Genomic DNA, 72,089 nt, shown 5'->3' on the forward strand with positions numbered 1-72,089 from the left:
CTGATGAAGGCTTATTATTTTCTTCCTATTTTTCATCCAACAATTTCTTTTCTTCTAGTGTGCAGCTAGATTTACAACCTTAATCCAACCGTTATAGACATTTAGAGTTGACAGTCATTCCCATTTGGTATTTTAGATATTTGGTAGATATTAGTTTTCTTGATTCAGGACTTTTAACATCATACATATTGGCGCTGATTCCACAGGCCACCTTGCTGCATGCTGCGTGGTATTGGAATATCTGTAAACAATTTCTTTATAATTTATGCTGGATTCCCATTTAAAGTGTAAGAATAACATTGATTTGACTTCAGCTTCAAGCTTTGACTTTGATCTTTAAGGGCCATGATTTTTCTCCGTCTTATCTCTCTTCACTCAAGAGGTGATTACCTCCATCATTTTCATTTTTCTAGTGAGGGAACTTTTCCTCTGCACCTCTTACCAAGAGGTTTCTTAACCTTTAAATGACCACAGGACAGGCAAATCAAATCCATTTGCCATTAATGGAGCAGTAAAATGAAACATGGTTGAGAAAAACGATGACTACAGTGCTCTGTTTTGGCGGTTCAACATTTTCTTTCTTCATTCCAAAGCTGCAATAGACATATAAAGATGAGTACTTAATCTTTATAAATCAATACACCAAAAGGGCATGCTTTCAACACAAAATTGCAGTGGAAATAATTTTTTTATGTGTAATTTAGTGACATTGTTATTAGTATTATTACTGACTATGTATTGATTTCCTCCAGATATTCCCACTAGCTATTCTACCCTTGCAATAGGCACTCACCGTCTCACTATTGTATGTGTGGATGGAAAAAAGCACAATAAAGGAGCATTGATTTTATTTTTTTTTTACCTCTCTGATTTTAAAGGACAAAGGAAGGGGAGTCTATTGCCTCGAAGAATCTCCTTTAATGGAAGCGCAGAGAGATGCATTGTCTGCTGGCAGGTGTCACTCACAGGGATCCATTGTGTTTGTATTTCCAGGCACACGCTGCTGTTTTATGGAAAAGTCAAACTTTGTTATAATTAGTTTGTGATAGGAGGGTGGGCTAACAAGCTTAAGGACACATTTGCGTATGCACTCCTCTGGCTAATTTCTCTGCTGGAGTGTTGTTCACTTAGTGCGTACAATTGTAGAACACATTAGTGTGCCCATTGACCAATGTCATTTGGGACACATTTACTCCCCATGAAGTCAAAATTGATGTTTAATTGTTTTAATAACATATGTCTAATGCAATATGTTGCCTTCACTCCAGAATCTGGCCCAATGATGATAAAAAGGCAATTTTTGAGGTATTTTCTGATATTCTTCATAATATTTCAGAGTTTGTCATTTTCTGGTAAAAGCTAAAAAAAAATGTTGATGACTCATCCTGCACTCAGGGTATACTAATACTAGTATGTCATACTAATTTCCGATGACTGCTTTCTCACTTTTGATGCCGCCAGAGCAGAGTGATTCCTGTTTCATACATTCTGAATAATTCTGAGGGCTGCTACATGCATCTCTGGCCAGTCATCACTGATTACTGTACAAAAGTACCACTTTATAACTTTATTCACTGATTTTGGTGAAACTGGATCATATTTCATACCAAATGCATTTGCTGGTTTTCCCTCTGATGTCCTTTGGCTGCCCAGCTTAAACTCTTGATTTTTCTGTTTTTTGATAGACTGAACTGTTGCTAGCTGAATCTGCCATTAACAGGCAACAGAACTGGGCTCAGCAGCTGTACTGAACTGGGTTTGAGCAAAGACTCTGAGGACAACAGGGAAGGGAGGTTGTGTTCGATCCCGGGTCCATCCGTGTTCATTGTAAGGTAAAGTTGACACTAGCTGCAGTGCACAGCGGTGCAGGTGAAATGCACCTTCGATGTTGGCTGCTGTAAATGCCAATCAATATTTCAGATGGCCCTGTATCTGACTGCTACAGGAAAACACAGGAAACACATGGTTATGCAGAAGTAAATAGCACACTGCTGTCCATTTTATGGGGACTAAGGTTTAAGACCTGCCCATTATATAATACTGAAGTACATATAAAATAGGTTATTTTGCATTCCTTGGTTTTGTCTTGCTCATTTCTTTAAATTCTTGCATATTAAAATCTACAGTTAAAAAACAACAACAACAAAAACATTTGGCAGGTAAAGCAAACTCTCATGTCACAAGACTGAAGTGAGGTGAACAATGAATCACAGCAGTTAATTGCTGCTCTCTATTACCCAGTGTGTCAAACCAAAAAATGGATCCCGCAGGTGTAGTTATTGTAATTAGTCTGCTCAAAGCAACTGGAGGAATCAGCCAGTGCTTTTGCCAGTGGGGGGTAAGAGTGAGTGAGTGGAAAAGAGACAGGAGTTGGCTTCGACGTGTGGAAAAGGGGATAAGCTCAGACAAAGAAAGAGTGCCACCATTTAAAGTCCTCCCTCAACAACAATCCAAGGACATCCACGTCAGTTAAATTGACCCAGAGGTGTTATGGTTCATTGAATATATTCCCATCCCTCTGTCAACACAGTACTACCAATACCTGAAGGATGATGCTGTGGCTGCAGTGTAGGAGTATGTTGCAAGGGGGGGGAGGAGCACCCTGTGACCTTTGAAGTACAAGAAGGTGGTCTCAATTAGCGGCATATCAGAGGAAGCAGGCTTGTCTTACAGTCCCAGTGGATGAGCACTTTAATTACATCCAAGGAAGGTAAATATATGCCTTTATGACTGTGTTAGGAGCTTGGCTGGGGAACGTTGGCTGCACTTTAATAACAGAGCACTTTTAATCCCCATATTCACTTATAAAGATTTAGACAGAGTGAATGGCTTTTGGTAAATATAAGTTTGATGAAAGCTTGTTTTTGTTTTTTGCACATCTTTGCAAAGAGGGATGTATGTTTTTTTCTTTGACTTTTCTCAAAATTGTTGTTGTAAAATACAGATTTTACCTCAGATGCCTAAATATCTTTCAAAATAAACTATCTTACTTGGTTATGATCTGACATTTCATGTCCACAATAATTTAATTATAATGGTTTACTGTAAATCCAATATATAACATAGAATATACTGCAGCTTCACACAGCCATTTTTTTAATTTAACAACTCAGTTTAGAAGTACAACAACAGAGTAAAATGTGTCACACTGCAACAGCAGTTTGGGCCTTGAAGCAGTGAAACATCATCAGTTAAACAGAAGGTTTCATCCAGAGCTCGGTGTGCATGCCTTCATGCCAGGATGAAACCACATTTAGTGGGCATGCTGTTTCCTCTGGAGCCCATTGAATTTCGCAGCCGTGCACACACTTACTAGCAGCTGATAGATTTAAGAGGGTCACCTTGGCTTGGATTCTGTCACCTCTCTGCCGTCCTGCCTGCCTGTCTCACTTTCTACTGAAGCAGCAGAATTAGAACATGACTGATTATGTGAGAGTATGTGGATGTAGCATTTTCACACATACTCATACAACCTCTTCAAAAGCCTTAGGATGAGCTACCACTTCAAACTGCTACATCTCCATCGATAGACAATTACCTCAGTCCAGTGGAGAATTTATCTCTGGGTTTGCCTTCACAAGAGAATCATTTGCAAATTCAATTGAGTGAAACAAAAGGTTAATAGGTGTGCGGGAGGCAGAGAACATAAATAGTTTGCAAAGGAACTTGGCGGAAATGAATTCTCATGCGAGAGAGGGGTTAACTAAATTTTCTCTCACAACTTAATATGTGTCTCTCCAGCACTAATCTGTATCAATACATCAGGTAGCCAGATGGCAGGGAGTCACTGTGGGAATAGAATAACTGACAGGCAGAAGAGCTTTTTTAGAGAGATAGTAAGAGACACGAGCAGAGACAAAAACAACAAAACATCAAGATACAGTGTGTAGTAAAATTTACAATTTCGTCATTGCACATAGGGTTGGGTGTATTATATATAGTTTAGGAATGGCCTTAAGCATGCAACAAAACACACAAACACTGAATGTTCATGGAGAAAGTAGAAAGAATTATATAGTTTATGTTTATTATATTAGAAAAACAACTGTCTGTCTTTCACGGGTCTTGTTGATGCTGTCACTAACCAGACTGTGATACTCACAGCAACGGGCAGTCCTGTAACCTCAGCAGTTTGTTTGTGTCGAATCACTACGTGGAATAACTAACATGCAGAATCCAGGCAGTCATACAATAACATACGGAGAGCTCAAATCACAGATGGGACTGACAGCAATGGCTATGTCGCCCACCAGCTACATAGCTGCTTGTTTGGCAGCTAGAAGTGTGGTGATAGTAAGAACTGCCTTATAGTCTGCCTACACGGAAATTAGACACTATTGTAGGGGGGAATCGTGACTGAACAATGAATAAAACAAAAAAATATGTAATTTGATCATTTGTCCAAATAAAAAGACAAAGCCAAAACTATTTATCCTATATTAATTAAAATTTCAGCTCATCTTTAATGCATGTTGGTGGTTTGATTTTTTTCAACTTTATCATGAAATTCAGTAATGTTATGCTCTAGGATATAGTATATATCCTGAAATGAATGAAATAACAAGAGGTTAGGTTATAGTTGACCACTCCAGGACATATTCATATGAAGCTGTGTTATGTTGTATACAATATGCAAGAAAATTATCCTATTTACTTGGGATGGTAAAATTCTATTCATACAATATATACGATACTGAAGAGAAGATAAAGCCATGCCATATGCCAGCAGGGGCCTGGTGAGATGAAGCATCATCTGCTGCCAGAACGGAAGACTTCCAGTGTGTTGATGCATGTTCTCTGCTGTCCACTCATTCAGCATTTCATCACAGTCTTGTCTAAAAATACTTGACATTTTCAGGGAAGTAAAGCAAATTCACAAACAAAAACAGAGCCTGCATCTTTCCACTGGGATGGGGTAATCCCTGGACATCTGTTTGTGAGGCGTCCTGAGATACGAGCCTGTGGAGAAGAAAGTGTGGCCATTTATTTTGGTCAGTGCCTTGCTTGAGATAATGATGAGCAATGTGCAGGACGGTAAGAGCTGGTTGTGCCAATGGCATTGAAAGCAATTACATGGAACAAAGAAACCCTGTAGGCAACTCCCATGTTACTGTCTCATAAAGTTTAAGTTGTAGATATATGAATGCAGGAATGTTTCGAATACATATGAGGGTGACTAAGTCTCTGGTCTTTATCGTGCACGCCTACAAGCATGCAAAGAAAAATACAGACACAGAGGAAGAGGCTGAGAAAAGACAGAGAAGTGAAAGTCCCGTGCTTGTATATGCCACAGTGTTCTTTTTACAGACCGGAGGGCAGGAAATCTCACGTTTACACTTCATTCATGGTTCTGCTTAGTGTACACTCTCATGTTTAGTCTTGATTATACGTTACATTGCATGACAAGAACAATTCAGTCGGCGTGAGCCTGCTAAGTTTCAATACTTCAATTGCTGGAAAGAGATAAACAAGACAAAGCATTGCTTGATGAGGTTTGAAGGTAATGGGATGAAATGAAATTAGAAGACATGGTAATAGTGATATACTGCAGTTATTATAATAATGAGGTGACAGATGCTTTTAAATCGGTGATTACTTGGTGGAATATGTTTGTAGGGAAAACTCATTTGGAGTATGAGACTGTATGAATTAATATTTTTACATTTTAGATGAGAAATAATAACATTCTGTCAGCTGAAGATTGCAAGTAACAAAAGAGTTAACACCATTATCGAGTCAATTTGACCTTTGCAGTGGATGACATTAGCAATTACGTGTCTCATCAGATAATCAGTAAACTGTAGGAAATCACATTTTTTTTTATTAATCTTTGCAACCTCAACATTAACCCTGACATCCCCCAACAGTCTATTAATAGGGATTTACCATTCTCTGTTACCTCCAGTCATTTTGTTGTTTACTTGATGTCGGCAGCCAAGTTACACATTTACCATGGAGCCTTGCCAACTGTTTGAGGCAATGTTGTTGTATACACAACACTCATCTCACGTTAATGAAGGAGATGTAAGAAAAACTTGAATAAATTAAGATGAAAGGTAAGATGTTATTTATTTGCCATCTTGTTTTTTTTAATATTAAAAAAAAACTTATTTTTTTCAATCTCAATGAAGACCAACTTGTGTTCTGTCACTGATGTATTGTGAAATTATTACTGACAATCTGAGCAGCATGACATACCACAAGTAGTGGTCGAAAGATTGCAAAAATATCCAAATAAACACACATGAACATGTATATGTTACACCTTCTGACATAAATGTGTAGTACTACTATGAATATTCAGTCTCATGTCTCTGTTTTTGTACTAGACAGTATTGTGTTGGCTACTTTTCTTGCTCTGATTGTTTGTGAAACGTTGCCTGGAGCAGAATGAAAATGAAAAAAATGCATCATCTGTCAAACCACTCCAGGTATAATCTCACCTCTACATATTATTTGAAAATGCTTTTTGTTGTTGCATGTTGTATTTCATTGAAGATCCTATAGTTGGTACAAAAGTTAAATGGACAAAAAATATATGTATAAGTTTAGGTAACCTGTCACCCCTGGAACCATAGGGTGAGTTGGGATGTACATGTATTATGCCATTCCCATTATATTCAGTTACACTGCATGGGAATAACATCTACAAGTACTGTAGTGTAGAAGATGACGACATATAAAATGTCCCTTACTATGTATTCCCAGTCATCTCAGTTCAAAGCAGGTGTGACTGCTGCATTGATTCTATTGGGAAATTTCAGCCAAATTCTTCAACAGATGTGTTGTTCAGTCACTGTTGGTGTTGGATCAGTAAAACTTTGAGTCACAACATACATGCGCACACACTTTATACTATCCTGTTAGAACATAATCGTTTAAATCTACCTTTTATGTGTGTGTGTGTGTGGTGGGGTGATCATGCATAATTCAACTCATGTCTAAGAAAGGGGGTGTAAGGTGAAAATGGAAGTCTGCACCAAGTCGTGAGGCAGCAGATGAGATTGCTGATGCTGGCAAGATATCACGGGGCCTGTTGGGTGAGCGAGCTCCAGCATAAATAAATGCAAATCTTGGCTAAGTGCCCACAGAAGGAGCTAGGATCACACAGCTGGGCCAGCTTTGACAACCTGCCCAGGTACAGAGTATTCTTTCCTTTTCTAAAACATACGCCAGGAAACCATCAATGTGAGTCATGCTGACTCATGAATGTGGAAAGGGTACATTTGCTTCGTACTGACACAAAAACCACCACAGTATTTTTTTGCCTTTCAACGCATCTTTGTACTTTTCCATCTTTGGGGCAAGTGTGTTTTACATCCAGACATTTCTTTTTCAAAGATGGGCTGTAATTGAGTGTGTCAACTTATGGTGTCGAACACGCAAAACCCCAAGTAGGGCAGGACACTCAAGATTAAAGCGATGAAATCATTATTCGAGTCGAAACTCACATTGGGCTGGTGGCCACATAGATCGCACAGTGTTATGCTACATGACTCTCTCTGATAGGATTCCTGTCCCTTTGGATTTAGTGAGAGGCATCAGCGGGAATAAATTGAAGATCAGTGGTTTTCCCTACAGATGTTGTCTCCATTTAGCTCAGCCAAAAGCAAATCACAGTCCCACTACTGTGCTACCCATTTGCACTCTCATTTAGAGCAAATGGGGACTCCCACCTTTTAGCACCCATACAAGTGAGAAAATGACAGCATTACTCACAGGTTAAATGTACTTGTGAACTACCACCATTATAGATCATCATTTATTAAATGGCACTTTATAGGCCTTGTCACCTGGTATCAAATGGTAAGGGTAATCAACAAGAGCTGTTTTGGTGTTCAAGAGAACAGAGCAGAAAAGCAGTTTTCACATGACTGGCCCTCTGCTTAATACCTGACAGAGGCCAAATATAACTACCTAAATTCCAAAAAGACAATCTGATGTGCCCCAATAAAAAGTGACAGCGGAGGAGGGGACTTTCCTTATCTCGGTATTGTGACCTTCCAGATATTTTCCAACTGATTACTTCTCACAAAGCTCCCTGTTATTCACTTTCTGACAGTCTCATGTGCATCAAAGTGCAAGGACAAGGAGCTGCTAAGAGCCTTTTGCAGGCACAGTCTTTCCTTCATTGGATCCCTGCCTCTCTTCATCCATCCTACAGCCAGCCTCTGAGGGATGACTGAAGGGGTGTTGGAGACAACGTGTCCAGGATTTTCAGAATCTTGGGGGATTGGGGCAAGTAGAGTCTACACTTGTCAACAGCGGTGCAAGCCATCATCAGCTTTCAGGAAATACAATATGATAGGCGCATGGCCTAATATTGTGTGGTTTTCCCATAGTGGGTGCTGTTTGGGGAAAATGTCCAGACGGTTACTAATGACCCTTGTCTGCCACCAGCCCTACCTAAGGGAACTGAAGAATTGTTTGGTCATATGGTCCATCAGAAAAAAAAAAAACAGAGGAAGTTGTGGAAAGAATAGAAGTGAAAAGAAGTTGCCCTCCCCTGCAGCAATGAGTATCCTGCATTTTCACACTATGAAGAAAAAAAAAATCTGGTAACTGACAACGTGTCTTTCTCTGATTGTCTGACCATGAATTATTAATGGGCACACTTGTTCCCTTGAGCCTTGGCACAGGCATATTCTGCTATTTTGAAGGTCCATCTTTTTCTTCTTACCTAGTCAAGCTGTGGTGGTGACAGAAATCTGTAGAATTTCACAACATGAGAGCTATTTTTAGCAAGAATGGACAATATCCTTGGACTTGATCCCCTCTGACTTACTGTGTGATGTGGATGTGTGTGTTTGTGTGTATTTGTGTGTCCGGCCCATTAGATGGGCACTTACAGGACCAGTGGTTTCCATTAGGCCCGCGGATCAGCTCTCTGTTTTCACTGTTGATTTGGTGAGACTGACTAGCATGCAGTTGTCACTCATTACACCGAAGTCCATCCACTAGAGCGTGTCGGGCTGGCTCCAGAACATCGGCTTGTCATTTCTCTCCAACTAGAGAATGAGAATGAAAAGACATGGAAAGAAGAGCGGGGTTGAGCGGCAGAGAAGCAGAATGCATGGCATTGTGAAGTCAACTGTAGATGTGACCAAATCCCAACAAACACAATGACAATGTGCCTAATGTTTAGCTGAAGTGGTAAAGACAAAACCAGGATCTACATGAGAGAGCCGGGGCTCTGGAGTGAATTAAATGGCAACGATGAGCGGATGTGACAGAGCTATCTTGAGAAAGAAAGAACAACGGAGCATCAGGCATATATCTGATTTAATCAGAAGTGATATGGGAGTAATCCCTACGTTAGGTCTAAGAAAAAGAAACACAGATGGCAAGAGCAGCACAATCAAGTCATCAGTCATGGTCATCATTCATAGACCCTGCCCTGAGGAGTAGGCTTAGGCAGTAACAGTGTAGAGTAATGCTCTGACTCAGCATCCTGGACTAATGCAAAGGGCAAATGCCATATTATAAAATTAAATTACCCCTTACTCAGTTGATCGGGCTACGAATTAATGATTTTACAAGGGGATTATTGAGAGGCATTTTTATGGCGGATTATTTCTTATAGTGCAGTGCTATCCTGAGGCATTATTGCATCATAGTGAAGGCTGAAGGGGTGAAGCCTGTCTTGAAATAACCCTGTATAACAGCTTTTATTATTATCTGGAAAATAATGATAATAATATAAAGGCTGTCTGCATGATTTGTAAGTATGTACACCTGTGTAGATAAAGTAGGTCACTCTGTCAGACCAGCAAGCATATTTGGCATTCTCTCAAACCTCTTCTTGAACTACACACAACTGCCTAACCTGCAGCACCTATTTTCTTCTATAATAGTTAATGTTATAAGGAAAAAACAGTTTATGAACATAATTCAGTCTTAAATCCCACTGAAAATTAAACAACTGGTAAGCTAACTACACAAATTTTAACCACCTGCCCAGGGACTACAAATTAGCTAGTTGCTGAATCTGTTGTAAAGTGTGTTTTCTCTTTTTTGAGATTAATGTATGGTGTACATGTTCCCTAATATAAATAAATGTAATAAACTAAACTAAGTTAATCTTACAGGTGGTGTGGCTGTAGCTAATGGGAACACTACTTTCAGTTACTTAGCTCATGTTTCTAAGCTAAAAGTAGGAATGAGTGCACAGTTATTTAGGTTGTAAATCATCTGTATCTTTCTTTATAAAAGGAAGTATGTTTTTTAAAGCTAAACTAAAAGTAACCTTAATTGTATGACATTTTCATTTAAAAAAAAAAGAGACTAAAACTAAATAAACTGGAACTAGCACTGCTCCCAGTCAAAGGTAATTTATAGCATCTATGGCTTCTTCAAATCACAGACTCCCATAAGTGAGTACAATATCTAACATCCAACACATTATTATAAAATAACTAAATAAATTTGTGTTTTTGTAGTTATATATTCCCATTGTAGATTTTGATCTACAGTTAGCTGCTGTGTTTTCTTGATAAAGTCTTATGTAATGATCAAAGTGATCAACATGCAAATGGATTGATTTATCTGTGTAGCTGCACTGTCTTCTCTCTGCAGCATCACCATTTTCCCCACTTGCATCAATCATGCTTATGTCCCATAATGTAATCAAAAGCTTAATGGCAAACACGGCCCAGCGGCACAATGCTGATGCAGGACATTTTTCTTGCTGGCATAAGTGGACACGTAAATAAGTGAGTTATGGTAATCAGGGAGTAGAGATAGTTGTGGCTTAGGGAATGTGTGTGTTCGTGCTTGTGTATGTATCTGTCTTCAACGTCAGCCTGATATCGATCACATTCACAGTAGAGACCATGTTGGGCAACCTGCCTGCTAGTTTGACAGGTGTCCTTGTCGGCCTAATTCTTCTTGCACCACTTTGTTTCTCCTTCTTCTCTTTTCCTCACCAGGGCGCAGTACCCTAGAGGCCTGTCCATGTGACAGGTGTCCCAGTCGGTGCGAAGAGCAGAGACAAAGGTGAAATAGAAAGACACCTGCTTCTGTGGCTCCCTCTTTAATATGTCGCCAGTGACCTGTTCATAAAGTCACGTCTATGCTTAACAAATGCTTTAGCACATAAACAAACATAGGCAAAGGCAAGCAAACACCACACTGTCCTCATATGACTGGATTGAGGTCAGGTGTGAGGCGCCACTGTGTGTGAAGAATCCTTGAAGTAACTAGATGAGCAGCTGTGTGGCACACTGAAGAGGGAGGTAATCACTATTCAGAACGCAAAGGCTCTTTATTATAGGGATACACTGCAATGATGCAAGGCAGTCTTGCGTGAAATTGAAGAACTGACATACTGTGTTTTCATCTCCTTTTTTATTTGTCAGCTTTGCACAGTTCAATAATAAGCTCAGTTAGTCACTCACTCAAGTCGAGTGATGCTGTGTTATTGTTTTCCTTTTGCTCCCATGCTTAACTTTTTTCTTATCATCACACTGAATGGAGCAGCTGATTAAAGCAACATACTTTCGTGACACCTGAAAACTTGTGTGTCTGCATCTGGAAGGTTGAATCCCCGTGATTGAGCGAGAGAGACCTGCCTTTGACATGCTCCAAAAATATGTCCAGGAGAATGGGTGATAAAGGGGCTTTGGGAAGGGGCTGTCAGCAAAAATGAATATCAGCAAGAGAGGACACAACACATGCAATGCTTCAGTGGTTCACCACGTCCTGGCAGTTATTCACAACGACAACTTTTCAAACACTGCTTTGCGTGACTTTATCTCTGAAATAATGTGTTTGCACGAATGAACAGGATCTACCTGAGTTATGAAAAGTGTCTTCCTGGCTTGTGTCAAAAATGTTATCCTGCTGTCATGCCATTCTTCATGTTACGTGTGTCAGTTCCTACAATTTGAATTAGTGGCAACACAGATAAAGAATATTTTGTGCCTTGCCTCTAATCTTTGAAAAAGACAGTGTCTTAAATACCCCTCTTTCCCCATATTCTCTCCAAATGTAAAACAAGACAGTCACAGTATGTAGCAACTATTAACATATTGATTTCCACCCTGAACCATTTAAAGACCTGGCTGCAACAATGCAGGGCTCTAAAGACTTCAGTTTTAGTCAGTGGTCAGCTGCTTTTACAGTCTAACGGTCTCTTGCATTTCCAGTTCATTCTGCCTGTTACAGCAAAATGTTTTTTCCATTAAATATTACAGAGTACATGTTTTGTCTTACTAATAAAATAGTCTTTCAAGTTCAGAAACTTGATGCTTCAGGTTCAAATGTTTTTTTTTCACATAACTTGTTGAAAAGTTGTCTGTAACTGGCCTTTCAAGCAGTAGTTTCGGCAGAGATGCACATGGAGATGTTATCGATTTGACTCCAGCCTAAAGCATGTGTTTGAAGTCTCGCCATCCTACTGAGCTGCAGTGTTCTCACTGGTACTATAATGCAGGATTCACTGACAAAATAAAATCTTAATTTAGGAGTAAAGGACCACCTCTGTTTTCAGTAATAACTTTCAGTACATAATTGGCTTAAATCGGACACCTGGTGATGTAGACTGTCTTTACAATTGAGCTAGAGAGTTAAATAGTCTGATTAAATGTATTGCCAAAACCCTTAGGTAAGACCGAAGTTGCCTTTTGTCCTGGTCAGCAGTACACGAAACAGACATTTTCTTATTTTGTTTCACCTTCCTTTCTTTGTTTTCTGTCAAACTCTCACTATCTCGCTGCCTCCACTTTGGCATATCCCACTAGGCCTCCTGTCTCTACACTGCACTGTCTACAATGCATTTGTCCAGCTCTCACAGAACATTTTCTTCCCTTCAGCTAAGCCCATTCTTCTGTATCCTGCCCTAAATTCTACCTTCCATTAGAGCACAGATCCCTGAGGTTTATGATTAGATGTTTTTGATGTTTTGTCACAATGTGTATATATATATATATATATATATATCCCATTTTTTAACTAACTAGTACAAAATGGGACATTGATGACACAGGGTACAAGGCAGTATTGGCAGTTTGCAGATAAAAATAGAAGTTGGATGAGAATTTTAGTAACATTTTCTATGAAGACCAAATCGATGCGTGTGTTATGGAGGCATTCACACTGAATTGTAATGGGTTCATAATGCTTCATGACTGCAGTCATATAAACACATCATGTTTTCTGACTTTTCAACTTTATGTGTCTTATGGATGCTTTCGACAAGTTATAAGCTAGAGGTTGACTGATACATACATTATAACTACCTATACACACCTTCAGTGATAAAACAATGTGAATGCATTATTGCCCATATCGATGTTGTCTTCATAAAAACTATTTCCAGATTTTCTAATCAGGCATCAACACGATATAATTTGGTCACCAGTGTTAGTAAATTAAAAATAGCATTGGATAAAATTCACATACCAGCTAGTCATGTAGCAGGTATTGCTTAGAATTCACATACTAGTGGACAGACACTACAAGTCGATATCAAATATAAACCATGTGTTATAATGATGAGGACAGTGTGGGGCCCAACATTTGTCAGCAGGGTGGTGATGAGACCCTGTCTGTGTTCTGACAATCTACTGGAACTAATTTAGCGACAATTCATCACATATGTAAGTAGGCCCTTGTTTTAAGCTGTCTTTATTCCATGATGGCAGCCGGGTGGCAGCTATTATTTTTGGCTACCATGTTTTGTTTTGGTCCAAGGAAGTAGGTGCGGTATGTGGGTTAAATCTAAATGCTGTTGTCTGTGGTTAACAATTTCTTTGTTTGTTTGTCTGTGAACAGGATACATTTAAGAACTCGCCTTGTATCTGAGAATAAATTTATTTCTGTTATCTGAATATAATCGTCAGTGCAAAATCTCTATAAATAATGAATTCACAAGAAGCACAAACTGGGTTAAGAATTACACTGTACTGTGTCAAACAGCTTAGTGCACAGAAGCATTGTAGCAATGGTGAGCATTGTACCTTTCTACTTATCAGTACTCGCACCACTAAATTAATTAAATGTGATTAATTTGTTTCTTTAATCCATTTAAAGGGAGGAAGTATGCACTTATAACACTTTCTACTTAGAACACATAATGATAGCACTTTCACTTTCACTATGTGAAACTGAAACTGTTTCATTACAACTTGTGTGTCTGTGTGTGTTACTATATTAAGCATGCAAGATCTCTCTCTGGTTTCATTTCTTGTAAATATTATTAGGAAGCAACACTGAAAGCATTAAACCAGCTTATAAAAGCAGCTTTTCGTATTCTAAAGTACAGTTTCCTTCTTAAGATCCCTCTGAAAAAAACCCCAACAACATCCAAACAGTCTAGATAAGAGAGAAATAGAGGAACCAAAACAGAAAGCAACAGTAAGAGTTAAGAGTTTAAGTCTTGCCACCAAAGACCTGGGTGGCGGAATAGGCAGAGATTGGGGTAATAGTAGAGAGTGACTGTGGGTAACACTGCATGTCAGTATAGTTGGAGGTGGAAACTGGGTGTATGGAATATGAAAAGCCCTAACACTGTTATCGTTGACTGTCTGTGTGTGCAAGATGCGATGTGACAGCTGAGCAGGGCTGTGAGGGCAGAGATGAATTCACAAATGGTAGCCCCGGGGACCAGTGGGTTGGGAGGGAAGGAGGTGGGAAGGGGTGGGTGGGTGACGGTGCATGCTGTAGAGGGGGGGCGGGCGGGAGAGAGGGTCTGGGGGTTGGGGGTGTAGTGGGGTTATCAAGGGCTGGCGAGGTTAAACTATCTGCAGTGCAGCCAGCATTATCTCTCAACCTCTCTGCCCTTCGTTTTGATGTCCAAATAAAATAAAAAACTGTCTGATGGAACATTCGCCATACATAAGTAAATTTTATATGATGAGACACAGGAAAACACTCTGTAGATATGTTGATAGTTGTGTGGAGTTTTGGCAGCAGAAGGTAACAGGTCAACAATAAAGTCAATATCTGTGGTTCTCTTCAGGCTATTCAAGCTTAAAGCAGTAGTGCTATATTTTGGGAAATATGCTCATTCAGCATGACATTACAAGATTTATACCACTGTTATGTCTGTATGGTAAATATGAAGCTACAGCCAGCAGCTGTTTACTTGAGCTTAACATTAAGACTATAAACAGGATGAAACAGCTAGCCTGTCTATGTACAAAGGTAACAAAATCCACCTACCAGCACCTCTAAAGCTCTCTAATTAACATGTTAACATGTATTATTAAAATCTGCAGTGATTTCCTGGAGTCTCAGCTGATTGCCTGGCAACCCCGCTGTGACAACAACATTCCAGGAAGTCACTACTCCTAGCCAAGAGACAAACCTGCACATGTGCCTACAGTCTGTCTAAAAACAGCACCACATACTGATTCCAACTGTACTTTACTGCAACATAACCAAAATTAATTTGCGACCCTGTAAAACAGACATTTAGAAATGTGTGACGTCCTGATGCATTAACGGAGAATCATTATGTCTCAAGACCTGATGTGTCATTTTGATGATTCAGACATGCTGCAGTTTCTCCAGAGGGATCCCTCCAAACACGTGTGTCAAATAGCTCTGTCCATGTGATAGGACATTGTGCATTATACTGATTCAGACCTTTCAATATTTCAGAATTCCTAGACTTTCATAGCTGTGAACCGAAAATGTTTCTCATTTGTCACATTCAACCTTTTTGTCACCTATCCATCTACCCCATCTACCACTGGCCTACTTAAGGGTATGTCCTTTCCTTCTTGCAGGACAAATTCACCAGATCCCAGGTGAGTGCAGATAATACCTGTTGTACTTTGGCTCCCAATCCATCCCTGAATGATGCAACTCTGTCTCCAGACCTGTTAAAACCACTGGGCTGATACTAGATTGCAGATGACATTAACCATCAGTCTATCAACCCGTCAGTGCTTCCATACACACTTGCACACATGCTTCATAACCTACCAGAACAACTAAGCCCTCTTCTCAGCACAGGCAAAATTAATCACAGATGCCACCAAGAGTGAGTCTGACAGGACTGAGAGTGAGGTACTGTGTGTCGCTGCAGTGCTGGTGAGAGGGTAGGTCTGTTGAGTGAGAAAGAGAAAATCCAAAAAACCATTTAGCATTTTAAATAGCTGCACCATCTCCAGCTCAGCCGAGCCCCATTAATTAAAAGGACATGCGCCGTTGAAGCCAAAATGAAATCTCACTCTTATTCACTGTAGAAGACGTCTGTAAGAGTGATCTTCTTCCTGCCCCACGGTAAAACCACGTAATCTAGGCTACAGACTTTATCATAATTGGATGAGGATGATTTATGCCAGGTAGAGAGAAATGATGAGGAGGAAACCGACTCCACTCCTTCACCCCAGCCCTCCTCCTCCTCTTCCTAACTGCTTTCCCCCACAGCTTAAGAGGATGTCATACACTACTGTACACACTTACAGCTGCCAACATACTCAAGGAGTTCTCAATTTTTTTGATTGACATATTCATCTCACTGGGGGATTTGTCGTCACTGTTTTGGCATGTTTGTGGAATTTCAGAGGGTTTCATTTACACTTGATTTGTCGAGTTTGCACTGAACTTGGAAGCCAGTTTTGAAGTGTAAATGTGACGACGGCACATCCAAAGAACAGTTGCTATACTTTGTGGTAGAAAACATTTTTTTTTCTTAATTACTTATGCACTGTATGTCTACTCTCCACATGGTGTGAGGGAATTTTCTGTTCTAGCATGCCACATTTGGGTTTACACAGGGTCAAGCATATGTCTTGAGGTCACTGTAGATAGTGTTAATTTCTAGATTGTTATGAGGACACTGACTCTGTCTCCTTGAGACATAGAGCAGTGGTATGCTTGTGTTTAGGAAAACAGGCACCATTCTGAACATTACTATGGTAACTAAGGTCAGACGATGGGGCTGTTTCACTCTCAGATAGTTACTTAACATAGAAGACTACAGAGTCAGATAACAACCTTGGACCACGGGTAAACATATTTCCTTGTTTGTAGACTAATGACCATTTAGTAGCAGTATTCTGAGGACATATAGATGAGCCAGAGAGGACAGCTTCTTCAGAATTGAGGCGACATCAGGTCATGACAAGTCTATTGATAAATCCTTCTTGGCTAATCGTCAGTAAACCTTACAGCATAAGGCACTGTGCACTTTCTTTCCATTGACTGAACTGACAACTGGTTAAAAAACATTTCTCCACAGCTCATGGGTATTCTTTATTATTATCATTACATCCACTCAGGAAAAAAACAACAACAACATTTAATATTATTTCAGAATTAATGTATTTTGACCTTTTGGGCCCTAGTAATCTATGGCTGAATCTTATGTCTTATCAGAAATCGTCACTGAATATGGATCAAGTCTGACATCACTGAAACATACATTTCAAGAAAAGTATGAAGTCTCTTTCTATTCAAATTGATTACAAGTTTGAAAATACCTATACCAGTGCAGAGGAACCTCTGAATTTGGGCAGAACCTGAAAATGTGTGTGTGTCAGTGGTTGTGTTTGTGTGTGGGTAAGCATGTGCGTATGCATGCGTATTTGCATTTGTGTTTTTATTCATGCATTTGCGATATTTTCCTCTCCTGTTGCTTGCTGTGGGATTTTGCTTGTGGCTATCCAACCTACTCAGATTTTTAGGTAGCTACACTCCTTACCCCAGAGGAAGGTTCTTGGGGAGGTTGTGTTGCTTAAACAAAACTTTCCACCATGTCTTACTGTAAAAAGTAAAGCATGCTGTTTTCACACATTGGTGTAAACCACACATAAGGGGGAGAGAGAGACACACACACACACACACACAGAGAGAGAGAGAGAGAGAGAGGGAGAGAGAGAGAGAGAGTTTTAATATAATATATCTGAAAAGTCTTTTAACCTATCCACTGCTGGAGGAATACAACCGGGAGGCTTTTTCTTACAAACATTAATGGGCATGAGTGATGTTGCTTTCTAGAAAGCATCACTAATTTATGCCATTTTATGAGGTACATTGTAACCACACATACTGTACAACTTACAGGATGTGGGGCACAGATACATACTGTATGATTTATAATCTCAGTTCAATGTACATGAGACTTGCGCATATTTAAACACAAGAAGTTCTTTCTTAAACCTCTGATAATTAGACCATATCCTTGATCCACGGCTTGTTACGTCTTATCAGAGTTGCTATAATAAAAGAATTGAAAGAAAAAACGGGGGGGGGGGGGGGGGGGGAGGGGGGTGGGGGGGTGGGGGGGGGGGGGGGGGGGGGGGGGGGGGTGGTGGATAGGAGAAGGCTTCCCCTCTCTATGTATCCAGAGCAGATGCGTATCTAATGAAACAGACGACACAGAGGACATGTTGCTGATACAGTGGTAATTACCAACTGCTGCTACTGCAGTACCTACACTGCCTGAGTCACATGCTCATAGTCCTGGGCATGACTTAAACAATGCTCAGAGCAACTCTTCTCTCACTACTCCTCTCTCTTCCTGTCACTGTTCCTGTTGATCTCTGCCTCTCTCTACCTTTACTTTAGTTCTCTGTTGTTTATCTTTCTTTGCACAGGCTTCCATTGTATGACCATTCACTGTGAAACTGTGCAAGGTAACAGGGCATTTTATAGCATATGATTACATGCTGTATAAAAGGTTATTTTATGGCCTATGGCTCATTATTTCCTCTATGACCTACTGTAAAAAATACTGTAAAAACTACTAAAAAGGGTAAGGTTGGTGTTATTTTATCTATATATTATTATAAAACTCATTAGATGACCCAAACTAGCAATAGAATTTTACCTACTAACACATTTTTTGTGTAGCCAAGGCCTGTGCCATTGTTTGAATATTACAAAAAATTAAAACCCAAAAATGGAAATACAGAAATCTCTAATATTAAAGTAATAAAAGATCAAACAGAAGACAGGAAGAGATTCAATTTAGTCATTGTTTTTTCACGCTATGGCACACTCTGAGTCTTTACTTTAAGTACACTAATTGTGACCCAAGTCAACAAAATTCATAAAGCATTCATAAATCCAATGATGCAATGCATGAATAAAAACTTGCTGAGGCACATGTTTACTTTAGTGCCAATGTTCATGAGTCTTTTGACTAATTTATTGCTGCCCCTAAAGCAAGAATTCTCATTACAATGAAACATGTAGTCCATTTGGAGCTCCTGTTATCATAAAACTGCCAAATCTTCCAACCCAAGACCCAGTAAATTTGTAATTCTAATACACAGTGACCAATCAATTTCAGAAATCAATATGTGTAGGTATAAAAATAGAAATGACAATCTTATATATATTTGCACGCTACAACAGGATCTTCAGTGGGAGTTTGAAATGAATAATTCTGTGTGGTGTTTTTTTTCTGCTTATGTATGTGGGCTTTAAGGCACAGTGCCATTATAACATGAACTGGATGTTCAACAACTGCAGACTCAACTGCTCTTACTATTCTAAACATGTCTATTTTATTAGATGTGTGACGCACACATCTCACTCGTCTTAGTACGGTTAGCATTTGCAAATACTTTGGAGTAATTACAGTGTGACGAGACAGAAGGGTTTTGAAATTGCAAACCATTGATTATGTTAAGCAGAAAAGATCTAATGGAGGGAAATGGATGCATGTAGGCAGCAGAGTGCAGTTGTAAAACCACAGATGCTTTAGAGATCCTGAACTGCAACGATTATATAGGCGAATGAAAATTATCATGTGCTTGGACAACATCAGTGATAGCATTTGTGTGATAGTCAGTAGGTCAATCACGCTTACTGTTCCAAACTCAACAGACGGCTCATTATGCAAAGAAACATGGTTTAACAACTAACAATTATGCACAGAACCTAGCACTGCGAGTGGAATTGCAACACCTGCAGAGACCCTTAAAGCTAATTTGGGAGAAATCCTTTGAGTGAGACATTAACTCAGCACAAATGATATGGAAAACTCAATTAACATTTAACCAAGTGATGAAATACAACAATACAAACAAGTGTGCCTCTGGGCACAGTGAAAATAAACCCTCATTAGCCAGATGGAAATTATTAAAATAAGATAATAAGAAGACCTCCCCCAGTGTAAGTCAGTGTGAGGTGCAAAAGTTAAAGATGTTGCCTTTATTTACCAAAGATAAATATTAAACAAAGAATATTCATGAGGACAAACATTTAAGAAGGTACATAGGGTTTCTCTATTTCAGTGCTGTTTTTGTTGGTCTTTTTAATTTGAAAACAAGACTTCTTCCACGCTGCCAAACAATGCTTATGTCCTCCTATTGTCAATTCAGTCACTGTGCTGCTGTGTAGTAGATAGCAATATTGATTTCAGTGTTGGTGGTCTTTGACCTACCGAACAGCTTATCTCGTTCCTGCATCATAATGTAATTAAAACATTGTGAGCAGAGGTTGTGATCACAGAGGGAAGTGTTGCTACCAGAGTGGTGATGGTTCCAACCTTTTCCCCCGTCACGTGTCACCCATTAATAAAGTCATATATCAATGTAAGGACTGCTTACTCTGCTGTTGTCATTCTTGAACTGTGCCTGACACTTTCCTGACCTCACTGATGAATAAAGAATTGGTTTGGGATTGGCCTTTTATCATTGGAATCTCTTCCTTCCACTCACTATATCTCTGAATCTGCTGAATTTGAATTTCAATCTGTTCCAGTCACTGATATTTTTCTTCTCCACAGTCTGACAGGCTGTTGATATACGTTTATGCTGCAGTTTATGACTTTGTCCGGACTCTTTGTAAAACACGATAAAGAAAACAATAAATCTACTGTTTACATATTCTCCTACACTGTGTGATGTGCTTGCAATATCCTGGTTGAAAAAACTGGAATGGCTGTCATAAAGTGAAGGCATGTGTTGCTATTAGAGCCACATGCAAGGCTGTTCAATACACAAATATGATTTATGGAACACTGCCATCACCCTTCCGATTCCCATCTATATCCGCTGCTATAATTACACTCAACAGCATTTTTCTTGTACTTGCTGCATGGATTGATGTGCATAATTTATTTACTTTTTGACAGATTTTAAATAAGAAGCATCAAACCACGGAGTAACCTTGGCGCCTCATCCAAGTGCAGTTGCATTGCTGTCACTTTGACGAAAACAAAGCGTGAAAATGCAAATTTATTTGCTTTTTACGCACCCTTACAAGGGCCATAGTTAGAAGACAATGACTCCCTCTATTGCCTTCATTAATACAAATATGAAATTGGAGCAAATGCCGATCGGATTTCTTGACACTACTCGGATTACAATGAAATAGGCGGCCTCAAAAGCACATTCATAGCATCACTTCCATGCAGAGAGAAGGATAGCCGAGAAGTTCAGGCTTTCTACAATTTAGTGGAAAAAACAGCATGAGTGATGTAGTAGGGTTTCAGTGTCTTACACAACAACCTTTCAACAGTATGAATGTTTTGTTAGGGGGACTGATTGCGTAATTTTATAATGCGGTCTCTCTAGTAATCAGGTCACCCTGTAGTTCCAATGTGACTTTCTTGCAATTGTCCTCACTCTGCATATATGGGCCATTGCCATCAATACATTTCCTACTGTTCAGTATTCCATCAACATGATCTTCTAGTTAATGTATGAACCTCTGCTTTTTGTTGCCAGAGGGACAGGACTTGCACCAGACCACCAGACAGAATATAAAATTAATATTTCATAGTGCCCCAACGCCTGTCAGACAAATTTATGTGGACATCCCGTCAATAAATGGTTGAAAGATTGATGGAATATGATGTCCCTGGGTGGAGCATGAAGCAGCTGGTGGGATTGTTGACACAAGTGCTATTTTTGGAAGATCCCCGGTTCTTTCCTATAATCTAGGGGGGCAGCCAACTGATGCATTGTTGTATGCATTAGTGTGGTCTGGGAAAATGGAAAGCAGGTGGACATGTCACAGGAATGTCCTGTCTCTTCTGTGTGTAGAAATCACTGTATCACAAAGAAACGTGTGACTGACCATGTAAACAATGTAGGTTCTGTAATATTTATGTCAATATATGATGCATAAATATATAATAATGACAATGTTACAATGAATATTGCACTAAAGTCAAATGTTACAATAAAGTTACAATATTATTATTTAATCTTATGTTACATTAAGTAACAATGTTAAAAATCACGTGGTCAAACGAGAATGTGATAAAATATTCTGTAGTGAGTGTAAGTGTAAAAGTGCAAGATTTAATTGTACTTTTAAATACATTAGGACAATAGTTCTAAATAACTGGGTTGAGATATATAAGAAAGATAAATATAAGTCAGTTTACAACAAATTATCCCACAACCTCTCTTGTGACTTACTTTTCAACTTTTCCAGGACTATTTCAAAGAATAATGATTGATTATTGCAAAAGATTTCTAATGACACATGACACATTTTCATGTCTCGGGCAACTTGCTCACATGATCTGTTTAGATTGAAATGTAATATGTCAACGACACTTGAACAGGTTGCTAATAATGATTTGGGAGATTTTCATTTCATAAAAATAACAAAATATACCTCATATTAGGAAATGTAACGCTATTACATCATACTATATGACTAAATCGCTTTGTTAAAGGAATTACAGAGTACTTTTTAACATCCAGACTTATGGACTGACGAATCTCTGATGCACCACAATGCTGGAATATAGAAATCTTAAGTTTATGTTTTAAAAGATTAATAGGCAGAAATGTTCATGTGCTCTGTCTGCATTGTGTGACATTTGTCTTCCACCTGCAAGTCTCAGGGCGTGTGCCCAGAGGGTTGCCTGGAGGGCCACAGTCATCAGTGAAATATGAATAGATACTTTAAATGGCCATTATAGAAAAAGAGAAAATCTAAAAGCCTTTTTGTCTATCATTGTTGGATCAACACAGTGACTCAAGGCATATTCTGTAATAAACTGCAATTTACATTAATGATGAATGAAGGAAATATCTTTGCCATAGAGAGTAATTGCCTCATTTGGTGTCAGAGAAACAAAGACAATCTGTGTTCAATTATAACTTCATACCATCTAAGGTATAAGTGCATCTGGTTTGGAATACATATGCATAATGTTCTTAGCACAGAGTTCTGGGTGGTACCAGTTTACCTTTGACAACAGAATAGTGATTCATATACACTCTACAAAACATCTGTCTCCGAACACGCTTTGTGGTTGTTTCAGAGTTCTTCTACAACTCTCTGACATCATAAATAAATTAGCTGAATGTTTGTCGAATGTTTGTACAGAGAAACCCACAAGCCAAGGATAGAGGGACCACACAATATTAGTTGTGACAATGACAGATCCAAACCCCTGGAAAAGCCTTCAATGGATTTGACATGGTCCCATCTTGCCGGATCTGTCAAACTCCTCTTGAACTTTTCTTTCTATTTTGCGGTAAGGAACACAGAACAGCCTAGAGCAGCTCCTGCATGGGTTTGAAGTAATGTGCTTTACCCTGACAGTGAAGATAAAGGGCCAGGGCTGGGGGTGAGGAGGGAAAAAAACAACAACTCTGAGGTCTCAAGAGAGCTTACTGTGAATTTGAAGGTTAGCTCTGCAGTTTTATGCCAATAAAAAAAGTGGTATTTGATTCAAGTACTAGAAGCTACTGCAAGCAATTAATTTACACCATGAGCATTGCACTGAAAAGATTTTGACCTTCTTGTGGTCGCCATAAACACCCGGGCAGCCTCCCCATGAAATGACAAGGCTAAATGCAATTTTATTTCATTTGCATCATTGACTTCTTGGAAGCTGGCAATTGTAGCCCAAGCCTCAGGTATTTTAACAACCTCTTAGCTGTGTGGCAGCCATGCATGGTCCAGTCTATTTTTTATTCTTCAAACCACAGCAAACATACAAGGATGACGGCATCACAACCCCAGTGGAATTATTGAATTTCAGCTTCTCTAGTAGCATTTGATCAAGAGGAATTCCTATTTGGGGACAGCTGTGCTATCTTGTCTAAATGGAGGAATTTTCTCATAAAACCCATTCCACATCCTCTGTAATTTCTTTAATATATTGACAGTACAGATGTTGCTCTGACTGACTGGGGGTTCTATATCCAATGGGTGCAATTTCCTCAGTACAATTACATCATTGGTGGCAGTCAGTCTGCTAGGCTGAACTCAAGTGCAAATTGGAGAAAGAGTTCTAATCTGGAGGTTTTGCATGTAAAGTAAATATTTGCATCACAAGGAGCTGGCATAACATCCTCTGATCAGCTGATTAACATAGTGATGAGAATCTTCAAAGGGAAAACTTTCTTCTTCTGGGGTTGAGCTCAGAGTTATAGGTTATAAGCGGCAATATTGACTGTCTCTGAGGGCATGTTTAGCTCAGAGGCAGGAATATAGGACACTCGACTGTTGATTATAATGAAGCGGGGGGAAAAAGGCAAAAGCTTACTTTTGGAAGACGAGGGGAAAAAAAGGAGAAGCAGTCTCTTTTTGACAGAGCTCATTATCTTGTCTGAAGGTGTTTAAGGCTTTAAAAAGCAGCAGCAGAAGAAGAAGCAGCAGCAAGAGAGCTACAGTAGAGAGGAGAGTTGGATATGGAATATCCAGAGATGCTGGAGATTGGTGGTGTGATGAGCTTTATACTGTGGGGATACATTTCTTAATTGTTCCTCTAGGACTGTCATTTTTCCTATATTTCCAGGCCATAAAACTATGTCCTCCATATGGCACCTTTGGCAAAGGTCACAATTCTGCTCCTCAACAGCCACCAGGGGTGAACATGGCCATCTGAAATGTGCTGATACCTCACTTTTTGGATTGGTAGTGGTAATGGGGGGAGTGGGGTTAAGGGATTAGTGTATGCAATAGAAATGTCCTGTATTCTTTTTTTATTGCAACAGATGCTCCTTCCCATGCTCTTAATCATATACTGTAAGTAAATATTAGTCATTGGACACCCACTCTAGTGGGAACTGGGGAATAAGAGGGGAGGGCTGTTTGAGTGAGGTGATGGAAAAGGAAAAAGGGTTTTGGATGCCCTGCCGCAGTCCGTTTTGTGGTGTGGGGCCGATGCCAGACATCCCTCTCCCTCTCTCCCCCTCTCTCTCTCTCTCTCTCTCTCTCTGATACTGCTACTCAGCACTGCAGCACTGTAGCAACGGGATGGATCTCTCCCTTAATGTGTGTGTGTTTGAGAGAGGGAGACAAAACCCGAGAAAATGAAAATGAAGTCACAACATGTCAGGGCAGCAGCAACATGCAGCCCCGATATTGAGATAACAAGCATGCTGCAATGGGAGAGAAAACGGCAAACAAAGCGGCTCAGACACCCCTCAGAAGATTTTTGCATCCATTCGTTTTAAGAAGGTGCTGAAGTGGGGTGGCATGCTGCCAGTGATGAGCTCTTGTCTGCGTGTGTGTGTGTGTGTGAGAGAGAGAGAGAGTCACTTCATCAGGTTTGTCTTACAAAGTGAGGACAGAACATTTCCCTGAAGTCCTACACTTAATATTTGAAGCAAACCTGTAGAAATTGATTGATTGAAAATGATTATTATTCTGCTGGGGAAGGGATGATTAATGCTCTACTCTGATGTGTGGACTGTAGCTCCTGCTGCAATATACTCAGACCTTTGCTGTAATCTAAGAATCTTTCTTACTCAACTGGTTACAAACAGTATTATACTGACATAGTGTTGTGGAGAAATTGCTGAAGTCAAAGGTCAATGGTGAGGTCAGGAAGGAAGAAAGTGTTCAGGACCCTCTGATGTCTTATGCTGTAATGTTTATTGACGCTTAGCCAAGGAGAATTAGAGACACTCTCAAAGTTCACCAGAAGTGCCTGAGTCGGTCTTACATTCTGCCCAACTCATCCTGGTGGATAGACTTTAAACCACAAGATAACACAACAACAACTAATACTGCCGAGGACCTGAAGGCCCACACATGACCTTGTGTAACCTAAGGATAGAAAATTCCATAACACATACTGTAGTAGATCATGTGCATATTGCACATGCACTTGGCATACATTACTTACTGTATGTATATGCCACTTACTCAACAATTTTAAAGCCGGCCTATATGTATAGTCCAATGTCCTAAATGATAAATGAGATCTGCAACAAAAGTGGTTCTCCTGCTTTGTTGAATTAGATATGATTGATCCACATAGTACCACAGGAACTAGAGGAACCACTCAAACAACACCTCTATCAATTGAGTCTATCCAGTGTGACTGTGTATATGTGGGGGCTGTTGCTGGATAAGCACCGAGAAGCACTTATAAAAAAGTACAGGCCATTAAACCGTGCACTAGATGCATTGAATGCGAAGCCACTCTGTGACATCACACCACCAAAGAGCGATGGCTTAATTAAACTTTCATCCGACAAATATTCATGTGCATTTAATGATCCCGAATCACTTCATTTCACATGAATTATGAATATTAATGAACAGGAGGGAAGGGCAGTGGGAGGATGTGTTGTGTATAGGTTGCAGCCTAAAGCAAGGTTGGATGTTGGTGAAGGAGAAGGATGTGTCAAGCCACCAGTCAATCACTACACAGACCCACCAAACCCTGCGGGCCAGAGATCATTATTGGAAGTGAGTGTACAGTGTGTGTGTGTGTGTGTGTGTGTGTGTGTGTGTGTATATATAGCCTCATTACAGTAGCCTTGTGTGGAAGCACTAAACTGCCATAAGATTTCACCCAGGTCTGACCAGAGCATGGGTTGACTGGTGGTGGCCTATTTCTGGGGTCCTGCCCTGCCATTTCTTCTCTACTTGAACGTTCACTGGCTACCATCTTGCCCTTGAGCATTGCTCCCATTTTCTTTTTCCTCCTCTATTAATTAAAACAAAGCGGACAAGTCTCGAGTGCAGACATCCAAAAACGCACTCATAAAACTGAAACCATGTAAATGACAGCGAGGGCGGGATGTGATGTGTTTTTTCGAGCTAAAGTGCATACCGCTGTTTCATATTTAGCTACAAAATGGTTTCTGTAATTGCTATAAATTAGCACAATGGCTTTCTGCTTGAGCACTACTTGTTTCCAGACAGATTAAAAGGCATAACAGTGCTGCGCTTGTCAATGTCTTGGATCATAAAGTGAAAGTCAGGCAATTCTGTGAGATTCTACAGTACATTAAACTTGAACAGCTGAATGCACATGTGCTATATAAAATAATGAGTACTCAAAAATATATAGATATTTTAGTGACATATGATGCGAACCACAGATCAATTAGAATTTAACCTGGGATCTTTCAGTCAACCGTACAGTATGTCACGTGTACAAACTCATAAACATGATATTGAATGCTCTGATAACTGCATGAACAGCAAAGATCTTGAGGTAACCAAATCTTCCTGATGATTTCCTGTGAAAGTAAATGTACTGTTAATATAAGACGTAAGCTGATTCTGTGGACCACCCACTCAGAAACTCTATGCATGCATAAACTAAAAAATAAAAATACTCCCTAACAAGCCAGTTAGAACCCTTTAATGTTGTGAGAAACCTGAAAGTGGGCTACGGGCTAAAAGAAAAAAAAACATGAAAAGAGGATATTCCTATGACAATCGAATCCAATTCCCTTCTCTGCATTTAGAAATAAACTCTTTCAAATTCAATATTTTTTTCCTTCCACAGTGCATAGCAACCGTCTGACATCCCCACAGATATGAAGCCCCCACCAAAGCAACTATGCTATCACCATCGTTGGATCAATGCTGCCATCTACTGCTACTTTTCAGACTCTTCAGTATAGCATAGTACATTGCAGTATTTGTAGTAAGGAATGGAATTCCTATTGTTACTGGATTTACTTTTTTTGAATCAGATCTAAACTCAAATGAAGAATTATTGACAAAGCAAAAATAAATGGCATTGTATTCAATTTCTGTGAGTAGGGTTGAAGGTTTTACAGATTCAGCAGGTCTGCCTGTTTTGTCTTCCAATTCACTTACCCCCTTTCCCCATTCCCACACTGTATACTTTGTCCTGTGGAACAGCACTTTCATAGTGTTCTCCTGAATTCCTTCCAATGGTTATAAAAAGGGAGGAGGAAATACATCAGGGAGATGTATGGGGTAATGGCAATGTAGGGACCCAAAATAGATTCAAGGGCTTTAGTCATCAGATAGTATACTGCACAGGTGTGGTTTTATGGTTTTTTACTGCTTCCATTGCAACCTTGCACCATTTTAAATCATAAGCATTTTGTGGGAAAGCGCCAATACATCCAATACGTCAAGTGTTAACAACTATGCACAACAGCAAAGGTCCCACAAGACATGATGACAGCCAAGATTTTGGTGTTAAATTGCAGTGTTTATTGCCACGTGAGTAATATAAGTGATGGAAACAGCACCTAGCATGGAATAAATATGTCATAGAGATTGCAAGGTGTTGGATTCTTCCATAATGGATGTAGCATGCAGTCCACTTGGATCTTTCATAAATTAAACACAAAGAAAAGTAGAAGCATATTCTTTGAATTGTTGCCGATGTATTATCACCGTTTCTTTTAGTTGAGCTTCAATGGGCCTGAATCTTTGGGGATGTTTCCCAGGCATGAAGGAGAAAATCATTACAGTTTAAATTGATCTAATTAATATGGAGGACAGACACAGAAGCCCATCTGATTAGGGTGGAATTCAAGCCTCTCACGCCGCTCACTTTGACCTCCACACTCAATGATGTTGCCAGCAGCAGAAGCACTTGGTTCCAAGCACTTGCATCACTGACCCAATCAGAGTGAGCCACGGGGTAAGAAAAAAAGAAAACCTTATCTGTGTGCAACAGCCAGGCACTCAAGGAAACTAAATACACCACAGAAGAGAAGACTGACTTTATATTAGCAAAAGGTAGAAGGTTGAAAAAATTGGCCTAATTAAAGTCAGATGTTAGTCTACAGTATGCGTAATAATACCCATAATTATATATTTTTTCCCCACATAAGCTGTTCTAACATGTCACAGTAGGAAAAGCACAGGTGTAAAAAACAAGATAAATGGCTGAAAATCATTTGGATGTGCCAGTTTCAGGGTCCTGCTATTGTTCATGCTGGCTTACTGAGACGCGTGAATGGAACACAGCCAATTTTATTAGTAACACCTGTGCTTTTCCTACTATAACAAATCAACATTTCTGCTGTAAAAATGGCCTTTTCAGTGTTCTGGGCCACAACCTCTTACAAAGAAAATCAGTCTTTGTCTTTTGGCAAGTCCTATAAACTGTAGATTTGTAATTCAAGCAATTGAAACATCGATCGTAAATACCGTGTAGGTGTAAGTAGACATTCTCCCCTGCACACATTTGGGTGCACACACACACACACACACACACACACACACAAACACATCTGCTGACAAACTGCTTCTCTTTTCCAGGAATGAAAGAATGAAAATGAGAAAGCAGACACCGTCATGTAGCCTGAAGGAATTTGTTTATCAAAGACATGAGTATTAAACCTGAAACTGTTTTTGCTAACCGATCAATCAATTGGGGTCATTTATCAAGAAAAGAATTCCACACATTTTGCAGCTGCAGCTTCTCAAATATGAAATATCTTGCTTTCCTCATTATTACTGTGTGTCTTTGTGCATGTTTTAGACTGTTACTCAGCAACCAGCACACAAAACAAGCAGTTTAAAATCTCAACTTGGATTCTGGTGAACTATTCACCATTTCCCAACGTTTTATAGACAATTAATCGATTAATCTAGGCCTTACAGATAATCACTGAAATAATCAGTTGTACACCTAGAAGCCTAATCATAAAAAAAAAAGATTATCATTGAATATCAAATTGCAGTTGTACAGGTGAACACATTTTCCAAAAACGTGTTAATTGTTTCATGTGTTGTTTTATTTCTGATGTAGAAACGCAACTCTTATCCAGCATGTGTTAAATCTGACATGTATCATATTTATGATTAAAATCATCCTCGTTGCTGTTGAATGAGCTATTCTTAAAGGAAAATTTCAAAACATTTTTTTCTGCGTTGAGTAACATACCGTATTTTATGTGTCGCAAAGTGGCCGCTGTTCATCACGACGGGAGCTCGCGTGTGACGGCATTTCAACTTTACGACAACCCGGGCCTCCCGTTTAAATTTGGCGGAGCGCTTGTTTACGCCAGACTTTTATCTTCATCCACGGCGCCTGGACAGTGGCAGGATTCACTCGAGTACAATGGGAATAGAGGATGAAACTGACCGGACGCTCTTCATAAGAAACCTGGACCCGAGAGTGACGGAGGAGCTTTTGTTTGAGCTGTTTTTACAGGTGCTAACGTTAGCCACAGCTAGCGGGCGTTAAGTGTATGGGTTAGCTTAGCACGATGCTAACAAACTGAAAGCGTGTCCCGGTTTTAACGGCACCGAAATGTAAAGTGAAGGATTTTGAAATGTGTTTAAATGTTTGTCAGCTTCAAGAGCTGCTCCTGGTTCATTTACCGACACCTGAGCTAGCGTTAGCTCCAGCTAGCTGTTGTTTGGGTAACGTCACCGACGTTAACTTGTTTTGTTTTTGTTTGTTTTGCAGGCAGGACCTCTCATAAGAACCAAAATCCCCAAAGACCCGGACGGGAAGCAGAAGACATTTGGTTTCGCCGTGTATAAACACGACGTGTCTGCGCCGTACGCCATGCAGCTGCTGAACGGGACGACGCTCTGCGGGAGGACGCTTCATGTGCAGTTCAGATCAGGTGAGCTGACTCTGGTCCTGACAGTTTTTAATCGTCTGTCACGCACAGACATGATTTCATCTAGTGTTAACACTGCTTAGACACGTGTGTAGAAGTGGCTCAAGTTTAGCAGCTCGGTAAAAGTTGGACATTTGTTCACAGATGCGAATTTCTCGGAGCAGTGACTTAGATTAGATTATACTTTATTCATCCCACCACGGGGAAATTTACTTGTTACAGCAGCAGAGGAAAGTGTAGCATACACTACAGAATTAGGAAAAAAAAGTAGAAAAGACAAAAACAAAAAACACAAACAGAAATATCTATAACCTAGGCAAGGCAAGTTTTTGTATAGCACAATTCGTACAAAAGGCAATTCATAGTGCTTTACAGAGGCAAGGAAAAACATTTGACATTAAGACAAGCAATAGCAATAGAAATTAAAAATTAAAAAGAGAAGAAAATGTAATTAAAAACACCAGAATGTCATTTAAAATCATTAAAATAGCAAATTTGAAACCTAATTTGAAACCTACACAATAAACACGAAAAACAAACAACCTTCAAAACAGACAAGTACTGAGGATAAAAGTGGCATGGTATATAAAGAGTATTCTAATGTAAAGTGACCATAGTGTAAGAAAATATAGCAAAGAAGGTGACCATGATACGAATATTATTGCAAGAGTAGTGACCATAATATGAACAGTATTACAAAAGTAAGTGACCATGATATGAATAATAACTGCAAGGTATAAATGAAAAAAAATCGCAATGAGACATGAACAAGAGACTACAACATGATGAGGTGGTGCAGGTGTTGGGATGAAGGACCTGCGGGACCTCTCCTTCTTACACCGGGGGTGTAACAGTCTGCTGCTGAAGGAGCTGCTCAGGGACCCCACAGTGTCATTCATAAATTACAACCTCAGTTTCACCAAAACGTAAAATGTAATCACATGGGTCACAACTAGATGTGAGACGATCTGAGGGACCGTCTTAAAAGTGCAAGACCGAAAACATACTACAAAAAATTACATAACTTTTAAGTGGTGTAGTGCACCTGTTTTTAGACGGCCCTTTAAAACACTTACTGCTGTTATCCTGAGCCATCTGAGTACTAAAAAAATATCTGGCCCCCTATACAATAATTATAAATGTATATCTATTTTACTGACTTGCAGCTCTGTTTTGGATCCAGACAGTCGGTGCACTGTCATCTTTGTTTTGATTCAGAAACAGGATTCGAATTTCTAGAAATATGCACTTAGGGTTATATGTTAATAAAATACTTTCACAAGTCGAGGTCAAAGTGTTTCTACATAGCGTATTTAGAACAACCGCAGTTAGCCAAACATGCTTAACAGTATTAAAAACCAAATAGACTAATATTTCCCGTGTTTAACCGTTTACGAAAGTAGAACAAGATGGACCAGGCCGTGCTTAAACCAGGTTTATGTGTGTAAATAGACCTGGTCTTCTTAAATTTCTGATTTTTTTTTTTTGTTAGATGTATGTTGAGGTAGTGCACATGACAACCTCTCCTGCGGTCAGTGTGTTTGTTTTCCAAAAACATTACGTCTGTCTTTTTGTCATTTGATCAGTACTGCTTGTTTCTGTAGCATGGACGTTTTGACTGTCCCTATATTTATGTATTTAAATATGCATACAGAATCACTTTTTCTGAAGAATCAGTTGTACACTGTGTGTACTGTACGTACAAAGATACGATTCAACAAAGGATTTATCTAACACGTTTTGAAATCTTAGGTTTTATACATTATATTGAGCATTAGATTTTCAAATGGTTTTGTCTTTTTACTGATAAACTTTTGCTTTCTTTGTCCCACTAGGTAGCAGTCATAGCAGCAGTCCAGGGAACTCGCAGAATTCAAGTCCTACAAATACCCCAAATCCCCATGGCCAAAGGTAACAATGTCTTGTGAACACTTTCACTCTTTCTCTTCTCTTGTATGCACCTTTGTGTCTCTGTAGCTTTACACACTGAAAAAAATAACTCATAAGATTTACTTAAAAAATATATTGTAAGTATTTACACGCAAATTATCTAAGTAAAATTTAATGCTGCAATATCAAGTAACACTTCATTTTCCAGTATCAAGTAAAATTTACTTACATAAAACATAACAGTTGTGAAGATATTAAGTAACATTTACTTAATTACATCCAAGTTTTAAGTTACATTTATTTAAACAAATAAAGTAAAGTCTACTTGTTTTTCATAGACAGGAACATCATTTTCCTCAAAATTTTAAGTAAATTTTATATATCTGTAGTATTTCCGGTACTACTGTAATTTAGTAGATTTATATTATTTTCTTGTGCTTGGCATTTAAATTTACTTGGTTGCATTACGTTACATTACTCACTAAAATTAGGTAATCATTGCCAGTTTTCTTTTGATAAATGTTACTCAATAAATTTAACCAATACTCTATGCATTTAATATCTATCTATCACATATTACACAACTAAATTACAATGCAATTAAAGTGTTTAAACAAGTACCATTATGGTAAATCCACTACTATTGTGGATTGATTTGCCCAAACCTTTATGGGGTAGCCATAAATTTAACATTGACATGACTGACATAAAAAGAACAAACAGACAGTATTACACAGTATACACTACATCCAATATACACTATTGTGCCAAAATATTAGGAACAGCATTAGATTGTGCAGGTGTCCCAATACTTATGTACATACTTATGTATACTTATACAGTACATATCTAGAATAGTGCTTTTCAAATATGCAGTGAAAAACTTGCAACCCTCTGAAACAGAATTTCAGCATACGTTACAGAAATATAATGAACGTTTAACACACAAACAGGCTCAAAACAACTTCTTTGAGAGGGTCAGGATAGAAACAGCCTCTTAAGCTTGCATGTATACCTCTATTTAAATAGAAAAAAAAACATTATAGTGCATTATATTGTACTGCATCAAAATCTGTACTAACAGTAAATTAAAGATGTATCTCCAGCAAAATGTACTATATTTAAACTAAGACTAAGTATATTTTCTTAAGAAAAATATCCAAATTTGTATCATACTACTGAAAGGTTAGTATTACTGTTAAAGAACAAATACACAGTATTACACATTATACACCACATCCAACATAGATCTGGTAACAGTCACTTCTCAAATATGCAATTAAAATCTTACAAACCTATACTCTGAAACAATGGAATTGTAGTCTTCAAAAAGTTCCTCTTTCTCTGTCCACACATCACGAAGTTGCTGTGGGCTACACAACGCAAGGCACAGCCATGCTACTAGCTGTGCTAACTATCTTCTTGTCAAAGAAGGAAATCTGCCAGAAGTGTCTTTGTATGAACAAGCTGGTCTCTCAAAGACCTCTGTCTCTGTCAGTAAACGCGTGTGTACGTTAGTGCGGCCCTCCACTTACAGCCAGCCCGGACTAATCTAGCGTTATGCTGACTTTAAATGAAGTTATGAACAGTAACATATCTTGCGTCAAACTGTCAAAATACATGCGGACCTATATGTTATCACAACTTTAAAACAGAACGGTAACAGCTTACCTGCAGATGACTGTTGTACGTGCTACACCTTGCTCTGCGATCCTGTAACGTCCAGAGGAGCAGCGCCAGTCCTGTTGCGTTGTGCACATGCGCCGTGCGTGCGTTTCAAAATGCTACACTTTCAAAGTAAAGTTTATGTAGTATTTATAGGTTTGGTACATACAACTATTAATCATTTATAGTATGATAGTATGAGGGAAAACAAAAGTAAAACTTACTCTTCCCCCATAGTTCATGTATTACGTTAATACAATGTTTAATTTTACTTAAAACACTCTAGTTCTCACTGAATCTTAAAAATCCGAGGTAGAAATTATGACAGTTACTATAATAGAGTTTACTACACCAAAAAGTAACTTTTCAGTGCACATACAGGTCTCATTGTGATGGTTCTCAGGTGCATCTTAAAATGTGGTAGTTTCAAGTCACATGGTGATCCGTGCAATAGTTTTCTCTCATAATAGATTGTGGTACTGCGATAGTGAATCCATGCTTAATTGCTGGGTTGCCGATGCCGCCATTGGTAACCTAGTTTGTCAGTAGTTAATATTTTGGAGACGTGGCTTTACTGTATGCTTATAATTGCCACCAGACTTTCAGTGTGTATGGTTGAAGATGCTTCCTCGTTTTTGAATAGTACTTAGACATGCAAGTTTTTCATGCTCTTGGCAGTGCACCGTGCACAAAAACTGGAGCCCTGGCAAAAGATGTTGCATGAAATAGGATTGGACTGGTCTGTATTTATGCATACAGAAGACTCTGTGTACAGTCCTTTCCATGTTTGATGCCAAATTTCATGCAGTAGTGCCTGTTTAGGGCTTTTCTGGAAATGTTTAAAGTATTGGCCCAGGAGTTAAAATCAAGCTGTATGTGTATATACATAAAAATTAAACTGCCTGCACAAATAGAGTACAGAGACGCACATTAACTACCAGAGTAGTGCAGTGTTTCCCACAGAATGACATTGTAACTTGGGTGGGTATTTTATTTTAATACATTACTGTGTATTACAAGTTGGTCATTTCTTATGTCACCATTTTAATCTACATTTGATTTGCTTCAGGCTAAACAATGGCTCTGCGACCACTCCTACAGTGCTGAGAAATAATTTTCCTTTTATTAAAAAGTGGCAGTTTATCCCAAAATCTAAAAAACAAACTAACAAAATAGTGTAGTGGTATGTCCATGTGTGTGTGTGTCGGTGTTGTGCCCGCTCTTAGAGTAAGCCGTGCCCGCCCTGGGCTGGAAGCTGTTTATTTTATTTTGGTTTTGTTTTTTTACCTCGGCATGGCCAACCCTCTATTATTCCTATCTCGGTTTGTCGATCATACAATTCAACCAATCCAACCAACGAACAAAGGCCACGTGCTGGCCAATTACAGATGGATGGGGGCGGGTCACTGATGCAGAGGGTACGCTATTGCTTGACGAGTTGACGTTCATGGTCGCAGTTGCTCATAGAGTCGCTAGTTAGCTGTGGTGTTCGGTATGGATATCTGTAATTTCTTCCAAAAAAATACGCGGACAAGAAGTGACAACGCGAACGATAGGGAGCAGGAACCAGCACCATTCACTTGACATTCACTTCACATTGTCTTAAGAAGGTTTAACACACACACACACACACACATAAATTTATATATATATATATATATATATTATATATATCATATATATAATATATATATATATATTTATATGCGCATACAGGTGGCTTGTTGTTAATGGTGTAACCAACATGGTACCAAATAGAGTTGCACGATACCCACGGTATACACGGTACCCCGCGGTGCCAAATCATGACGGTTTCTACTATACTAAAAATTCTACACAACGGTACTACCGTGGATTACTATACTACCGGTGCCAGTCTCTGCTACATAGCGGCCGCCTCTACGCTTAAGGGTGGGCGATATATCGAATATACTCTATATCGCGGCTTGTTCTACGTGAGATGTATGAAATGACTATATCGCGAGCATCGAGTACTTGTCACGTAAATGTTTTAAGCCGTCGGCATTTAATTCTCTGGAGTTTTGCCTCTTTCACTAACTCCTGGTGCTCCTCAAAGCATGCAGCACACCTCCCCGCCCACCCAGAAAAATCCCCTGCGCGCATGCGTGCTTTTTGTATCAAGTGAGGAGAGACGAGGCCCACTGGCCCCGGAGTGGCTGCGCCACGGTCACCAGAGCTGATCGCTGCCAGTCTAGTCAATGAGAGCACTCACACAGGGCGCGCCGCGGAGCGTCTCTCCGCGCCACGGCGCGTAGCATTTCTATTTTTTCCGCGAGCCGCTGCTAAACCTCGTAAATTTCAACAGAGCACTGCGCACAGGACAGGAAATCCGACACAGAAACAACATAATAAACTTCCGCCCCCTTTCAAAATAAAACACAATACTCAGTTCATGTCGCTTATCACAACTTCACATCAACGTTACGTCATGACCGGTGGCACCAGGTGATCAAAGATCGATCAAAGGGTCTCAACATGAACGACGAGAGACTAATTGTTGAAGTGGAACAACACACAGTCATTTATGACACAACAGATGCTTTTTATAATCTCCTCCACGTCGGAGAAGCAAAGTCAGTTGTTTGTTGTTGTTTTCTTTATACACAGTTTATCGCGGGGTCGCGCGTACATCCAGGATTCTCGCGTGAATATGGCCGGCTCGCTACGCTGCCAAGACACGCCCGTGTGAGTTGACGCAGGGCAGAGGACGCAGCTAAAACGCGGCGCAGCCATTACTAATCTAATAGAAGGGTCTACTTGAATCATGACTGATGATATTTTTTGCATCAAAGGGTTAAATTTAACATTCATAGTGATTTACAGGAGAAATAAAAATATCGAGATATATATATCATGTATCGCGATTATAGCTTAAAAAATATCGAGATATTGGTTATAGGCCATATCGTGCAGCCCTATCTACGCTCCTCCCGGCTTCTCATTGCATGCTACTCCCTTGTAAACAAACCAACATGGCAACTACTGCAACCGAACTACACAGCTGCTGAATGATTGGCTGTTTGCCTGTTTCCGCGCGCTGGGTCCGCCCGTCTGTTAGCTGATTTGCTGTTCGTGTGTTTCTGCTGGCAAGAACGAACACAATGAAGACCGCTCTGTTTCCATAGAAACTTGCTTCAAAACAAACAACAAGCTAAAGTTCTGTCTCGCCCAGACGTGCGCACGGCTTACAGTCACAAACACGAGACAACCCACTCACCATGGCAGAAGCACCGGGCCCGAGTGGCGAGTCTGCCGCGTCGTCGTCGTTAGTGGCACCAGAGACATATATACATAGACGCCTCATTGAGCAGGTTGGTCCGTTGCTGCGTTACGTTAACGTGTCCGCCATATTGGATGTTGCAGAGCTGCCCCGTAAACTAATAAAAGGAAATGGACTGAACTTCATAAAGCGCCTTTCTATAAAGTGCTTTAAGTTAATGCCTCTTATACACCCATTCACACACACTAATATATCTGGGATGATTATAAATGTTTACTTATGTTTAGGATATAAGTAAGCACCAAACCAACGTATGTATTTTTCTAATGCTGAGTGTTTACAGCTACACGGGGGGCATTGATAAACACACATATCTATACAGCTATACAATTGGGGTGTGTGTGTGTGTGTGTGTGTGTTTAAAAACCTTGAAAAAGAATACTCTTGCACAGCTTTTTCCGTGTGTTGCCAGTTACTTTGCCACATCCGAAATGGCGGCGACGTTGACGTACGATTCAGCGCGTATACGTATATATATCTATGACTGACACCATTAATTTTGCTCAAAAAAAACAAACTTGTTGTTTCAAACTTGTTTCAGTCTAGTTTTTATTTCACCAGTATTATGTTTATCATGCACCAAACAACATTAGTAATTAATAAGTATTTAAATACATTGCAGTTCACAAAATAATAATAATAATAATAATAATAATAATAATAATAATAATTATTATTATTTTATTATTTTTATTTATTTATTTATTTATTTATTTTAAAAGGCTGCAGTATCGCGATAATACCCGGAACCGTGATACTTTGTCTGGTATAGTATCGAGGTTACTGATTTTGGTATTGTGACAACTCTAGTACCAAATGACGTTGGTACCAACAGAGTATTTTGTAAATATGGCGAACTTTACACGTGTGTGTCATGTTTACATTACTTTCAAAAACTAGTAAGTCTACAACTTTGTTAACAGCCAAACACCTACCTAAAACGTGGCCTCCTGCTGTTACTAGTCTAATACACTTCTGTTGCTCACAGTCTGGACAGCCCGGCTAACAAACTGAGCTAACATTAACAGTAGTTCACAGCAATGTACTTCAGTCCATCAGGAAACTCCGTAAATCACAGAGAGTTGATATGGAGCAGCCAAAGGACATCAGAGGGAAACCATAAAACATCATCCAGTTTCACCAAAATCAGTGAAATAGTTAGTGAGTGACTTAGTGCCGTAAATCATTACATACTTCTTGTGGGTGATCATACCTGGAGCGGTGTGAGAGCACACGTACGGGGCACAGAGTGGCAATGACAGAGACATCATTCACCTGATTTTTGAAAAATAAGTGTCTCCATCATAATGATTTAAAATTGCTATTTTATGAAAAGTTACAAAATGTTGCTTTAAATTATGTCAACTCGTACAAGAATTAAGGAAAAAACAGCTTAACGTTTCTTGGAAAACTGATATCAGACCTAGTAGCCTAAAATAACTTTCTTCTTCCACTCATATTTGTCTGCACGCATCATCCAGAACAAACCAACATTTCCAAAGCGTTCTTGGAGTTAGTTGTTGTTGTTGCTGTACAGTTGCCCGAAGTGGCATTAATGCGTACAAAGTCAATGAGAAGTCGTGAATGATGGCAAACGAACGCATCTCAACTATCTGGCACAATTTGAGTCAGTGGTGAAAGTGTAAAGAATTTAGTGAAAAGTGGTGATTCTGACTTTAAGACACAGTGGATATGTCGGACCTGGAGCAGAGTGTAGCTTGTCATTGCCTTCTTCTATCAGTACAGCTCAGGAAAACGCATTTGTGAAGCCTAAAGCTCTGGTGAGATGTTAATTATGACTGGTATGTCTGCCAATCCCCTCTGTGCTGTTGTCTTTGTCGCTGTCACTAATTTCCACTGTTGACTTGGGCACAATTGAGTGAGCAGCTTGTCATGTTTTTTTTTATTCTGACCGTGAGTGTTTTGATCTTGTAGGGAAGCCAAAGGTTTAGTTCTGAACAAAGCACTGATTGCAACATTATTTGTGTTTTTAAATTCAGTCTCTTGGAATTAGATCTGTCAGACTTGGCTTCCTATCAGTGCTGATGGACTCGCTCATCAGATATTCCATTGCAGATCTTGGCACACAGCTCTTTCCATCTCTCTTACCACCACACAGTTCCATTTCTTGAGTTTTCCAAAAACAGTAGGGCACAACAACAGACTCAACAGCTATCTTGTGCATTTCCTCAGAAGTTACAGCACTGGTAAATCTAGTTGATGTGGCAAGAGAAGTTACTGAGCCAGTTTATTATTGCTCTTGGCTTTAGTTTACGTTTTCAGTTCCTCGTTTACGTTGTGTTTGTTAGAAGGTCAAATGTTTATTTGTCCATGTACAAGAAGCAAGATTTAACAATGAATCTTTATGATGAATATTGTGTAGTTTGACCCTTGGGCACTGACCATATGGATTGTTTCTTACTTTTAAGCAGGAGGGCTGTGCGTAATGGAGCAAATGTACAGTGTCTGTTTGTGTCAGTGAATAAACACTGCCACTTCTCCAGACCAAAAAAAAGTATTTTATTTTAAAGTTATTTCTCATCTGCCGGCTCTGGTGTGTTCCCACCCCCTTTAAAAAATCTTTGTAAACCAGCCTTGAACTGCAGTGTCTTTTTGGAGACCATAAAATAAATCCATAATAATAAATCCAACACTGAATGTCTTCAGCACTGTGTCACAGTCCTAGTTGGCTCACACGTTATCAAAACAATATAAAACCACTGAAGTATGGGCTTTTCACCTGCCAGTAATCTTTCCATCTGTATTGGTGCTCTTGCTGGCTTTGCTTTTTATTCATTCAATCTGTTACCACCTCTGCCGAAATGTTTGAACACATTTCTTTTCTTTCTTTTTTTTTTTTTATAAATGCAAAATGGGTGAAATAATGAATAATTATAATCAAATCAGTCAGACATTCACAAACATTTTGCAGAAGCTGGTGCTAGTGGATATGTGGAATGTGCACCTGACATGGAGACGTTGTTTGTGTTATGATAAAATATTTGACAGTTATTTGTTTTTACGATTACAGGACCCCAATCCAGTTCAGTTCACCGCCGTACACTCCTCCGCCCCAAATGCAGAGGTCCTTTTCATCTCCCGATAATCTGCAGAAACAAGTCACGGTAATCTTTTTAACACCTTTTTTTTTTAAATTTTTTTATAATGACTTAACACTACATATGTCATAACATAATTTAGGCTCTATTTAAAATGCTTGTTTTGTGCCTCTGTTCATCAGTAACAAATGAGAAATGTCTACAATGTATAATTTACCAACAAGAGAAACAAGTGTTTCCACCTTGATGAACCCTTTGAAACGCACGTCCTGTCATCTGTCTTTTTCCTTGATCTGTAGATGAACAACATGATGTGGCAGGTCCACATGCAGCAGCTTGAGCAGCTGAATGGCAGATTCCCCAAGGCTTCTCAGAGGCAGCCGCCCGGAGGTGGAGATTCTGGCGGAGGTGGCTCAAGGCAACACGATAACAACCCCTATCGGCATCAGTCGTCCCATATGAACAGCGGTGGCAGAAATCAGCGCTATGCAGATGAGTCAAGTTCCGGCCGTCATCAGCAACACGGCCACAGCCGGGGCGGCTATCACCACCAGAACGACAGGAGCGGCAACCGTCACCATGACAGCAGAGGAGGCAGCAGACATCATGACGATAGGGGTAGCAACCGTGGCTACCAAGATAATAGATGGCGACGATACTAAAAAAAAAAAGAGGGGAAAAAGGATTCCTGTAAAGACTTTAATTCTTCACAAATTTGTGGACAGCTTACTTAAAAAAAAAAAAAAGTCAGTTTCATGAAATATGTTGACAAATTCACATGTATACTCAGGTTGTTTGTACATGATCCTACCAGTTTGAAGATTTAATAACTTATGCCTTAGAGCCATTTTTGTTTACTTTTAGGGCGTTTTTAAATTTGTACTTTCATGTGAGTTTTTCCTCACAGTTGTTGCAAAAATTGTGAGGGGAAGAACTTTATTGTCATAAGAGCAGGGGTGGTTTTTACTACCAAATCTGACTGGTAGTAAAAAAAAAAAAAAAAAAAAGATTTAAAAAAAAAAATGATTTTGAATATTGGCCAGTTTTTTTATGTTTGCAAATGGTATTTCAACGGTGCTCCCAGAACGTTAAAAAAAATCTTCAGGTACTTTGCAAAAAAAGAACAACACTTTCAGCTAAAGATTCCACCAGCACCACTTTTACCGCAACAGGACACCATCCTTTCTTAATGTCAGACCTGTTGAGACCTTGGTCTTTCTAAAAATGGGCTTTATTTTATTTTTTATTATGAGTCTGTAAGACAAACTGTTTTAAAATGGGACATTTTCATTATTATAAAACTCCTTTTCATTTGATTTGTTGCTGTCGTCTTTCATCTCACCACAACACCAATGCCCCCTGACTCTTGGCTGTTCATCATCAATGCTATTTCCAGCTCTTTGTGTATGTGACTAAGTGAGCTATTGTATGTTGATGCTACATGCCGTTGTACATGCACACATGGCCTTATCTGCACCTATAAATGGCCCGTGTGTAACTAATAGGCTTGTGCAGTGGGTTATGGAGTAATCTACAGGTGGCGCCACATGCATCCTTTTATTGAATCAATTAAGATGTTAAATATAACTGAGCCACATGATCAGCTCCTACATTCGACCTTTCTATTTAGGATGCTTTCAAGTCTTTACATGGATTTGACACCCGCCCTGTTCACTTTACAGCATGCAATTATGTTTAGATTTATCTCCTGTTCACCAGAGTTGGACACAGATATCTAGTTCTCTTTTGTCACAAGAGTCTTAACACCAATTAACAAATGGCACAGGTTTCTATCAATTTGTAGATGTGGGGGACAGAAGAAGAAGGCTTTTGTCCCAGCCCAGAATTAGCAGCACTTTGATCCTTACGCATCTCGTGTTGCGATCAGCCTCTCGGCATTGATGCCCCACTGTCTCTATTCGGCCTTGCTTACAACAAAGTGATGATCAAATCCTTTAATGACCGCGTTGAGGTCATAATCTACCCTTCCGAAAGTGCTTATGCCACTAACAGCGGCTCCTGCGCTTGTATCGACAACTATATCCCCCAATAAATCTCCCCACTGTCCAAAAGTGGAGGTGCATTTGCACCCTCTTCACTAAGCTCTGTGTCTTCCCTGTAATCTTCCCTTCGTGTCAGATTGCATCCTGATGCTCTCAAATCGCTCTAATAGAGAGTATCCTCTGTTCGGTGTCAGTACTAGGAAGATCCATATAACGCTTCTGGCTGTGTCATAACTCTTTTAATTGGTTGATCTGCCTGGCGTCTCCAGCCCTGGTGCGGGCGGATTAGAGAGGCCGCTCAGTAGCCGCTGCTGTGTGGACTTATATAGAAGCGTGTCTCCTGAAATGATCCAAACAGCCAGAGACCCTCCCTCTTTAGAAGTCCTGCAACGCAAACCACAAGTGTCAAGATGCCTGTCGCCGTGATTCCTCGGATCTTGGCACTGCGTCAGGTTATTGGGTTCATTGGTGCCTTTAGGCCTCATTTTGCTCATCTTTAAATTTGGGGAAAATATGTTGTGTGGCTTCCTGAAGTGCAGTTAAATGGCTCGCATACATAAAGCCTACATTTGATCTTATTAAAAAAAAAAGAAAATGTTAAATCAATAAAGCCAGAAAAGTTTTTAAAATTTTATTTTTGGGGTCAAAATTTAGAATTTTTAGCACCCTGCTTTTTCCCCCCCCTCTCCCCAGCCGATGTAAAATGTGCTCCACACCAGTTGTTCTCATCTCCCTCCCTCTTTGATCAAGCCATCAAACCTCTGAAAAGAAAGAAGCCGAGCTTCCCCATGCAGAGCTCCCATATTTCCTCCTCCATAATCCCCCGCTCTTTGAACACGGCGGCTTCGGATCGAGGCACAAGCCGACAGCGAGTTAAATTTATTTCCAATTCTTGTGATGATAATCGTCACCGCCCCTCAGGACACCGACATGAAACCCTACCTGCACCGTTTTTACCTCACACTGATAATTCGTCTTGTAGCTCATTTTAGTTCACTTACAATATTGTAAATGTTTTTAATACCAATTACCAATACCAGTTAGTATATACCAAACTTTTTTTTATTATTATTATCCTCTTATTTCAAACAGATATGCGCTCAAATCTGCAATATCTGAAAGAGAATAGAGTATATGATTTTGCAGCATTCAAACACCATTACATAAGTGCTGATTTGAGAAATAAAAAAAAGGCGCAGAGGGTTTGTGTGAGGGCAAAGCATGTGGAGAGATCCAGCCTTGTCAGAAGTGAACGTGTCGGTATGTGAGTTATTTCCTCACATTAATGTCAGACTCATCATTCCGTAGCCGATAGTGGGACATTTTGATCTGACTAACAAAATCCTATTCATATATATTTTATCGCCCAGTCAAATTTTGCGCCAAACCAGTACTTGGAAAATGAATTATCCCACATGTGCTATAACTCTTTGTGTCTGTATTTCATTTAAGAGATGTTATTATTAACAGTTATGTTTTATATATTCAACGTGCCTTCATGCCATGCCATGCGTGCGCCCCCGCGGTTGTTGATTAATAATAAATGAGATGTGCGTCAGTTTGCTTGGCAGGTCACTAAAGACTGACTTGGCCTTTAACCGCAGTTTTGGCTACTGACTTTTTGCTGCTTCATAAGAAGCCTTCAATTTTTCTGTCATAACGATTCTACTGTTTCAACATGATTTAGCGACAATTAAATATCATTATAATTATTATTTTAATTGTTGATACTAACAATAATAGTTTTTTATAATGACAACAAAAATAAACTTAAAGTTGAATCTTTAATTTAAGACAGGCTTAAAACTCAAACTCAAAAATTGTTTAAGGTGTTTCCACTCTCAACAAAGGACACAACCGCTTTATAAAGAACTATTAATTGTTTAAAAATTGAAAAAAGAAAGCAAGAAAAAGATAGAATAAAGAAATATATCCACTCCCCGTTACCCATTCGGTATATGGTAGGCATGGCACAAAGTTTTTTTTTTCAGTTCAAGTCCGAAGTTAAAATATCGAATTGATTAGATTATGTATTATACAGCTCAGAATAATAATAATAATAATAAACAAACAAACTTAAAACAAGTTATAAGATAAGTAAATAGTAAGTTGGAAACAGGTCTATCGATATCTGAATGAATAGACTGATTAAGACAAATAATTCAAATAAAACATGAACAAGGAAACGCCTTAATAAACCACATAAGTCTTTGAACAACAACTTTAACAACAATAATATATATATATATCCAATAATATGTATTGCTTATATTGATTCTCTTAGTTAATAATTTGAAAATATGACCTAATTCCGACGGGAAAAACACAACTTTTAGATGCGCATCGACGAGATAAACAATGCGTAAAAGAAATCGGGGGGGAAAGAATGAAGTCTGTTAGTGGTAGCGGGGGGGTGTTTGGGAGGTGGCCATGTGTATATGTACAGTACATGAGTGTATTTGTAAAGGAGAGAGAGAGAGAGAGAGAGAGAGGGAGAGAGAGGGAGAGAGGGAGAGAGAGAGATGGAGCAGCAGACCAGGTTTATATAGCAGTGGGTGTGCGCACACATCGTAGTCACTTCATTACCACTGTGGCGCTCTGTGCAGCTCAAGTTGAAGGCTACCGCTCTTTACCGCGACACTTTGAGAGAAAGCTAAGCTGCCTTTTGAAAGACAAGCAATGAATTATTTAAACGCATGAACTACAGCAGTCTCCATTTATCACGCGGCTAAACCTGCAGAAACGTAGATATTAGTGAGCGAAACATATTGTTGAGCGAAGAGTAGCGCACGACGCGTAGGGGACGCACCATGCACTGTCAAGCCGAGTTGAGGCTCTCCTCTCCGGGGCAGCTGAAGGCTGCCAGGCGGCGCTACAAGACTTTCATGATTGACGAGATCCTCTCCAAGGAGACTTGTGATTATTTTGAGAAACTTTCTCTGTACTCGGTGTGCCCTTCTCTCATTGTACGACCGAAGCCTCTCCATTCGTGTTCAGGTAAGACGACTCTGTTTCTGTTTGTTTGTTTGTTTATTTGTTATTTTTTATTTTTTATTTGACGAATTAAGAAAAGAAAGAAAAAAGTAACCAGCAGGCGGTTAGGAGCGTTTTCAGATTTGTGTGAAAATGACATGAGGTTATTAGGTAGATTCATGACATTTCTATACACGAGATCAACTTCATTTTTAATTTTTATATAGCCTATTAATTATTTGATAATTAATTATTTAATCATTCATTTTAAACTTACAACGCAAAACGTTTACATCGGGTGAAATGAACATTGTACGTCTGCACAGCAACGACAGCATCTGTGAAGTGCCACAAAGCTTTAATTGTTATTATTTTAACTATATGTTCATTTATTGATATTTGTGACGCTTCCTTAATTTCTCATCTCCCTCACTTCAATTTGTAGGTTTGCAACAGAAGCTTCTATTTTGATGAATCAATTAACACATGCGTCCTTCCTCCTAAAGCTGCGCCACCGACTTCGCCCTCCTCACTTTTGTACTTTACATTATGAAATCTGGAGCAAAGTGTTGAAAATCAAAGGCGCACGATGGAGCGAGTGCATTTCAGTGATGCTTGAGGGCTTTTGTCTGGCTGATGAATGACTACCTGATAAGTCGCTGTGGTGACACAAAAGCCAGCGAAGAGGCAGCGTGACAGATAAAAAAGATAAAGTCAAATCTCCTCTGCGAGCCCGTGATTACTGAGCTATAATCTTTAGTCTATTAGGTCTTGTTTACTTTGATTAATAGGAGTGTTTTGCTTAACCAAATGCCTTTTCTTAATGAGTTTTGTTGCTGCTTGACTTTTGCAAATGGGAGGATTGTAGCTTGTTAGTGCGTGACCTAGAACAAAGTGAAGTTGTGCACAAAAAGCCTGTCATTTGTCACACCAGTTTATAAAAGATCGTTTCTACTGCACACTGATTTCTCTTCATTAATATGGAAGGAAATATTATTTAGTTGAAATGTACAAACAAGTGACTCCTTTGATGATAATCTCTTTCCTGTTAATTATTTTTTGAAATGCTCTCTCATAAAGAATTATCTAGATCTAGACAAGAGAGATGGGCCAGACAGATTTACTTGCTGAAAATAACCAAAACAGTAGGACAAATCTCCTTTGGCACAGCCAGCACTGTCTTGTCAAACCAAAAACAAAAACATCTTGACTGATTCTTAATTGTAATTCCAGATGATTCCAAACAAATCAAAAGGTACTGCACACTCCAGTAACCATTAGGGTAATTGCTCTAAAGTCTGAAATAATAGCCACTGCAATTTGATGATGACAGCGGCGGGTGGATAAAAATAGGGAAAGCGATTCCCTCATCCCTCTGATATGGATTGGTGTGTGCTAGAGGGCACTATGACTGGCACCCCTCTGTTCGGATGGATAGAGTAACCCGCCCTGCATATCAGAACACTGTGCCCACCACTTATTTGTAGCTGCGGGGGTGTGAGACACAGTATATTCCCTAACATCAATGGCTTTTAGTGCTTGATATAGAAGCTGGCAGGCTTACAGGTCCTGGGCCAAAGCGAGGCGGCTGGCCCCTTCGTGGCCTCTTAACAGTGAAAGTTGACTTCTTCATTCTGCAAAGGAAGAGATGCTATAACCTTCTACTGCCAGCGGAGGCCGCTGAGAGACAGGGGTGCCAATAATGTTGCCTGAAGAAGGATAACAAATTAATTGGTTGGATGTTTGTTGTTTATCACTGGTATGCTGCTCAAACATACTAACATAATCTTCACAATCTTCTTCCTGTGGCACTTTATTGTCAATCGCCATTTTTCATATAGCCGGAATGAAACACAGACAACAAGTGCCTAATACTCAAGGAGTTCAGCAGGATCAGAATGAGCTCTGACCTGGTACTGAACAGTGAAAGACGTAATGGCAGGTTACAATATTTCATTTGGAGTCCCATCTCTCAGCGGGACCCAGGACGGGGCTTTTAGTGGTGTTTTCTGGAAGAGGTGAGAGAGATTAAGATCAACTGTGGTGTAATCTCACCTGACAGCATGATGAAAAAAAAAAAAGAAAAAAAAAAGCAGGAGTGTGTGCAGCCCTAGGGCCGTTGCGTACCGGTTTGGTACTGGCTTGGAGCTTATAGAAGAAATCCAAGTGAGCAAAAAGGTTTTCATCCCATCTTAAACTCTAATCCGCTGCAGACAATAAAGTCTGCCATTAAGCATTAAGCCAGGTTGAGAAGGTTGATTACACCCATGTCAACACATAGAGGCAAGTATGTACACACACACACAAAGACAAAAGCACACACATCTACCATCTTCAGTTAAGGATACTGTTTGACAACCTGTCACCTCCCCTTTATTTCCACCCAGCCACCGCCATCAGATTTGTCAATCTCGACAAGGGATCAGTAATAAATTAGTTCTGAAAGTAGTTTATGCTACAGGTTGATTTCAGCCGTAACGCTCATGTTTAATGTAACGCTGTTTGTCAGTGTGCCTGGGAAAATACTATGTCAATTAAACTCAACAAGATGCTCTTGACAACTTCATTCTACTATTTGTTGAGAACTGGCATTAAATTGCTCAATCTGTCATGTCCTGAAGGTGAGTGATTCTAATTAAAGCAATGAGCTGGGGCAAATAAAGAAGCTGCGCGGCCTGTTGCCCTTCCCACCCCGACAATGTTTGATCTGCACTCAAAGGGCAAGGCCAAAAAAACAGAAACCATTTAACTGCGCGTCTCTCTAGCTGTCACCACGCAGTTCTACACAAAACTCCTGCAAAAGCGCACGTATGCTTGTCATAGCTCAACAATGAATCATCCGCTGCAGCATCCCATTGACAAAAAAAGAGTGCAGATGTTATGACAGGAATCAGACTGGTGCAGGCGATGGAAATGGAAATGATGATATATATTAAAAACATGGTCAATTTAGTAAGAATTATGCCATAATCATGTGATCAATAGAGCAAATTGTTGGTATTAAAAGGAATGCTGAACAAACGACTCCTCTTGATCTATTCTTAGCAGGTATGTCTTCTGTAATGGTTACCATAAGCACTTGTGCCAGTCCCTACATTCCGACTGTGATTATCAAGAGTATCAGTGTGCTTTTGCATGGGGCTGAGTTGCACTCTTGCAGCTACTCAAACAGTTTATTTGTAGACTATTGACAGGACACTGGCACTTGTCAACAGCATGTCAGAGAGACAGCTTCGCTGTCAGTGGAAAGTCACCACGAGGGCTGACATTTCCCTCTTTACGCGCTCTCTCTCTCTCTCTCTCTCTCCTTTCTTTCGCTCTCGCGGCCTCTCTCAGGGACTGTCCGGAGACAACCTCAAGCTCTCTGTTGACAAGAGATTTCCTGACAAGCTGGGATTTTTTTGTCCCCGTCCAGAATGACGAGTCCATGACGATTCCATGAATCAAACATTGGAATAAATCATTGATATCAGGAACATTTACACGTATCTCCTTTACAGAGAGAAAAACAGTTGAGATCGAAAGATATAAATGAGGAGAAAGAGCATGCAGCCAGAGAAAAGAGATCTTCTTGTCTAGACCTGTTGCAATAGCAGCAATCTCACGTTGGAGGATTAGTGATGATCTCAGCGCCTTACCATGATGTCATGATGAGCCCAAGGCAGTGTCTGGTGTGTGTGTGTGTGTGTGTGTCTGTGTGTGAAGATCAACAGTACCTACCTGCATGTGTATTTATGTGCAGTATTTGTGCTCGTCATGCTTGACTTCCATCTAATAGTCAGGTTTAATGTGGATTCGTGCACATTGTGTACATGTAAGTAACTGAATGCATGTCTACTGTCATGTAAGATTAGAAAAGTAGACTTTCTCACATTTGTACTGAAATTCATATTTTCTCACTGGCCTTGAGGAAAACAAATAGTACTGAAAACAATCCAAAGTCTGATTTTAAGTCTCCTCAGGGCTCGTGTACGTGTGTCTGGGTTGTCTGTTGAGGTTGATGAGGAGATTAAGAGGGCAGACAACCAGGAACACATGCTCTGTGTGTTCGTGTGTGTCAACCTCCCATTTTCTCTGCTCTGGTGCAGCCTTTTATCTCCTTCTATATCTTCCACCTCTTCTCCCATAATCCCCCTCTGTGTCCTTCATGCTGCTCCTTATCAGCCCATGCATTACAGTCTACAGTCTGCTCTGCTCAGCTGGCTTGTAAATTTTTGTTAAGGGGTTGGTTTTATATTTGAAGCTGTGAGCATTTTTCTGGCAGACATCACATTCACTTTGGTTGACCCACCACATCCTTCTCAGCCAACCTCCTGCTCTCTTTCGCTCCAACGTCGGCTCCAGACAAGTGTTACTTTTTATTGATTCTGGCGTCTTGGTGCTTCTGTCTGCGCTGATAAAGAGCAAAAATGTGTGTGTTAGTGTATGACTGGGTACATGTGCAAGAGTAGGAGAGATTGCAGGAGGGTGGGAGGAAGGTTTATTGGCTGAACGGTGTCTGATTTAGTTTTTGGGGGTTTTATTACAGCTCATTCTGTATCTGAACATGTGTGTCTGCATGTATATCATGCTGTCATGCAGGCACAGTATGTGCATGTGTTGGGAAGCCAGTTAGTATTTAACAACCTCTGAAAAATAATCATTCATTTGAAGGGTTCAGAGGAGGAGTGTAAAACACAATCTGCGTCATTGGGATCACAGCCCTCTACATGGAGAAGGTCAAAAGCAAAACACTTTTCACAGCAAACACAGGGCAATTAAAAATGAACCTGTCTAAGTAATTACAGGCGGTCGATAATGAACTAACGTGACTGAGAGGCACAAAAGAGCTCACTAAAAACTCACAGTGATCATTTTTTTTCCTGTAGTGCACTTTATTGCATTTCTCTGTCATCTGACGCACCGACTCTGCTCTTCCAGGCTCCTCGTCACTACGTGCCTACCCCCTCCTCTCAGTGATCACACGGCAGCCCCCTCACCTCCCCCAGGGGTCATCTTCTTCAGGCGGGGTCCCCTCGCATCTGCCCCTGCTCTCCCCGCAGCATCCGCGAGGCTCCGAGCCTTCCCCCAGCCAGACGCCTCTCAGCATCAGCAGCGAGTCGGAAACGGAGCGCAGCACGCCCCGCCTGAAGAAGCCACGCCGCAGTCGTACCATCTTCACCGAGCTGCAGCTGATGGGCCTGGAGAAGAAGTTCCAGAAGCAGAAGTACCTGTCCACACCTGATAGGTCAGTAGAGTTGAGAAACTCAGATCTAATTGGGTGGGTTTAGGTAGATTAGGACTGCAGGAAAAGCCTGTTGCACAATACATCACTGACACACACACAAACCACATAAAAACACATAAATAATAAAAAGGTCAATCATGCCCATGCTAACCTCACAGCTACCTAAAATGATTTTGTGATTTTGTTACATAAAAGAAAACTAAACACTTGTGTTAAAGGTAACTGATACCATAGTTATTAAATGTCAGCCAGATATATAAAAAAATCTATCACAGTCGTATAAGTGTCACTCAATTGTGACATTTTGATAACTTGCATACCAGACATGGAGCGCATTTTAAAAGTACAGTACATGCACGCACACGCACACATATTCACAAAGCTGCAACTGCAATTATCAAGCAGTGGTTAACCTAACATCATAATTTTTGATTTATCCTGTGGGGAATGTCTCATGTAATGTGAATTTGTCTAAGCTCGAGCATTACCTCAGCATTCTAGTTGAGACAAGAGTAACGTTTTAACCCTGAGCTCTCCAAAAGCGAAAAACAGCCCCAACAAAGAAACACTGCCTTATTCAAGAAAACAGGGATGACAGCCAACACAAGCAAACATAAATGTTTTACATTGATTTACTGCCAATCATTTCATACATGTGCAGGTGTATATAAAGGACATTTTGCTTTCTACAATAAGATGAAGTAATCTACATGTTAATATCTGTGTCTTAAGTTCCATTTTGTGGGTCATTTTTGGGACCTGACATGAGGTTAGACTATATTTTTCCAGTTTTATTGTACGCCTCACATTTATATTTGGCCTGCAGGCTATTTTTCCATAATAATAACCCGGAATAGGATTGAACCATACACGTTGTAAAAAGCTTTCCTTCACGTGCACAGTAGGGATTTTAAACTGCTTGTGATCCTTTGCATCAAGTAGAGATTGCATGTTTGCACACTTCATACTTGAGAATAAATCAGCAGTGATTAAAACATGCACATAACTATCTTCATGTACAATATGTTCATGCATGTAGTCATGCAAATATACCTTTCACACCGAGACCTCAAACATTTTATCCTCTTTGCAATGCATCTGCTTACCACATATAATCCGATAATGTATTTGCATATTTGTAATAAACCAAATTTATTTGCCATTCCATTTACATCCCATCCATGGGAAAACTCCCATGATGCATTATTAAATATATCACATCTTGGCTTGCTTGGAGCCGTTGGAAAGGAGCCATACCTCATCTTAAAGCAGAAGCCCCGAGGCTGAGCACAACTCAGTGATCAAAACCAACCACCCATAAAGATCACTGTGCCAAAATACTGTGTCCTGTCAAAATATCCGATTCTGACACAGTGATGAAAATTAATTAAATACCCAGCTGGCAGAAAAACATCAACAGAGAAAATCCCCCCTCAAAGCCTTACATCAAAGGTGTGGCGTGCTCCCCACTTTGGTTTGTTATGAAAGATTACTTTACTTTTCTCTCTTGTCTTGGCTTAGAACCTCTGCGGTCTTGAATAAAGTCTGTGTATGGTTGGAGGAACCAAATATCCCTGACTTTCAATTATTTATATCATAAAGCAATAATGATTTTATAAAGGTTCCAATTATGATGATTAGTGCCTTAATAATCTTGACTGTCATCATCATCATCATCATCATTAAAAGGTTTTCAGTTGCACCCAGGATTCTCTTGTGAAAGGTGTAAGAATGGAACAAAATGGCGACCTTGCAGTAGCCTGGAGGGAGTAACTCAAATACTGTCTATTGCTGTAAGTGTGTGGTTTCTCTCCATTGAGAACTAATGACTATAAATAAGTGGGGAGTTTTCCTTTTCTGCAATTACTTTTCTGTGCCTCGAGTTATTGAACTGCTATAGACTGGGGCACGTATGAAAGTGAAGTTTGATAGACAGCTTGATTGCCTGTGTGCTTGGTTTTTTTTTTAAGCATACATACTCGTACAAAAACACACACATGGCCCTTAATCTAAGGTATAATGTAGGCGATGTTGTAAATCTCAGGGGTTTGTTGTTGCTCTGCTTTTTAGATTCTGTTCACGCCTTTATTCTGTCTCAGCTTCCACTCTCACCATCAAATGAAAGTCAGTTCCTTTCACTGGGGACTTGGTGGGGGTGTGAATCCCTTCATCCGACTGTTAAAGACTTTGAGAAGAGCAGGGAAGAGGAAATCTCATTTAAAAAACCCAGATAACCGCTACTTTCCTTTACAAATGGATGCCTTGTTCACTTTATCTGTCCCTTCCTGAAGGATCACATTACACGCAAACCAATAGCCCTATTAGTCATGGATCAACACATGTGGTGGATGCATTCAGAATTTTCTCCAACAGCCTCAATCGTCCTGCTACAAGTGCTGTGATTGGATTACTGATTTTAAGCAGTGTTTCCTGAGCTGCAGGTGTACAGTGTCAAACTTGAGCTACCAGCAAATCAACTTTGATGTGAGATTCAAAGACGAAAGAGAAAGAGTTAAGAGTATGAGAGGAGTCTCATACTGTACTAATGTCAGCAACCTTTAGGCATAAAGCTGCATTACGGAAAGGTAAAAAACGCAACTAGAAAACAAATAGACTGATATTTTTGGATAAAACTGATGATGATTGGTGTATATAGCATGTTCGGTTAGAGAATGCTTACATGAAATGCCCATCTAATGCGCAGCTTCTCTTGTTTGTGATTTTGCAGGTTAGACCTGGCCCAGTCACTTGGACTCACACAGCTCCAGGTGAAGACATGGTACCAGAACAGGCGTATGAAGTGGAAGAAAATGGTAAGAGAACGTAGCACAGAGAAGCCTGGCAGGTCTGATAACAGTGATTGTTGGAAAGATGAAGGAAGAAAAACAATAATCACCTCCTTTTTTTCATCCAGAAGTGTTACTTAGATATTACTACTAACTGTTCGTGTATTGCTGATTTGCACTATAACAGTGAGTGAAGTGAATGGTAGCTACCCGTATAGCAGGAAGAGAGGGTGTGGTGTGTGCCGTGACCGATGATGACAGCAGTGAGAGCAAACACTTATGTAGAAGGGTCAACAACTCAGAGAACAAAAAAGACCTGAAATCGTTAAAGATGAATGAGAGCATGAGGGGCAGCCAGCAGCAATACATCTTCTCTTAATTACTATAATAGCAAGCATTGCCTTTGACTGCTGATGCCATTTATTACGAGAGGAGTCAACTAAGATAGTCTGTGTGTTATTCTAGGTGCTCAAAGGAGGTCACGAGGCCCCGACTAAGCCCAAGGGAAGACCCAAGAAGAACTCCATCCCCACCACAGAGGAAATAGAGGCTGAAGAGCGAAGGTTGAAGATGGAGGCAGAGGAGAGGATGAAGAGGGCGGCCGAGAAAGCGGCGCTGGGTCAGGGAGAAGAGGCATCTCAGCTCGAACCTGAAGATCTCAGTTCAGAAACTCAAAATGCGGCCGCAGCGATGGAGGGATCTGAGCGAGAGCTGCCGCTCCTGATGCAGTCAGAAACTCACGCAGCCAGCTAAGCGAGAACGAAACAAAGACTCATGTCAGCCTGAAAACAAATAGTGCCTCAGGATCACTGTAAAAAGCCTGTGTGGTGTTTAGAGCCGAAACATATTGGTGGCATCCAATCAAAGGCATCAAGGTAGCCTTTTATTTTTTGTGTACTGGAAAAATGTACCATACAAAGAACTAAAGAGCATAGACACTGATTGTTCTGGTAAAAATGTGGCCTTTAAAAAACGGTATTTGAACAGGTCCCTGGTTTAAGGAGCGTAAAGATGTAAAATCCAAGCAGGTCAGTCAAAGCAAAACATGTATCATGCGTCACCTTAATGTGCATTAACACCATGAACAATCACACACATTATCAATCCTCCAAGCTGCCTCACCTAATGCACGTGCCAAAATATCAAGATTTGCCTTACTGTAGTGTCTCTATGTATCAATGTATTATAAATCACTCCACTGCCAAAAACTCTAATATTCAATGGCTACAGTGCCTTGTCAGTCTCAGAGGAAAGCTTTTAAAGTGTTCATAAAATAACTATCAAATGCAAGTATATTTTTTACAGTGATTTTTGATTACAAGTGACGTTTTTGGAGACAGAGTTGTAAAGTTTAGCAAAGAACATGTCTATGTTTAGATTGGAGTTCTTCTACAGCTTTAAGGCTCAGATGTGTTCATTATTTGGTCAGTAAAGCTTGCGTTTTTATTTTTTCAATCTGAAAATGAATATTTCTGCCAAGCCATACACTGTATCATACTGTAGAAATGTGTATAAAGTATAAAATATATGGTCTTTCGGATATATATGTAAAACAGTATTTTTAACTGCTGTTTTGAATTGGATTAAAATAGTTTATATGTATAATGTTACTGCCGTCCCTGATCTTTTTTCTTCTTTCATGGGAGTCAGAGTGACTCTGCTTTGTGCCACGAGGCCACTAAGACTCTTAAGCTGTCAGAGATTCTCAGAGGGAGTAAATCATAGCTTGTGCCAAAGATGAACGGCAAAGGCTGAACATTTTAAAATCTCAAAGACGTTTTCAGCCTCCAGGCTTCGCATGAGTACCCCAATCAGAATGTTAGACCTGCATTAACATAACTGCCTGTCACTGACTTCTCTATACCCGTTGAATGCTACCTTCTTCCCATGCAAAAAAAAAAAAAACTGTAATTAAAGAGTTTCAAGTTTAGAATTATACAGATTTATTTTTATTTGTTATTGTTTCATATGGAAAGTGCAGTATTTTTCTGATGTAAATAATGCTTGTTTGGTAAGCTTGTTTGCTGTTTTTTTTAGGTTTGTGTACGATCATTTTTACTATATACAAGTGTGTGTTTATGTATTTAAATGCACTTAATAAAATAGCAATCATGTCAATGATCTGGTGCAAGTGCTTTGAGTTTTGGTCGATACACTCCTGTTTGTGTGTATATATATAATGTGTACACTCATTTTCCCCTATTATTCTGAATGTGACAATATTTAGAATTTGATATGGATCATGTAAACAGATTTCAGCACCCACCAGCATTTTCAGCACCAGTGTTCTGTTTATGCTGATATTATTTGGGTTTTCAGAGCATTCCTCTGCATCTTAATTTGTGTTTTTAGTCTTTTGCCTTTTTACAGTCAGCTCTGCATGCTGTAAACAAGCCAACTACCCAACAGTTTGCAATGCTGTGGTAGAGATGCATAACCTTGCAAGACCACTGGACTTCTGAGATCACAACAGTTTTTTATGAGACCCCACAAGAATCCATCTCGCCAGGTTTCAAGCTATGTGTGAACCACCTATGAAGAACTACTGGCAGCTATGGCATGAGCTAAGCAGCGTGGTTTAAGACTAGGTGTTTGTGACTTCATGTGTGGTAAGCATAGCCTGTATAAAACACGAAGACCATCTGAAGAGGAGTTGTGAAGCTCAGAGTATGGCAGTTTGAGTCGTCATCTTGACAGTGCTGCCTCCACCTGCTCCCCACTAATCAAAAAATGGGCAAAGAAGTGAAGTGTGGGTGGAGATAAGGCGGGCTGAATGAAGCCTGGTTGCTGAAACAAACCACCTGTGATGGCACCTACCTATATACACATTATATATATACAAACAGCCCTAGTACAGTTAACTTGTTCTGTAGATAGGTCTGTAGGACAAACTATGTGTTACATTAAGAGACACATTTCTTTTTAGGAGGAATATCAACAGGTTTTTGCAATGCCGAGTATGCATGGCTGCAATGTAAGCATGAAATATTAATTTTCATTAGCCTTGTAAACAGATTAGTAGGAATATCGTCTTTTTGGAATGAGTACAAAACCCAAAATATTGAACTAATTATTAACTTGCATGCGGTTGTACTTTGAATACACAGCCAGAAATTCATCAAAATAGTTTTGCTAGTTTATTTTTGTGTGGCTTTACTGCAATTTTTTTTTTTTTTACAGCAAATTAAAGTTGCTGACAGGATCTTTTTATATGACTCTTCAAATAATTCTCAGATGTACTGTCATGTCATGCTAAGTGTGTATAAATCAAACAGTTACAGTAGCCCTGGCAGGTTTAAGTTCAGGCAGATCCATTACCGAGGAAGCTTTTGAAGATGTATTAGCAGTAGTCAAAGTTCGCCATGAATCACATTCAAGAGAACAAAGCATTTAAGCACTCTGTGTTGTGACATTTATCATCTTTATCTGTACAGCAAACAAGATGACCTGCAGTGCACCTAAGAGCTCTTCTGTGACCCTGAGTGAGTGTATTTTTAGTGGCTGATTCCAGGCATGGATGGTTTTCAAAGCAAACAGCACAGGTTAGCATTGAGTAATGTGTACTGCACTTTAACGCCTTTTGTAAACATTCAAAGTATGCCTCATATATGTGTGCATTCAACAGGAGAAGCCCTTACACTTCTTGGAAGTAAGATTGAACACTTTACTTTTTCATTCTCAGCAAATAATTTGCCCATTAGGGAAGGAAGGTTGTCAAAACTATTTCTGCTGTACGAATGTCGAATATAAAAAGTAGAACCAAGAACCTTTTCTTAAAAAAAAAAAAACATTTTATGTGTTTTTCCTGTGTTTAACCAATAGCATTAGTATTAACTATGATCTCTATGCTCACTGGTCATAATGTTACAGTGTCACATTATATAAACTGATAAATAATAGAAAATCATTTAGAGAGATACATTTTTTAAATGACGCTAACAAAAGTTCAATATTGTTTGAAATGCTCTTGGGACTATTTGCTATTATATTACTACTAATGTTAATGACTTCTGTCACTGTACAACATTTCTTATGTGTCACAACTTATTATTATGACTGTGAGAAGTTATTATAGTTACTGATTATTCAAAGCCTTTCTGCTTGCCAGGCTTCTGCAGAATGAGCTGTGACTCAGCCTCGCCACCTGGTTTAATCAAGTCTGTAGTTTGTAGCAGTTTCAGTGTATCCACGTTAATTGCAGGGAATGAGTGCAAAAAATGTTCCTATTAAATATCACTGTGAAAACATAAGGCCGTTGCTGGCAGGCACGGAGGCAGGTCTGCAAGGAACTGCACTTTACAAGTCTCCACAGGTTGGAGAGCTCCTTTAGGCTAATTGTTGTGTGGCGAGGTGAAACGCTAGCATCCTAATTGGAGAACCTGTTATTTTCTCACAGGTCCGAGTTCAGCCGTAGGTCACAAGAATGGAGTTGTGTCAACCCCCCTCCCCTCTTCCTCCAAACAGCCACCCACCCACCCACTAAGACATCCGTCGCGCACCTTCACCTGTCAGCTTAGCATACGTTCAGGTAGTTAGCAGGGGCTGATGTGAGAGAGGGAGTGGCTGTAGCTCGCAGTGTTTCACCCTCATTTGTGTCATGACAGAGGAAGTTATTTCTAAATGTTGAGTGCAAAAGCAACAGCAGGGCTTACCTAAGTCAATAAAGGCAGATGCTTTTCTACAGCATGCACAATGCTGTCCTTTGTCTTGCATTACCGTCATCAGAGAAGCAGTCATCGTAAAGATGGCATAAAGATCAGCTCTTCTCTGAGGATCATGTGTAAGACATGTGGCTGACTGTGGCTTTTATGAATCTGTTGAGCAAGAAGTGTGTTAAAGGGAACTACTGGCAGTATATGTAAATGGACTATTATGTATGTTTTCCTTAGTGAATAATCACCTGAAAATGAGAATCAAACTGACCGCTTGTTTAGGATGTTAAAAGTTAAAAACCCCATTCATTTTACTGTGTACCTGTTATAAGTTGTTTCAGACACCTGTGAGTGACTGATATACAACTCTAGGGTGGCTGGTTTTAGTGACAGACCCAGGTTTGAAAGTTTACGATACACCAAAACACTTCAGCGGTTTATGCAATTTTACAACTCTGGAAAGGTGCCACAGCAAAAAATCATTTTATCTTTCGTCACAGCAATTACAAGATCAAGGGTAGAATGAGGGCGTTCAAGAATGTGTGGCCACTGTAGTGGATGATGCAGAATTATGTCAATGTTTAAATTCCTTTTGCCGAACAACCCTGAGTTTTTTAATGTATTCCTTTTCGTTGGCACTGCCGCTGAACAAGAAAGTATTTTCACACAGTGCTGTTATCTGTGTGCACATGACTCCTATCTCCTAACAGAACTTTTTGGATCAGATCTCAATAGTTTGACCATCCTGCTACAACTCATTGTGTGGGTCATTCATACTGTGACTACACTCGGAGTATGCACTTTGCCCTTTTGTATACATGTTTCTAAAAAGAGGAAGTTCCCTAAATGTTTAACCCACAATGTGCTATAGTAATGTTTGCTAGCAGTGCCTGAGAGTTGTCCGAGATAATCTACATGTAAACATCAAGAACCATCTATTGCCCATGAAACGTCACTACCACATTACCACACAGATATAACATTAATGTACATTCAAGATAAATGGAAGTCAACAGACCTTTTTAAGTTGGCAATTCAGTCCTTTTCAAAATCAATATCTAAGTGTACAACTATGATGAAGTGATAGTGGAAGGAACCAAAGTAATAAAACATAAATGAATAAATTCTAAATGATTTACAACGTGTCAGTTCAAGGACCATCAGTTTCCACAGTAGGTATCTAAAATCACATTCACAGCTGGGAAATAATCCAAAGCATTCATGTGTTGCCAGAACTTTATGAATCAGATTTTCTTTGAATCACTTCCGTCATTTATGCAATCATGCTTGAGTACTAACTGCCCAAATCATTTCTCAGTGCATCCCCTGTTGATGTACTGTGGGATCTTTTAGCCTAATGTATTTAGTGCGATAATTACAGTGCTGCCCGCCTCCCTGTCTTCTTTCGATAGCTCATCCTCTGGTCAACATGTCTGGTAGACGACGACAGTGCCTCCCACCTCCAGGCTCTCAAGCTCATAAATCAACCACTGAGTGAGTGTGTATGTGTGTGTGTGTGTATGCATGTTTTTGCTGCAGGGATATTGAGGGGCTTGTTATGGAAGTCATGATCACCGGCTCAGGGGTGTATATCCGCCTGCTGAGGAGACGGGCAGTAATAGACCTGTCAGTTGAGTTTACCCAGGAGCTACCGTGTGCTGCTATGTCCAAATCACTGCCAACTGCCCCAAACCACCCAGACCTCCATGAAGATCCCCGTCAGTAATTAGCTATACTGGTAACAGCCTATGTTAAAAGGTATTATTGTATTGTATCAACAAGTTTTAACTACTTAATCTTAAATCATCTTCACAGTTTTGCAGATAATATTCAATTGGTCTACAGATTTTTTTTCTTTAAGCACAAAAGTCCACTAACAAGTGATTCAGAACTATTCAATACCTAAATTAAAATAAAGGTTTAAATTATTTCCCAAATTACCCATTGTATATGTTTATTGACTCTTCAAGATATTATAGTAGTACTTCATTGAAGTCACACTCCATGCTACAGTACTGCAATGCAGGTGATGGTTATCAAAGATGTTCTAGAGCATTTATTTTCAGTTTCACTTTCCAAATAAATGGTTTGTGTAAGTACTAAACGTTTATTTACAGTGATAAAAAGTGTACCTGAAAGCCAGAGATCAATATCTCGCGCAAGTTTTTCCGGTTTTAAAACTTTTCTGTGGTAGACAATACCTGTACTTCCAGAAAATATTTTATTTCTGACAAAATGCGAACCACCAGCAACAACTGGGTAGAAAGATCCAAATATGGCAAGGTCCATGTGGGTGGTGGGTACTGTCAGTTTCTCACTGTGATCATAACTCACTCTCAGGCACAGCTGAGTACAAGGGAGTCATCCATACAAAATCCAGCAAATCCTGCTGTTCTGTTTTTTTTCTTTTCTTTTTTTTCTCTGCTATGACCTGGTCTGGCCTTTGAGAGATGTACTCTCATTTGCCATTTTAGACAGGGAACTTTATAGTGCTCTTCCTTTCTTTGCTTTATAGTACAAATCAAACCTTACAGGTAGAAAGAATGACTTACATGGGAAAATCTTTACAGCTCGCAGCAAAACGATGTCGATGCTGGCAAGATGCTGTATATCTAGTTCATATTGCACAAGTAAAAATATTAACTTTTACTTGTTTAATATTTTTACATGGCCAAGTCAGAAAACAACACTTTAACTTGACTCCACCAATTCTCTACATTTCATTCTTCCTCACAAATATAACTTCTTAACCTCTCATCCCATGTTTCTTTCATAGGCTGCCCTCCCTCTTGCCTCTAGGCTTTCACAGGGTTTTCCCTAAAGTTAAAGAGCTGCCCCTAATGCACTTAATTTAGTCTACATGAAAAACTGAACTCAATAGGCTTGTAATCCACATTTTACACCGAGACTTGAGTTTATAAAGGAAGCCTCTCTAAAAGCCAAGGAAATGTCACAGGGAGTCGGGGGAAAAAGTGCAATCGTGCCGGCTGTGTAATGTGGGATCAACCGAGTGGCAGAATGACTGAGCAATTACGTATTTGTTGAAAGCTCATTTCATAGGTCTGTGCCCAACTGAAATAAAATGAAGTGAACCAGGGAAAACATGTGAATGAGTGTATGTGTGTATGTGTGTACGTGCTCGTCTGTATTTTTGTGTGCCCGAATAGTGTTTCTTGCCTTCTCTCAGACACTTTCTGTCTTCTTTGTTCACATCCAAACACTTTTTTTTAAATTTATCAACTCATGTTTTCTCTTCTTTGAGAAAAAAAAAAAACAAGAATTCCTGCTTGTCAAAATTCTTTTAAATAAGACTTCTTTTTGACACAAATCCGTGCCAGGATTCATTCCTGTGCTGACAGAATTGACTTTCCTTTTCTCCACGGGTGGACACTTACGCCCTCTTCCTGCAGAGAAAAATGTGTGTGTGTATAGAAAGACTAAATGTCACTTAAATTGTGTTGTGTTGGGCCAGCAGGCAGGTAATGAGCTCAGGTGAGCGATCTGTCCTACTCTTCAAATATTTCCACTTGGGGGGAAAAAAAAAGAGAAAACAAAACAGAGGATGGGTATTGGTGATTGGCACGCTGTGAGGAGCTTCTATTTTCTCAACATGTTTAGCCTCTCCTCTGTCAACTACTTTGACAGCAGAGCATGTCAGTGATCCTGTGAAGGGGCTCTACGCTTTTCTGCCTTGGCTGATGTCAGGGAGCAGCCAGGGGTCAGCCGTCAGCTCGAGGGGTGGAGTTAACACAGTGACGAGGTGGAGCCCGGCGCAATGGCATGCTTTGCAAGCTGTTGCCCGCGTACCTTATGAGGTTTTATGAATGAAATGATCAGAATGTCCTTTTATAAGTGTATCATACCATCTTTATTTTAGTTATGACTTCTTTTCAGTCGAGATAATTGTGCTGCTATCATTAGAATGGCCATTTCAAGATGTGCTGCAGCAGCTGCGCTGATGGCCAAGGCACATACAAGCTGCTACACGTGAGGCAGATGCATGTGTGACTCATCTGTGGGTTATTCAAAGGAAAATATACCACATATTACTCATGATTGTCATAAATAACAAGTGTGAAGTACAAATCATAGACAGTGGTTGACATGATTAGTTTTTGTGGGCAACTTCAATAAAATTACTCACACTTAGATGTTTTAATAATAAGAATAATTCAAAAGGGCTATACAGTGTATGAACATCAGACAAAAGGGAAGTGAGAGGAAAATGGCACGATTAACAATAATAATGTTAACATGCAATTTGTTGCAATTCACAAGGTGTAGTCAGACAGATATACAAGCCTGGTGCCACAAAATAATAGTAGATCAAATCATGATAGCTGTTGTTTGCAAATTACACTTTAGTAATATGAGAGCATGCATTTCAGCACATTTTTTGCTGCACTTTCAGGGCTTTCTCTGCTGCAGACAAAACCTTCTTTATATGGGACATACTCAAGTGAGTCAGTTCCTCTTGACTTGCTGTCACAAGGCATCAGAAACCACAGCTCCATGAAGAGCAGGACCTGCCAGCCTGCCAAAGGTTCATCCCCCTCCACCTGTTGTGGTGCTGGTTGCTATAAACATTTGAGTAATTTGAAGTGAGTATGCAATACTGTAATGTTTCCTTCAAGATGTTATCTGCCTGATTCTGGCACTCTGCCATGCACTCAGGGTGTATGTACAGGCTGAAGCACATACACACTTAGTCATTCACAACACACAAACACAGTTTCACAAGTTGGAAAATTATAACAGAAGGTGGATTTTTTAACTGAGAAAATGAGGAGTGGAGTGCAGCGAGGATGAGGAGGTGGTATCTCTGTCTTTAGCCCTGACAAGGGGAGCTCTCTTTGCCTCGGGGACTGACTGCACAAACATTGCTGACTAGTGAAGCAAAAGGAAAAGGCTCTGAGCTATCAGTGAATATAGATCATTTCATAACTACTTAAAGGTGATGAAGCACAAGGGCATGTCAAATGGAAGAGAAACACCTTGGTATCTTTTATGTCCGAGTATATGCGTGTGTGTGTGGACCGACGAACACACTTTATCACAGGTGCCAAAAGCAAAGTGAAATGAAAGAAAAAAAAAACATTCTTCACAACACACAACAGAGACGATACTGCTGTTATCATGTTTTGCTAATCAAAACTCCCTGCGTCAACCCGGACCGACTCTGCAGTGTGGCACTGACCCTTGTCATTCAACAATTCCAACTTGCTTAATCCGTTTTCTTCATTCATTTTCTCTGTCAGTTGACTTAATTCATCACTGAGGACTGTGGGCCTATCCCAGGATGCACAGGCCAACTGTATGTAATAAATCCAAGAACATATACTGGAAATTCAGAGGCTGCAGTGCACCATCAGTGCAGCTGAAGATTTATTATCTTCGCGTATAATTAGTTAGTCTTGTTTTGCACCAGTCAAAGCCACAGAGCTGGAGCTGAAACTCAATCATTCTAAAAATGCTTGGCATTAAATTGTCACTTGACTGGCAGCAAGAAAGGCGTTACTGATGTCACACATGTTCCACCTGTAATCTGTTGTTCCGATGTGGGGATGACAAGATAATGTCCACTGTGTTTATACTTCAAATCTTTGATGGATAGTACGATACTGTTTCTTTAGTCTTTTATATACAATTATATTATATTACAAAATCATACATCATTTAAGACTAAAAAGCCCAACACTTCAATGCAAGAATTATATGTATTTATTGCATTGGATATGCAGCTTTAGCCTCAGTCTTGTAGCCATCAAGTACATACTTAAGAGCCCCTTGTTGTTGTTGTTGTTGTTGTTGTAAATTAGAGTCAGTGTGAAACATTAAAATATCAGCTGAAGACTGTTTTCAACCAACTCATGGTGGTGCTGGTAGCTGCAGCTGATCAAATCTGCTGGCAGCAGTTGTCATCTCTGATGGCAAAAATGAACAGCTAGAAATAAGAAGCTGCTTTTGTCTTCCTCTGTGTAAAACACAGAAGAATTTTGACTGATAAATCTGCCATCACTATCACTGAGCGGCCATTTGTAGTGTTTTTGCACATAACTAACAGAAGTAATAACTTGATGGTAATAGTAAATATTGAGCATTGTTCTAAAAAAATTAAATAAATACTTGATTTTAGCTTAAACTTATATTTTACAAATAAAAGAAGATTTGAGTTGTTTCTAAGGGTTGAAGAACCGCTGGTAAAAAATCATTTTAGAGGTTGTGAAACAATAAACACCAAATGAGCGAAGACCTTTTTATATTCATATGATAAATACATTTAAATCAAGATATTTTGGAGCACTTCCCTGTGGGGCAGTTATAAGCATGAAAATGTTCAAAGGTGAAATCTCTGGCCAACTCGTTTAAGCAAGATCAAAGCATTATCATTAACCCCTTGCATCTGTTAAAATGCATAATGGCAATCACTATAAATGCAGCCACAAAATGCATTAGGCAATGATGATGTTTTTCTTTCCTGTGGTGTGGGTGGTAATGATTCAATTTCCATGATAAATAGAGACTAGGTGCTTCCTGATTAGCCACTAAACTGGAGGCGAAAAAAAAAACAGAGAAGAAGAAATGATGAAAATGGCTTTACTATTAGGTTTGGCAATGATGAAGCAAAGGAACAGTCAAGCTTGTTGATCACAGAATGAAAGAACAAGAGAGACAGAAGAAAATTCCCTGTGCTTTTTTTTTCTTTTCCACCAAAGGAACACGGTAACAGAGCCTCAGGGGGGATTTTCCTTGCAGTTGAGGGGCTTATTTGAATTGGATCTGCTGTTGATTGAAATGAATCGGCCCAATATCACAACTCCTTATAACTCGATCCTGGGGACAGATGGACGAGTCATCTGAGAGGACACTTTCTCTAATCCTCAGTCTTCTCATGTGCTGTGGCATTCTGGGATTTCGGAGAGGGAAAGAAAGAGGATGGCAGAGACCGATGACCCTTTGGACCCTCAAACGTATACACAGATATATGCACACACACATACATACGTTCACACTCAGAGATTCATCCAAGAGGCATTTGTGACTCTTGGCTGTGGGGCAAACTGATTTCACGGTGAACAGGAGAATGAGATCAAAAACAACACAAAGGTGTAGAGGAGAGTGTTTTTTTAGTTTTACATCTCATCCTGCAGTTGGAGCAGCAGGGTGCTTGTGTCAGAGGTCAGCTTGTCAGCGGAGTTATTGAAACGTGGCTTTGACCCTTCCTCGCCTTTGACAGGGTCAGATTTCAGTGGGCCTTAAAGAAAATGCTTTTTTTCAAATTTGGAAGGCTGTGACCACTGCTTTTTAGTTTTCAGTTTGTTTTGTCGGATTAATAACAGCTACTGTAAATTGACACCTATTCAGAAGATCATGTTTCTAATCAAAATCAGCACATTTTTCTCGTATCATATGTGACGTACTAAGTGACAACATCACACCCAGATCTATGTCTCACGTTTCAAACTCACAGCTACTCTTCTTTTCTTACATTTTCGCTCTACTTTCCTTCTGACCAACTCTCTCCTCAGTGACTAACCCCTGCTATTTGAATCCCATCTCTTTCCACTCCCTGCTGTTAAATCACTGTGGTGCTGTCAGCACCATGGTTTGTGGGGCTCACATCCACTCATCCTCGTCAGCAGAGTGGTCGCTCTGTGGCAAAGTTATGAGATGAAGCACCAGTTGCAAATTTCTGTTATGACTGCCGAGACACTTAAATACATCAGAGGCATGCACTAATGCTGACTTTAAAATATTAAGACAAGCATGCATAGATAACTATTATTTACCATTGCAGGGCTATTTTTTGCTGCTTAGCTCACTTTTAATTTGTTTCTAACATAGATATGTAAATAGATTTTGCAGACACTGAGACTCTTTCCATTCATCCAGTTTTAAACTGTACTGTTAATAGGCTCCATTGCGAAATGAAGTCTTGCACAACACAGTAACAGAATTCAAATGAAGAGTTCTGCTGTTTTACATGTGTTTCAGCCCGAATGACAGAATTGTACTCTGGAAATCATGATGTAACATCATGTTTGATTTGTAATGCTTTAATATGTTCAGTGAAAAACTATGAAATAGTGTCAGTAGCAACGTGTCATCATTTTAGCTGGTATTGCAGGGTGAGTCAGTAGAAGACAAGACACAATGGTTACTATTGTTCAGGAGTGGCGTTGGTGACATGGTTGCTATCTTTATCAACACTGGCTCAAAACACATCTGGTGAATTTCTGTTAGCTTGAGTAGCCATACACAAAGGAAGCAGTGTTTCATTTTGACTGACAAAATCTGTGAGACATAAATGATTTACTCAGCCTTTAATACCAGGGCAGGGCACTGTACATGTGCAACATTAAGCTGAATGACACACCAGAGAAACAATATTATGCTCATATAATCCCAAAGGAGGGAGATTCATACATGTATGCATTCAGTATACATGTGTGCAGACTCTGCTGCATTCACTGTTCATGTTCATCTGTATGCGTGCACAAACACATGAGCTTATGCACACACAAACACGCAAAGTAACACATGCATAATGTAAATATGTGTGCATTACTCATACAAGGTATTATGGCTTTATGGAGCATGTGCACACTTCATTTTAGGTTGTTGTCCGTGTGCAGGGTTACCCAAACAGAGCAGCAGCCAAGAGACACAGTGAACACCTGATACTTTTGTGTTTTCCATTAACTGTCATCCATGACACTCAACTCTTTCCGCACATTGAGCAAAATTTCTTCACAGTAAGTTTCTGTCCATGTCTAAATACATGTGAAACTCCTCCTTGTTTCTGGCTTTATTTTGCAGTCACAGTCCAGCACACAGGCTTTAGGGGTTTTATTTAAATTTATGTCTTTGTCCACTTCGCTCTGATGATTCAAAGATTAAATAAAAGTACTATGTTGGGTCTCTTAAGTGTTTTTTCCAGCGGTTCAATCAGTAAAGATCTCAAGGCTATTACACTACACATTTATAAAAGCAGCATTAGGCCTGAGTTATTGAGAACAAAGGTCTCCCAGACTCCTCTGGCACACTGCGCACATAAATTATTGTTTTCTTAATTGGATTAAAACCTCAAAGTGAGTTTGGAGACCTCCCACATCCACACAATGGAAAAAACAAGCTGGATCATTGTAGATTTCCATCTCATAAGGTCTTCAGTTTCTCAATAGCTATTAGACAACGATCCTTGTACAAATTCTATTTTTTACTGAGACAATAAATCTATCATCTCTCCAATACAGAAGGAAATAAAGTCTTTTTTTCGTGTGCTCTGTTCCTCTCGGAAAGATGTTCCATATAAATAAACAAACATACTCTGCAATTTTTTTATTTCTCCTCCTCCCCTCTCCTTTGTCCTCAGGTGAAAGGAAATTGTTGGCACATGTATGTGGATTGCTCAGTCAGTCATGATGTACTAACCTCTCTGACAGTAATCCTGGCTGATCTGTGTGTATGTGTGTCTACAGAGGTGTGTACATTTGCTTTATGTGTGTGAGAGTTAGGTTCAGGCACTTGTGTGTTGACAGCAACCTGCTGGGTGAGCTTAGTGCTCGGAGTGAGGTGAACTGACGACACCGTGACACATGTCAGCAGAAAGCATCCTGTTCAGTCAGCAGTCATTTGTAACTATTTATTGACACACACTCAGGAAGTCAAACACACAGTTGAGCATATATTCATTTCTCTTTTGACGACAGGAAAGAACAGTAACATCCTCACCAAAGTAGGTAAATGCAAAACATTCTCAAATATCTTACAGAAAATAAAATGAATACAAATTACATGAGGACATGAAAACTCTTAAAGAACAGTAATCACACAATTATTTGACAATATTTTAATTAGCTGTTAATTGATATGATGGGGATTCTCATTTTCTTCCAGAAAAATCAGCCAGTGCACAAGATGTGCATGAAACTTCAGCAGTACAACTAATTCATATTGTTAAATATTTAATTAAGATGTTAAAACTCTAATGCAGAGCAGCATGAAGACTGAATGAGACTGACTCAAACATTTAGCCCTGACAGTGTTTCTTTTTCTATGACGTCTTGCATTTTATTGGTCGGTTACGCTCACTCTAGAGATCAATAAAATGCAGTTATTGCAACTGTGACAGTTCTGAGTGAAAATTTTCATGCAGTAAAGCATTTTATTCCATGGTCGGAAATCCAGCTGTGATCCACAGCTGGAAGACAGTGATAATGATGATAGCCATGTAGGTTGAAATCAGAGGAAAGGCTTTTGTATGTAATATGGAGAAGGTGGCCAAAAAAATCTGAATTAATTTATTGCAGTAACAATTAACTCCCTGGGAAATTAAATTTAAAAAAAAAATGTCCTGAAAGTGAATAAATAACATCAGATGAAAAGAGGGGAATTCAGAAAAATGTGAGTCTTGTGAAACTGAAGCTCGCCTCTCTGGACTGCACGTGCCAAAAGCTTCCCAGACAAAACTAACATTTGTTTTGTACACAAATGTGGGAATTTTCATCTCCAGAGTTCTGGTTACTAGCTGGCCTAGAGCTGCTATGTGTTAATGACTGAAGGCCAACTCTCTTGGTGTGGGGTTGACTGCTATGTCAGGACTCATGCACACATTTCATCACATACAGTACCTAAATCTCACAGTGCAGGAACTCAGAAAATAAAACAAGTCAACACCAAGCTAGAAAAACATAAATTAAATTTAATCAGATAAATACAAAGCTTGAATAAACAGAATCAGCTCTCTCGATTTTAGAGTAATCCTCCCATAAATTAATGAATGAACCTTGATATTTAATACTAATATTTTTTTTATGCTTTGATTCTATTCAAATCATGTCTTAAATTATTGTTCAATCACAGTAAATTGCTGGCAATACACACTTTATATACGTTTTTAGTGAAAATGTTTCAGAATCTAAGTATCTTTATTTTGACGTTGCGAAGCACGTTTTATTATATAGTATCAATGCACATTTTGAAAAACTCCTGTGTTTACTCATGTGATTTAAATCCAAGATTAATGCATGCATATTTACTATAGAAGAATAAAAAGATATACTCAAACAGTAGCAACGCTACAACAGCAGTTGTTTTTAGAACCAAATCCCTGAATATGGATTTTGGACATGGACTAAAACAGATTAAAAAAAGAAAGACATGGATAAAAAAACAAACCCGTGCCTGGTTTTCATGTAGGGTCAGTGTAGACGCATTCAGCTCTCACACACCAGCAATGGTTTCCACTTGCTCATCTGAAGAACCCAATCCTCCCTGAATTACAGGGAGATTAGGGCTGGATTATGCTGCCTCTGAGAATCCCAGCCAGAGAGCAGCTATTATATCCATCAGAGGAGACAGTGGGTCGCACCTGTTGCCACACAGCCGTGTGGAAGGGGACAGTTGAGGACCAATTTAGGATATATCCTGGATATTTTAAAAGAACACAACAAAAACTGAGGAGAATTTATAAGATCAGAATGTTGTTTTAACCTTTTTTTATTTTCTTCTCCAAAGGAACAATTTCACTTTAAAGCACCATATGTGAAATGTGTTTTGAATTTTATAACATTACTTCATACCCTGGCAAAAGATGTCTCCAAGTGTACATGAATGCGTGTATGGCCCAGGAGGTTCTTTATTGTCCCTGCAAGCACTTTACAACCAGTCGTATGTGCAATAATTCACCTAAATGCAATTATCTTGAAAAAGTGGACCATAAAAATTGCAATTTAAAGAAAACGGTGTTAAGAAAAGTTAATAAAAATGGGAGTTATTTACATGGATAACTGTGCAAATTACTGCTAATGCTGTGGTAATGGAAGGGAGGCGGGAGTGAGTGCTTACAATTAACTACCCCTCTTAAAAGAGCTGCCGACTTGCAGGTGGAACATGCAAAGCACTATTAATGTGTGCATCTTGTGGAAGTATGAGAAGTCACTGTTTGCTTGAATTACTTGACCTTATAACATATTATGACACAACTGGTGCATTTTTATGCAGTTGACATAATGCCGTGTAAAACAAAATATAGCCCAGAGGACTCGCATTAATGTCTCATTGAGTGAAAACCTGCTTAACCAGAAAATTATGGGAAAGATTGCAATTTGAGATTAATTCAAAAGACGGAAACATCACTGAAGGATCAAAAGGGACAATCACTGATTACACCCCACTGCTTTCCCAGGTCGGCAGGATTACCCAACCTTAGAATGACCACACCTACCTCTTGCAAAAACTCATAAGATGTATTTACACGGACAATGACAGCCCTTTATTCATGCCAAGATGGATTGAGCAACCATGTAATGGTTTTGCATTAATGCATTGCGGTTAAATCAGCGATCCCACATCTTGTCAGTCAGAACAGTACTGTGCTTTTTACCCTGTTTTGATAAGAAGAAATAAAAGGCTATGAGACAGTTACTGCAGTGTTAAAGCTCTTATAAAAATACCAAATTACAAGGCATATGTTACCTGAAATCCTGCCAATTACCCAAAACCAAACAACCGTCGTAATACAAATGTGTTTTTAATATGTGTACAGTACTCAAGATGAGTGTTTTTAACTGTCTGCAAGGGATGGTCCTGACTTCATCAGGAACAAAGATATAACCAGTTGCACTGTCCCCAAACACAACAATGCTATTTGGCAATAAATTACATGAGATAGACAAACAGGACAGGTACAGTGCTTTAGGAAAACAACCTGCAGTTGCTAAGGAACCAGCAAACAAACAGAGCAGAGACAAGAGGAGGTTGGGTTGAGTTGTAAATCAGCCTGAAGGGACAAGGGCCCAGTCACTGAAGCACAGAGAGCCCGTTTCACAAGGGAGGCCCAGCCAAGTATCATCCAGTGTAAAATACCAGCAACTAATCGTTTACCTTTTTCCTCCTCTTTCTCTCTCTCCGCCTATTTCTCTCTTTCTTGTTACCCATTCATCTCTGTCTCTTTCTTCCTATGAAACAGGACAGCGACCACAGATCATTTTTTTGAGATATTTTATTTTTCTGTTAAAGCTTTTTGGTCAGTCTTTCTTGTTTTTTAATGTGATATATAAATCAATTTACTGAAATGCAATACTTTTTTCCACAGTCCATGCTTTTATAAAAATATTCTGAGGTGTAAACTTTCTTGTATTTAATTTGAAGCAAACTTTTGCACAGCAGGTATAATAAATCCGTGCGCTCATAAACGAGTGAATACAGTTAAATACAGTCACCCATAATCATAATCTATTGCAGCTACCTTGTAATAATAATCTTTTTTCAAGAAATGTGGCAGATTTAAATTAGTCTTGTCATATTGTAATCGTAAATTTTAATTACTGCTCTATTACCCCATTCCACTTTGGCACGTGGAAGGTTAACTGTTTCATTTGACCTTTTGAAGCTTTTCAAATTTCGGAACAGGCACACGACAGCGCATATGAATGTTACGTGAAGCGTCAATTTTCAGCTCGCAGCATGTAATTTTCTTTCCGCTTAAGTTGCATCGGCGGATGACAGATGAGTTAAAAGGGTAAAGTGAAGTGAATGTGAGATGTAGGTATCTGCTCTTAACCGTGGCCTCTTGGTATCACCTCTCAGTTGAGGTGATACTTGCTCACTAGTTTCGATGGAATTCCACTCGACCGAGTAGACTGGGGACATTCCTCGAATGAACAGGGCACACTTAAACACACTTGCACACACCCCTGTCACATGCTTAATTCATACCCACAGGAACAGCAGCATCTCGTAATGTGTTTCTCTTCTTGACATGTTAAGCTGAGGAATGTACATGAAAAGATGGCAAAGGCCTCGGTGAAGCTTAGTGGCCTGTTTCTAAACACCTCTGGATC

General features: G+C 39.5%; 2 protein-coding genes and 1 long non-coding RNA gene across 3 annotated transcripts; 2 read left to right on the forward strand and 1 right to left on the reverse strand.

The window, feature by feature from the left end:
* Nucleotides 1-4,466: 4,466 nt before the first annotated feature.
* LOC113746148 (uncharacterized) lies at nucleotides 4,467-30,068 on the reverse strand. The gene is made up of 3 exons (XR_003462629.1): nucleotides 29,999-30,068; nucleotides 8,850-9,008; nucleotides 4,467-4,959 (listed from the first exon to the last, which is right to left on the reverse strand). It is a non-coding gene; the product is annotated as an uncharacterized LOC113746148 (long non-coding RNA).
* Nucleotides 30,040-41,605, forward strand: rbm7 (RNA binding motif protein 7). Its single transcript, XM_027280785.1, has 5 exons — nucleotides 30,040-30,268; nucleotides 30,527-30,689; nucleotides 32,522-32,597; nucleotides 40,574-40,667; nucleotides 40,901-41,605. Exons 1-5 carry the CDS (start codon nucleotides 30,176-30,178, stop codon nucleotides 41,261-41,263), a joined length of 789 nt encoding a protein of 262 aa, XP_027136586.1. The 5' UTR covers nucleotides 30,040-30,175; the 3' UTR covers nucleotides 41,264-41,605.
* A 3,496-nt stretch (nucleotides 41,606-45,101) lies between these two features.
* On the forward strand, nucleotides 45,102-54,424 carry barx2 (BARX homeobox 2). Its single transcript, XM_010757103.3, has 4 exons — nucleotides 45,102-45,601; nucleotides 50,498-50,804; nucleotides 53,533-53,617; nucleotides 54,056-54,424. Exons 1-4 carry the CDS (start codon nucleotides 45,415-45,417, stop codon nucleotides 54,341-54,343), a joined length of 867 nt encoding a protein of 288 aa, XP_010755405.1. The 5' UTR covers nucleotides 45,102-45,414; the 3' UTR covers nucleotides 54,344-54,424.
* Nucleotides 54,425-72,089: the final 17,665 nt, after the last annotated feature.

The sequence above is a fragment of the Larimichthys crocea genome, chromosome VII (assembly GCF_000972845.2).
Source record: "Larimichthys crocea isolate SSNF chromosome VII, L_crocea_2.0, whole genome shotgun sequence".
Classification (NCBI taxonomy): Eukaryota; Metazoa; Chordata; class Actinopteri; family Sciaenidae; genus Larimichthys; species Larimichthys crocea.

What these genes read in the sequence shown, in the direction of transcription:
- rbm7 (XM_027280785.1), top strand. Translation starts at nt 30,176, where the DNA reads ATGGGAATAGAGGATGAAACTGACCGGACGCTCTTCATAAGAAACCTG. An exon ending in TGTTTGAGCTGTTTTTACAG is followed by an intron (nt 30,269 to 30,526) that starts GTGCTAACGTTA and finishes TTTGTTTTGCAG; the next exon opens with GCAGGACCTCTCATAAGAAC. An exon ending in ATCTGCAGAAACAAGTCACG is followed by an intron (nt 40,668 to 40,900) that starts GTAATCTTTTTA and finishes CTTGATCTGTAG; the next exon opens with ATGAACAACATGATGTGGCA.
- barx2 (XM_010757103.3), top strand. Translation starts at nt 45,415, where the DNA reads ATGCACTGTCAAGCCGAGTTGAGGCTCTCCTCTCCGGGGCAGCTGAAG. An exon ending in GCCTCTCCATTCGTGTTCAG is followed by an intron (nt 45,602 to 50,497) that starts GTAAGACGACTC and finishes CTGCTCTTCCAG; the next exon opens with GCTCCTCGTCACTACGTGCC. An exon ending in TACCTGTCCACACCTGATAG is followed by an intron (nt 50,805 to 53,532) that starts GTCAGTAGAGTT and finishes GTGATTTTGCAG; the next exon opens with GTTAGACCTGGCCCAGTCAC.